Below are 72,089 nucleotides of genomic sequence, written 5' to 3' on the forward strand. Positions count from 1 at the left end.
TTTTTTTTTTTTTTTTTTTACAATTATTGCTTTATTTATTTATTTTTTAAAATTTTTTTATTAGTTGGAGGCTAATTACTTCACAACATTTCAGTGGGTTTTGTCATGCATTGATATGAATCAGCCATAGATTTACACTTATTCCCCATCCCGATCCCCCCTCCCACCTCCCTCTCCACCCGATTCCTCTGGGTCTTCCCAGTGTACCAGGCCCGAGCACTTGTCTCATGCATCCCACCTGGGCTGGTGATCTGTTTCACCATAGATAGTATACATGCTGTTCTTTTGAAACATCCCACCCTCACCTTCTCCCACAGAGTTCAAAAGTCTGTTCTGTATTTCTGTGTCTCTTTTTTTGTTTTGCATATAGGGTTATCGTTACCATCTTTCTAAATTATAGAACTGCCATATGACCCAGCAATACCACTTCTGGGCATACACACTGAGGAAACCAGATCTGAAAGAGACACGTGCACCCCAATGTTCATCGCAGCACTGTTTATAATAGCCAGGACATGGAAGCAACCTAGATGCCCATCAGCAGATGAATGGATAAGGAAGCTGTGGTACATATACACCATGGAATATTACTCAGCCGTCAAAAAGAATTCATTTGAACCAGTCCTAATGAGATGGATGAAACTGGAGCCCCTTATACAGAGTGAAGTAAACCAGAAAGATAAAGATCATAGACTTTTTATTTTGCTGAAACATTTATAGAGTCTCAGACTGAACTTTTAAATAATACGTGGCTGGGAAACTTACACCAGAGGCTTATCACATTTTTTGTCGAACAAATCTAGGTGAAATCTTCCCTTTTTAAGGTCTCAAAAATTCCTTGAGATTTTTCTACCTGTTAGTGAGATAACCTTCCTAACTCATTTGATAAACTTACTGGAAACCTGAGTTTCAAATTTCTGGAGGAGTCATATAGAAAGAAAATATAATTGTTTTGTTTATAACATATAATTTTACCGAATTATTATCATAATTAGTTTGAGAGGAAAGTTTTCCCTACTTCTGGAAAACACAAGACTCAAACTTGTAATTTTTCAGATAGAAACCATAAAAGTTATAAAGATATTTGCCGGTTCATTCAGTCCTTTGTTAACTTTTGTGAAGTCATCAGGTCTTTCATTAGAATACCAGGACATATCAGAATGTTAAGAGCTCCATATAATTTCCAGGATATCTATATTAGTAATGTTTACTATACATTATAATATGAGAGCATTTATTACTCCTTTGATAATACTTCTCATGTAATCTAACCAACCAAATAAACACTGTTTAATATTTCTTTTTGGGATGTTTCAGGGGCCCTTTGAAGCACCCCAAAGTTAGCTAGGGGCCAAAGGAACTTCAAAAGAATTTAATTTAGGAAGTTGTGTCAAAAAATCAGTTAAAAGGATTTAGAACATTTGGTCAGATTTAGTCAATGTTGATAGGTGTATCATTTAGCTTGCTGATAAGCCATGATGGGCTTTTATACTGAGGCTCAAAGTCTAGTGAAAGTCAACTCCACCATCTTGGACCTAACCAGTTTTGGCTCTAACTAGTTTTCCTATGGCTGTGTAATTCCTAACAAAATCCATTTATCTAACTAATTGTAATCCATTTTTTTAAAATCCCGATCATGCATAACTCTTTTTAGTATTTTTCTATATATGTATTTTTTTTAACTGAAAACACACTTCCTACTTTCCTTTAGCAACCAAGAATTCTTATATTAGCATTTTATAGATAGGTGGGCATAAATACCAGTGATAATTTCTAAAACCCTTGCTTTCTTTAAACATTTTAGGATGGCACCTAACATTATTCATTTATAGTCCCAAACCTTTTTAGTTTTTCTGTAAAAGGAAATCAGTGTTTAGTAGTAAATGTTTCAAAATCTTATTTTATTTGGAAATGACATAATTATTTAATAGACTTCCAATACTTAGTTTAGCACAACCCTTAGAAATACAAGTTACTCCAATCTGGAGAGACTATATTAGACAGATATCCCTAAAGCATAACTATTCATAAAAGAGCTTATCTAAAAGCTCATACTCATTTACACTTTTTTAGAAGTTTCTTTACTTGAGGTAATGTCTTTGTTGACAAACTTGTAACAGATATGATAATATTTAACATATTAAACCTAGGTACAATGAAAATATTCTACTTAATATTAATTACTCTAAGACATGTCTATATTAGATAGGTCAACAAACAAACATTCATATCAGGTATTTAATACTGAATATTTATTAGTTCACATGATCCTGGAATTTATTATTTAATTTAGAGAATTATTTGATTGTAAGCACTTACCTTTCTTTAAGCCAATTAAATAGTGTTCATTTACAAATTAACCTCAAAAATATTACCCAGAGACAAAGACATACCAAGACATATTTAGATAGACACAGTTCAAGATCTAGCTTAATTTTCTAAGTTTAGTCATGAATTAGACATTACAATATAAAAATTACTAGTTTATAAAAAACAGTTGGAATAAGTAAAATTTTTAAAGGTTTTTTCCCCATTTTCCCTCAGTCTCAGAAGTTAGAGATGGTCTAGATAACTGTTCCTGAGAGCCTTGGTCTCAAGGCACAGGCAAAGAAAATCAAGTTCTAACAAAATGGCAGCAGGTTTAAACCAAATGGTGGCCAGGCAAAGTAGAATGACCATCACAAATCATAACACAGAACACAAAGTTAAAACACACACGTATAAGCCTGGCAGTCCTCATCAGACACTCCCTTAAATACAAGAATACTGTCTCTCAGAAAACCTCCTATAGAGACACATAACTTCAGATCCAAATACTAACAGAGTAAAGGAAAATATCTCAGATCTTAAAATATTTCAAAGGGAGGAAAGGAAGTCAGGTTGAAAGAAGAGGGGAGGAGGTGGGAGAGGGGGGCAAAAAGGGTGGCCTTACAGACATCTCCTGCCACCTGCAGACACCTGGGCATTATGGGACTTTACCCTGGGCTCCAGAGAAGGAAGGACGGGAACTCAGCCCTGCCAGAAAACAGACCAGAAGAGACCCAGAATTAGAGTTCTCTGCCAAGAGCAGGTGATCATTCTCCAATCCTCAGCTCAGGCCTAGGCCCTGCAACCAGATTCCTGCGTCCAGGGCTGGGGGACTAGAAAAACGAGGAAGGATAGGGAGGGTTAAGGAGAGGAAAGAGAGAAGCAAGGGGAGAGGGTCAATAAAGTCTCTTGTTCCTTACTGGTCAGGGCACTATGGCCAATTGTCTGCGTCAGGAGGAGACCAGGGACAAAAGCGTCCCAGTTGCGGCTGCTGGGTCTGGTCCATTGGCAGGCAAACTGGCCCCTGAATACCCCAAGCGGTCAGGATGTCAGTCTCAGAGAAGAAGAGATTTGTCATAGATTTCTTTCCAAAGAGCAAGTGTCTTTTATTTTCATGGCTATAGTCACCATCCACAATGACTTTGGAACGCAAGAAAATAAAATCTGTCACTGTTTCCATTGTTTACCCATCTATTTGCCTTGAGGTGACGGGACCAGATGTCATAATTGTAGTGTTTTGAATGGTGAGTTTTAAGCCAGCTTTTTCACTCTCCTCTTTCACCTTCAAGAGTCTCTGTAGTGCCTCTTCACTTTCTGCCATTAGAGTTGTATTATCTGCATATCTGAGCTTGTTGATTTTTTTTTCCTCCCAGCAATCTTGATTCCAGTTTCTGATTTGTCCAGCCCAGATTTCTCATGATGTACTTGCATATAAGTTGTACCAGCAGGCTGACAATATACAGACTTGACCTACACCTTTGCCAATTTTAAGCCAGTCTGTTCTTCCATATCCAATTCTAACTGTTGCTCCTTGGCCTGCATATAGATTTCTCAGAAGACAGATAAGGTAGTATGGAGGAGGGAATGGCTAATTACTCCAGTATTTTTGCTGTGAGAACCCCATGAACAGTAGGAAAAGGCAAAGAGATCTAGAGGTTGATCAATATTTATTAGATATGACAAGAGAAGCATGAACCATAAAACTACAAAAAAAAAGACTTTAAAAAAGAAAATTCACAGACTAGGGAAAAAATGTGTCTGTGTATAACAGATCTATCTTGCATAGCATTTTATATACAAATACCTCATATGTTGTACATGTGTAATAAATATGACAAAACACATATGTCTGGAATACATAAAAATCATTAACAACTAAATTAAAGATAGTGGACATGAATCTACACATTCCAGACACATATGTCTGGAATACATAAAAATCATTAACAACTAAATTAAAGATAGTGGACATGAATCTAAACTATGGGAGACAGTGAAGGACAGGGAAACTGGTGTGCTGCAGTCCAGGAATCACAGAGTCAAACATGACTTGGTGACTGAACAAAAAGATATTCAGAACTCATATTTTTAAATTGTGCAAATAACCTGAAAAGAAATTTCACAATGAAAACATATGCCCATAAAAATAGTTTCTAAAAATGCTCAAAATCATTAGTCATCAAGAAGTGCAAGCAAAAATTTCAGTAACTTATTGCTTCATAACTCTTAACATAACTAAATAGAAAAATAATACATAGTGATCAGAATGTGGAAAGAAATTGTTTGATGTAGGCTTCCATTCTTGTGTTTTAGATATCTGTTCAGATGTTTAATGTGTTCCGTGCTGACCATCATACATGTTCCAGATATTAATCATCTGGATCCTATTAGAGTTTCTGTTTACTTCCATTACTCTCTGATGAAAGGGAAATAAAAGGTTTTGATTTCAGGCACTTTGAAATGGTTTCCACTAATTTTATGCCCTCACTGCTCTAACTTACAAGCAATCAGTCCTAGATTTCCAGAAAAGTTTAATATTGATAAGAAAATAAAAGTTTTCTCTTTGAGATGAGTTTACAGGTTAACTATACATCACAGGTACCCATGCTAGAAATATGCCACCCTTTCTATCACATGCCATTAAATTTTCTTTGAAACCCAGATTCATATACAGATTGTGGACTCACATGATATGGTTGCAAGTGCAGGGAATACAATTTCCCACTCTAGAATGGATGTTTCTCAAGTATGTCTCTCCAGAATACCTGCTTCTAAGACAAAGCCATTCCATCAAAAAAAGTAATTAATTCCCGGGAGAGAAAAAAAAGCTACAAGACAAGGTCCTTGAATGTTCGTGGAAGTCTCTTTAAATATCCACACATTTTATGGACATTTTCATGTATTTTGTTGTTGTTGTTGCTATTGTTTACCTCTCTAGAGCAAAGTTCGTCAAGGGTAGATAAACCATTTGAAAGTGTATTCACCACGCAGTCAGCCTTCTGCCTATGGAACCAGAACCATGTATAGAGGATCATTTCTACATCGTGTTATGAGTGAATGCATTCTAAATCCAAGTCCAGGGCTTTCTGTAGAAAGTTTTAGAGGTTTATGCTAGGAGGACATAGTCAGACTCATAAAGACTTACTTCTCTACTGTTGATTTGATACAAATTATCTGATCATTCTAAGTGTGCCATATTTTTCATATCAAAAATTACATATCCCAAGAAGGGGTCAACTGCAATACAGGATTGTTTCTGAACACTTTGAAATATCACTAAGATGATCTAAGACCAGAAGGTAAGCCTTTCAATAGTGCCAATGATTATTAAATATGGTTATACTGCTGTTCTTAATTGTTGTTACTTTTTATATAAAGCGAACTTGATGTTCCAACATTTTGAAATAGAGTATTAGAGCATTTCATCTTCAGGTTTTGTTCACAACATGATTGGTAAATATCATTAACCTAACTTGACAGATGAAAAATTTTGAGGCTCATAGAGATAAAAAATTTAGAAGATACAGCTCTCTAATACCAGATACAGTCCTTTTGCCATGAGATACTTAAGATTGATCTTGTGAATGAAAAGGAAATTTAAATACTCTTCACACAGAAAAAAAAATAATGTGAATATTAAATGATATAAATCATCATCTGTTTAGACCAACAGGAATATGAAGAACTCTTCTTGGGATCAACCACGGTGTATAATATGGGTCTCTGTGGCTTCTTTAAAAGTAAAATTGGAGATGACCATGCTTCAGTTTATTGCATGGCTAAATGTCTCTTTGCATTGTTGTTCAAAATGTCTATTATTCCTACAACAAGGTGCACAGACAGTCAAAAATAAGTGAAGGTCCTTTGTGTGTCCTCCATGGTATGGTAAATATGTTCACATAAGTTTCTTCTATCAATTTTCATAACTGCTTCTAAGGTGGACATTAATCGTCTCACTTGATTGTAGAGGAAACAGGATGTAAGGTGCCAGAAATATACTCCAGATCAAGAAGTTGCAAGTGGAGAAGCACCTGATAATATGGTCTTTCTAATTCTCAAAACAACATGATTCACTGCTCTGCCACCATTTTCAATGTTGTGCGAGAGAGTCTGCAGGACTATTCATTGCAGGGGAATTGAAGAAAGGAGAAAGGAAAGTGAGGAAAATAAGATGAAATGAAACATCAGTGAAAACAGTGCCACATAGTTACTGATATTAAAGAGTTCCATATATTATCCTGTGTGAGTGTGGTGTGTGTGATTATATGTGTATTTGTGTGTTGACAAATTTGCCTCATAGATATGTTTCTGAAGTTATATTGAAGTAACTATAGCAATTATGATCTTATCAAAAGGAGTTTACTAGTTAAACATTGTTTATTGTAGTATAACAATCTAGACAATGGTTAAGCATACAGAGAAAAAATCTAATAATATTCGGATATTAAATATCTTCCTAACCTTGCACAAGATCCTTAACTTTTCTAGGCTTCTATTCTTTAATGTGTAAAATAAGTATAAAATGACAGTAGTGATCAGGCCACAAATTTGCAATGAGAATTGCAACCAATTTCTGCAAAGAAAAATTAGAGCACTGTGAACACTGAGGAAGTGTTCAGGAAGTTTTAGCCAATATTAATATTATCATTATTTACATATAACGTGATTTCCTGAGATTGTTTTTCATCTGCAAGAGAAATGAAATAATAATACACACACATGTTGCTACCATGTCATGCATATATTCATTAGTTACTATAAAGTCACTGGATTGAGGTGATATGCTTTATCAAATATATTGTGGTAGCTCCGGTATTCTGCCATTACTTTCCATTCAATATCTATTAAACTTTAGGTAAACAGTTATAAATATCTGGTATCAAAGTTGCTTTTCTCTGACTTCTATCTCCATACAGAACCTCAACCAGCTTCATCAAGATCACACAAAGATCTTTACTAGAGTTAAAGCCAATGTTCTCACTTTTTCAAACGTCTCTGTATCTTTATGTTTGTATTCTAAACTACATTTACAGGTTGGCCATTTCCTAAAAATAAAAGAGAAATTGCCCAGCTTTAAATGCATAGCCTTTGCATTTTCTACCTCTCTCTTCAGGCTTAGCTGCCACTGTGTATGAGATTTACTGCTTCACCTTAGACTGTGAGTCATCTCACAAGCACAGATCATCTCTTGCTTCTATCTGTATATTTTTCATGTCCAAACTTTAAAAAATCACCTTCCCCAGGAGAGAATCTGAATAATTCCTGTCTTCTCTTGAATGATTACTGTCTCTTGTTCTATTTCAGATAAGTCATAAGAATAAAAACCCATAGACTTTAGGCATTCATTATTAAATTGGCAAGATTAATTAATTCAAGGTTGAACTAATAAATTGTGACTCTTTTTCAGGTAACATAATTAATCATAACCTGAGATACATGGATAACCAAAACAATGTGACAGAGTTTGTTCTACTGGGACTCTCACAGAATCCAAAGATGCGGACGATCATATTTGTTGTGTTTTTGGTCATCTACATTGTCTCTATGGTAGGAAACATGCTGACTATGGTCATCATCAAAGCCAGTCCACTGTTAAGGTCCCCCATGTACTATTTCCTGGCCCATCTCTCTTTTGTTGATGCCTGCTATTCCTGTGTCACTACCCCTAAACTGATCATAGATTCCCTCTATGAAAAGAAAACCAGCCCTTTCAACGAATGCATGATGCAGGTCTTTGGGGAACATGTCTTTGCAGGTGCTGACGTCATCCTGCTCACTGTGATGGCCTATGACCGCTACGTGGCCATCTGCAAGCCCTTGCACTATACGACCATCATGAGTCGGCGACTCTGTGGGCTGCTAGTGGGAGTGGCATGGATGGGAGGCTTTATTCATTCAACCATACAGCTCCTCTTCATCATCAGATTACCTTTCTGTGGCCCTAACATCATAGATCACTTTATGTGTGACTTAATATTTTTGCTCGATCTGGCCTGTACTGACACTCACCTTCTAGGAAGTTTTGTTCCTGCCAACAGTGGTTTCCTCTGTCTGTTAAATTTGCTCCTCTTGATTGGCTCCTATGTGGTCATTCTGTGTACCCTGAGGACCCATAGCTCGGAGGCCAGACGCAAGGCCCTCTCTACCTGTGTCTCCCACATCACAGCAGTCATCCTGTTCCTTGGGCCCTGCTTATTTGTATACCTGAGACCAGCAGTTACTTTGTCTGTTGATAAATCAGTTGCTGTATTCTACAGTATGATAACTCCCATGTTAAATCCCTTAATCTATACCTTGAGAAATGACCAGATGAAAAATGCCATTAGGAAATTGTGTAGCAGAAAAGTGATTTCAGATGATCAATAAGATGTCCATGAAGCCCAAAGTTCAGTCAACTGATGCAAAAATGTCATTGTTGGTGACCTCCAGCAAGAATATCTATGAGATATAGGAAAAAAAAAATAATAGTCCTTATAATCATAGATTCTGAAAGGGGAAAAGAAGAAATGGATGTAACAAAAAAGACAAAAACCTAGCCTAGGACTATTCTTTGAATATTTGAAAAGCTCTACCAAATTGGAACTCAGTTTTACTAGCTTCATCCAGTGTATATGTGTTCACAAGCTTTAATTCCAATAAAATTAATTAAAGAACTTTAAAAAATACAGTGAGGAGCATTTCTGGTGGTCCATGGTTAAGAATCCAATTACTGATACAGGGGACATGGGTCCAGAAAGATCCCCCAGGCCAATGGACAAATAAGTCCCTATGCCACCTCTACTGAGCCTGTGCTCTGGAGCCCACAAGCCGCAACTACTGAAGCCCAAGCACCTGAAGCTCTTGCTCTGAAACAAGAGAGGACACCTCAGTGAGGAGCCTGAGCACCACAGTGGAGAATAGCTCCTACTCATTCTAATCAGAGAATGCTGACAGGAGACAATGAAGACCCAGTGCAGCCTAACTAATTAATTAATTAACTTAAAAAAATAAAATAAAGTGATAGCAACAATTCTTATAACAGTACAAAGAGGTAGGCACTGCTATTATCCCCATTTCCAGGTGAGAACACAAACAGACAGAAGTATGTTTTAAAATAGAAATATTCAAGAACAAGGAACCAGAATCTAACTGAAATCTCAGACCATGTTCTTGACTACTGTGATAATATGGCCTGGCAATGATGACAATAAAGTACATAATTATATCAGTTACCATTTATTGATATAGAGACTTTGCTGAAAATCTACCTTTCTGTTCATATACATACATTCATGAGTGCAGTGCTGTGCTCAGTCATGTCCAAACCTCTGTGACCCCACCAGGCTCCTCTGTCCATGGGGTTCTCCAGACAAGAATACTGGAGTGGGTTGCCATTACCTCTTCCAGGATATATATATATATATATATATATATATGTATATAATATTTATATAATTATTATAGTTATATGTATTAGTATATATACTATTTTACATACATATATCAGTTATATATCTTCATAATCAAATAATTATAAGGCTTTTTATTAATGACTCTGCACATTTTAATACACTAGAGTTGATGGTGATTGTGATATGTTGACTGTAACCCTGGAATATTTAGCTATTTTAGGAAAGAAAGGCAATAGGACATTTAACTTAAAAGGGTTAGGCTATTACACCAATTCAAAATTTACTTTTAGCATCAGCATCATTGAGTATTTTTTGTGTCACTAACTTAGGTTCATAAATCATCAGAAAGAATGATGATTCAAATAAAATAATATTTTAATGTCAGAAAGTTCAATGTACTCAATAAATGGTCATACTCCATAAAGTAATTACCTACTTGATTACAATAATTCTGTAGCAGCACAATGATGGTTCATGATAAATACTGAATGCACAAATGTATATATAAATAAAAACAAAAATTCATTAAAACACACAAAAAAAGTAGCAATGTAGACTTGGAAGTTTTTCCTACTTTGCTTTTTTCAAAATCAAAGAATTCTGCTTCTGTTGTTGGAAACCACTACTTGTTTTATTCCTGCTTAAACTAGGACATATCTGAAGTGATGTAGCATGTAAGCTAGGAATAATAATTTTTTTTTTTTTAAATTGAAAATTATGGTACCATTATAAGAACAAAACCTCTACCTTGATATTCCATCTGCTCTTGGAAAGATTATATCATCTTAAAGAGATTGGTGGGTTTTGTTATATTTTTCTGTTAATAAGTTTGCTTTCTCATAACATTGTGTTATGAAGAGTGTTTTTAAAAGTAGCTCTGCCTAATACAAAAAGAAAGAAAATTCAGTCTAAATATATTCAAATCATCTTATTTATTCTTCATTCATTAAAAAACAAATAATTTTGTATTCAAGAAATGTATCCAGCACATTAATAGTTGCTAGGATTCAGTTGTGAATAATGAGAAAGAGAAATGAAACTTTGACAGTACTTAAATCCATTGAGAGATACCAAAAAGGGGAAGAAAATTATAATGCAGTTGCATGGGGCATGTCAAGCTACCCCTTTGAAGCTGAAAATATTGTCTTCATTTGTCTGTCCGTGGGCCGGAATCCCTTAGAAGAAATGGAGTAGCTATCATAGTCACAAAAAGTCTCTGAAATGCAGTACTTGGGATGCAATCTCAAAAACGACAGAATGATCTCTGTCCATTTCCAAGGCAAACCATTCAATATCATGGTAATCCAGGGCTATGCCCTGACCAGTAATGATGAAGAAGCAGAAGTTTAAAGGTTCTGTGAAGATCTACAAGGCCTTCTAGAACTAACACCCGAAAAAGGTCCTTCTCATTATACGGGACTGGAATGCAAAAGTAGGAAGTCAAGAAACACCTGGAGTAACAGGCAAATTTGGCCTTGGAGTACAGAATGAAGCAGGGCAAAGGCTAATAGAGTTTTGCCAAGAAAATGCACTGGTCATAGCAAACACCCTCTTCCAACAACACAAGAGAAGACTCTACACATGGACATCACCAGATGGTCAACACCGAAATCAGATTGATTATATTCTTTGCAGCCAAAGGCGGAGAAGCTCTATACAGTCAGCAAAAACAAGACCGAGAGCTGACTGTGGCTCAGATCAAGAATTCCTTATTGCCAAATTCAGACTGAAATTGAAGAAAGTAGGGAAAACCACTAGACCATTCAGGTATGACCTAAATCAAATCCCTTATGATTATACAGTGGAAGTGAGAAATAGATTTAAGGGACTAGACCTGATAGACAGAATGCGTGATGAACTATGGATGGAGGTTCGTGACATTATAGAGGAGACAGGGATCAAGACCACGCCCAAGAAAAATAAATGAAAAAAGCAAAATAGTTGTCTGAGGAGGCCTTACAAGTAGCTGTGAAAAGAAGAGAAGTGAAAAGAAAAGGAGAACAGGAAAGATATACCCATTTGAATGCAGAGTTCCAAAGAATAGCAAGGAGAGATAAGAAAGCCTTCTTCAGTGATCAGTGCAAAGAAATAGAGGACAATAATAGAATGGGAAAGACCAGAGATTTCTTCAAGAAAATTAGAGATACCAAGGGAACATTTAATGCAAAGATGGGCTCAATAAAGGATAGAAATTGTATGAACTTAACAAAAGCAGAAGATATTAAGAAGACGTGGCAAGAATACACAGAAGAACTGTTCAAAAAAGATCTACACAACCCAGATAATCACAATGGTGTGATCACTCAGCTAGAGCCAGACATCCTGGAATGTGAAGTCAAGTGGGCCTTAGGAAGCATCAGTAAGAACAAAGCTAGTGGAGGTGATGGAATTCCAGTTGAGCTATTTCAAATCCTAAAAGATGATGCTGTGAAAGTGCTGCGCTCAATATGGCAGCAAATTTAGAAAACTCAGCAGTGGTCACAGGACTGGAAAAAGCCAGTTTTTATTCCAGCTCCCCCCTCCAAAAAAAAAGGGAATGACAAATAATTCTCAAACTATCACACAATTGCATTCATCTCACACGCTAGCAAAGTAATGCTCAAAATTCTCCAAGCCAGATTTCAGCAATATGTGAACCATGAACTTCCAGATGTTCAAGCTGGTTTTAGAAAAGGCAGAGGAACCAGAGATAAAATTGCCATCATCTCCTAGATCATTGAAAAAGCAAGAGAGTTCCAGAAAAACGTCTATTTCTGCTTTATTGACAATGCCAAAGTCTTTGACTGTGTGGATCACAATAAACTGTGGAAAATTCTGAAAGAGATGGGTATACCAGACAACGTGACCTGCCTGTTTTTTTTTTTTTTTTTCTCCCCCTTAGAGGCAATGGTGATAGTTTTACACAACAGAGGATTTGACATAACAACCATAGCCTTTCTTCACTTGAATACTGGGACATAATGCTCTTGACCTGCACCAAGTTAAGTGGATTTATGGGTTACATTAGCTTAAATTATATACAGGTCAGGAAGCAACAATTAGAACAGGACATGGAACAACAGACTGGCTCCAAACAGGAGAAAGAGTGCATCAAGGCTGTATATCGTCACCCTGCTTATTTGACTTATATGCAGAGTACATCATAAAAAACACTGGGCTGGAAGAAGCACAAGCTGGAATCAAGATTGCCATGAGAAATATCAATATCAACCTCAGATATTGATGACACCACCCTTATGGCAGAAAGTGAAGAAGAACTAAAGGGCCTCTTGATGAAAGTGAAAGAGGAGAGTGAAAAAGTTGGCTTAAAGCTCAACATTCAGATAACTGAGATCATGGCATCTGGTCCCATCACTTCTTGGGAAATAGATGGGGAAACAGTGGCTGACTTTATTATTATTATTATTATTATTAGGCTCCAAAATCACTGCAGATGGTGACTGCAGCCACGAAATTAAAAGACGCTTGCTCCTTGGAAGAAAAGCTATGACCAACCTAGACAGCATATTAAAAAACAGAGACATTGTTTCCAAACAAAAGTCCATCTTGTCAAAGCTATCGTTTTTCCAGTAGTCATGCATGGATGTGAGAATTGCACTATAAAGAATGCTGAGTGCTGAAGAATCCATGCTTTTGAACTGTGGTGTTGGAGAAGACTCTTGAGAGCCCTGTGGACTGCAAGGAGATCCAACCAGTCCATCCTAAAGGAAATTAGTCCTGAATATTCATTGAAAGGACTGATGTTGAAGCTGAAACTCCAATACTTCGGCCACCTGATGCGAAGAACTGACTCATTTGAAAAGAACCTGATGCTGGGAAAGATTGAAGGCAGTAGGAGAAGGTGATAACAGTGGATGAGATGGTTGGATGGCATCACTGACTCGATGGACATGATTTTGAGCAAGCTGGGCATTGGCGATGGACAGGGAAGCCTGGCTTGCACGGGTTCCATAGGGTCTATGGGATCCATGGGGTTGCAAAGGGTCAGACACAACTGGGCAAGTGAACTGAAGTGATGATATGTATAGGTTACCCCAGGAATACAATATTGTTTAAAATTAGAAGCACAATCAATTATATTCACTAACCTAACAGAATAAAGGAGAAAATTACCATTTCAATAAATACATACAAATGAATGCATTACTATTTAGATTTATGAATAAAAAAATGTTACCAAATAAGGAATGAAAAATAACTTACTCAACCTGATAAAAGAGCATCTGTATAAACCTATAGCCATACTTAATGGTGCTTTTCCTCTAAGATTGGAAACAAGACAAGACTCTCCAATGCAAATTCTGTTCTGGATTGTACTTTAGACTCTAGCCACTGAAACGAAGAAAAAGTAAATAAGTGAGTTACATGTGAGAAAATAAAAAGGCAAATTTTTACATGTATATTTTTGCCAGATATTATCATTATATAGGTATAAAATATTAAGGACACTACAAAAATATCAAATATACTTAAGCTGTTAATTTATCATGTTTATAGGATATAATGTTAACACAAATATCAAATGAATTTCTATAAAAACAATTAACATTGAAATTAGAAACAATGCACTATGTAAAATACTATTAAACACAAAATTTGATGGATATATTTAAAAATATTTTTAAGATTTTTATATGAGAAACAAAAAATAATGTTGATAAAATAATAAGTAAAGGTAGAAATATATCTGTTGATAAGAGACTGAATATATTCACCTTATCAATTTTTCATTTCAATGTAATTCCAGTAAATATATCACAGTATATTTAAGAAACTGACAATCATATTTTAAAATGTATTAATATATAGAAATATACAATTTTACATGAACTTGCTATAAAAATCACTGAGGGAAAAAGTAAAGCAAAACACAGAGAACTTATTCTACCTTAACTCAAGACTGACTATAAGACTCCCACAAACCATGCTGTGTAGTATTGAAGCATAATAGGATGTTCACAAATAAAAGTAAATGTAGGACTTTATTTTTTAAGATATCAAGGCCAGTCAATGCAGGAAGAACAGATTTTTCAACAAATTCTGGTTCTATTTGATATACATATATAACAACAACAACAACAAAAATGAACCTCAACCATTGCCTCACACTGTACATTGAAACTAATACAAAATGAGTCAGAGGTACATTAAACTCAAGCCTGGAAAAATTCTAAAAGAAATACTTTTGAGCTTGAACTAGATCAAAAATTTAGACATGACACCATAGCCCAAGACATAAGAAAAACTGAAAAATTGAAATTTGTCAATAATTTAAATCTTCTGCTAGTCATATATTGTTTCTTTTAAATGAAAAGGAAATTCACAAGCTATGAGAAAAAGAATGTATGCACACATACATATACATAAGTGAAAGTGAAAGTCACTCAGTCATGTCTGACTCTGTGACCCCATGAACTATACAGTCGATGGAATTCTCCAGGCCAGAATACTGAAGTGGGTAGCTGTTCCCTTCTCCAGGGGATCTTCCCAACCCAGGAATCAAACTCAGGTCTCCCACATTGCAGGCAGATTCTTTACAGCTGAGCCACAAGGGAAATTCACATATATATAATATATACACACATTTATACACAGAATAGAACAGAGATCTCACAAATAGACCCACACACTTATGGTCAATTAATCTTAAGTTATACATTAACATAAGGAGGCAATAATATACATTAGAGAATAGACAGTCTCTTTAGCAATCAGTATTGGGAAATTTGGAAAGCCATGTGTAAATTAATGAAATTCTGGAGCCCTGGGTTCAATCCCTGGTCGGGGAACTAGATCCCCCGTGACACAACTAAAACTCAGTGCAGCTAAAAAACATCAATGAAATTAGAACACAATTTCACACTATATATAAAAATAAACTCAAAATGACTAAAGACTGAAATATAAGACATGTCACCATAAAACTCCTAGAAGAGAACATAAGCACAACATTCTCTGATACAAAGTGTGCCAATGTTTTCTTAGGTCAGACTCCCAAAGTAAAAATAAATAAAATAAAAGCAAAAATAAACAAGTTGGATGTAGTCAAACTTGGAAACTTTTGTAAGCAAAAGAAACCATAAACAGAACAGAATCAAACCCAACAGAGAACCCAGAAATAAACTCACACACACATGGCCAATTAATCTTTGATAAAGGAGGCAAGAATATACAATGGAGAAAAGATATCATATGTGAAACTAAGATAACATTGTTAATCAAGTATGCCCCAATATAAAATAAAACTATTTTTTTTCCTTAAAGACAGTCAATTAGATAGTTCAGGGAAAACTGGACAGCTACATGGAAAAGATTAAAATTAGGGCATTCTGTAACATCTTATACAAAAGTAATACCAAAATGAATTAAAGACCTAAATGTAAGATTAGATACTACAAAAATTCTAGATGAAAACATAGGCAGAATGTTCTTTGACATCAATGGCAGCAACATTTTCTTGTTGTTGTAGTTGTTGTTTTCATCTGTCTCCTATAGCAAAGGAAATAAAAGCAAAAATCTCAATAGATCTTAGAATAGTTATATAAGCTTAGATTTTACAAGTGGAGTGAAACGTAAATATCCATTAATCACCAGAGATGAAAAATGGATGATCAGACTGCAGTAATAAAGAATTTTTAAATTCATATGAAAGCAAATATATTGGCTTTTGGAAAAGCTAGGATTAGGGAGGAGAAAGAGAACAAACAGAAGACAGCTACCATTCAAATACAGATTATATGTAGAGTAATTGTCATAAATATAGTAGGTAGATCAATAAACTGCAATATCAGGGTAAGAACAAGTTTATTCATTTCCAGGGATTAAAATTGATGGAACTGACTGTTGGGACACAGAGTACAGAAAGGAATGATAAAAGAATAGATACCTATACACGATTTAAGGTAGAAACAATATATGATAAGAATCTAATGAAAATAGCAGAAGAAATCAGTACTAAATGTACATTGGAACTTTTATTCAGTTTTAACTTTTATTTTTTAAATAAAAACCATTTGTTTTTCTTTTATGACACTCGAGTTTTGTAGGTTACATAGGCTCAGTGAAAATGTTTACCAATTCCTCTCTCTGATACACAGGTCTATATTCTGAAAGTTTCCTCTGGATATACTTCAGACAACCTCTTACATTGATCTCCTTGTCTACGCTTATAAAAAAATCGCAACTAGACCATTCTAGATTTATAATAACCATTTAAATTAGGTAGTGTAAGTTCTTCAAATTTTTTTTTAATAAGGGAATTTGGGCTAGACTATATCCCCTCTATCTCAATATAATAATTAGAATATTCTTTTGAATTTCTCTCATATACATGTATATAAGTTCTGCTCTGATATTCTTGAAGGGGGTTTCTTTCAGAGTAATTGAAGGAGATGGATAGATTTTTTAAGTGAGATCTAGTTTTTTTGATATATAAACATGGAGCTCTCTATTTTTTAAATCTTCTCTACTTTTTCTCAAAACATTTATCTGAATTAATGTACATTTACTACATGTTTTTGGGGAAATTTATTCCTAAGTAATTAAAATAGTTGATTCCACTACATATGGCATTTAAAATAATGTATTGTTGATTATTTATTACTGGTATAAAAGTATTTTTTATATTGATTTTATAAATTGAAACCTTACCAAATTCAATTTTTGCCTTTCTATACTGTTAGACTCAATGAACATGAGTTTGAGCAAACTCTGGGATATAGTGAAGCACAGGGAAGCCTGTTGTGTCCAGTTTATGGGGTCTTTCAGTCACAAAGAGTCAGACACAACTTAGTGACCGAATAGCAACAAGAAATAGGCTTAAACAAACAAACAAAAAAATCACCCAGACTAGAAAATAAAACAAAATGATCTTTATTCACAGATGATATGACAGTCTCTGTTGAAAAATTTAAAGAATATGCAGATTTTGTAGAAAAATTACAAAAGTGGATAAGTATAAGAGAAATACTGAACTCAAAAGAATGAATTCAGATGTATTCTTTTATGTTCTATTTTTGTCTAGCTTTGTTTAGGACAGATGTTATTTCTTTTATAATTTTAATGAAATTATATGTACAGTAAATTTATGAAGACTGGAAATTAGAAATTTAATTTATTTAAAACACATAGAGATACTGATTTTGTCTATTATTTGTTTTAATGAGTTTCATTATTTTATATAATTCTTGGAACTTCTCATTTTATATAAGTTGTATTTATTGGTCTTAGTGTGTTCATAACATGCCCTTATTGTCTTCATAAAATGACATTAAGTATTGTAATTGAATCTCTATCATTAATAAATAAAATATTTTGATAATAAATGATCTAAGTCACCTAGTTATTAAAACCTGAAAATTTGAAAACAAAATAAATCTAAAAATATTGATATATGATACTATAAACCTAGAGAATGAAATCAAAGACAGAGTTAAAAACTCCTAAGTAGAAAACAAGACAAAAGTCAAAAGTCTTTTTGTTGAAAGGATTAATAAAAGTCAGAAACCCATTTACACCCATGGCTGATTCATGTCAGTGTATGGCAAAAACCACTGCAATATTGTAAAGTAATTAAATTTCATTTAAAATAAATAAATTAATTTAAAGAAATCAATCAAGAGAAGAGAGATAAAACAATAAAGCTACCAATATGAGGAACAAAGCATTTTATATAGCTGTAAGTACTGTAGATTTATAAATACATTTTGAAACGTTTTTTGACAATACCCACTAAAGTGGCCATGGCTTATGGTCTGACAATTTACTTCTAGGTAGTGATTTATGATACCATAAATTTGAATGACTTTTCCCAATATATCTTCAATTAAAGGAGTAGATACAGAATTTATATAGTCTTAGAAAAAAGGATAATAAAATGAGCATATGTCTCCAGAACTAGAGCACATGATATTGTTCACAATAAATGTCAAAGAAGAGATGAAGAAATTAAGCTCAATTATGGGGAAATAAATTGCATTTGGCCTTAATGAGATTATATACCCATTTTAGAGTGAGCAACCAAACACTTTAAGGCAAAATGGGAAATCTAAAGAGAAAGAATTTCATCTGCAATGGACATTTTGTTTTAGGGAAGGCAATTTTTGCTGAGACTGAGATCTTATTTCTCAACATTTCATGTGTCATAGTTTTACTATGGAAGTTATAATACTTTCATAACCAAATAGCATACTAATGATGTCTCATAAGTCAGAAAAAGAAAATACCCTCCAAACAAATTACAGCTTAATTATTATTTGTGGACAAAGAATGTCTCGTGCCATTTAAATAAACAAAGGATGTTGCCAAGTCACCCATTACTGCAGTGACCCAAAGGTGTACCCTAAGGGAATTCAGGATAGAGAAAAATAGCATACTGGTTGTGGATAATAAAGACACATATCAGAGTGTGATTTCAATAAACCCAGACTCTTACTCCTTTTTATACTTAGAAAACACTAAAATTATGAACTTGTAATTACTGGTGATATTTTTATTTAGACTATATTTTGTTGCTGCTGTTGGGTGAGAATTACCAGACTCATCAAGAGGGAAAAAAAGGAAGAAGACTGAAAACAATAAAGGTAGAAATGAAAATGGAAAAGTTACAACAGATACTGCAGAGATACAAAGGATCATGAGAGACTACTACCAATAATTATATGTCAATAAAGGGGACAACTTAGAAGAAATGTACACATTCTTAGGAAAGTACAACCTTTTAAGACTGAACAAGGAAGAAATAGAAAACACAAATAGACCTATTATAAGCACTGAAATTAAAACTATGATTAAAAATCTTCCAATAAAAAAATCTCAGGGCTAGATGGCTTCACAGGCAAATTCTATCAATTATCTAGAGAAGAGCTAACGCATATCCTTCTCAAACTCTTCCAAACAATTATGGAGGGAGGTATACTCACAAACTAATTCTGAGGTCACCATCATCCCTATGCTAACAAAGATATCAGGAAAAAGAAGATTACAGTCTAATATCACTGTTAGAGGTAGATGCAAGCATTTTCAATAAAATGCTATTACTAGCAAGCAGAATCCAGCAATACATTAAAAGGAACATATACCATGATCAAATGGGTTTTCTTGAACCACTTGAACCAAGTTCTCTTGAACGAAGTTCTCTTGTACTGGACCAGTCTAGACAGCAAATTGATGACCTCAAACTCACCTTAAAATAATGCTCTAATAGAAAAGAAACATACACATCAGGATTAAAAATAGAGGATATCAGAAGTAGATAGCTATTCCAAAATTCTAAATCTGATCTATGTGATTATATTAAATGTTTTCTTGACTTCTTGGTCTTTTGTTCATGAATCTAAGGTTTCTGTATCTTGGTCACAACCATGTGTAAATTTTAGAAACCAATCAAATTGTTGGCTTGGTAATTGACCCCAAAGCCAACAAACCTACTTCCAATACTTCTGGTTTGCTTTGGTGGGTTTTTTTTTTTTTCCTTTTTCTTTTCCAAGACTCTGATTAGATGGTTCTTTCAAAAATTTATTTTAGAAGAAAAAGTTATATTTTTGTCTAGGCCACTACTGCTAGTAGTAGACGGTCAACCAGAGTACTTATTCTGACCCTGGCCATAAATACGAGTTTTCCTTTAGTGTTATCAAGCTCTGTAAGACTTATGAGCTAAATTTCAGGCAAAATTATAACTTCCCAATGATTACAAGTGCCACTCTTTCAGTTATTGTATTTATTTATATAGCTAAGAGCTGGCTATGGTCATTTACATTTAACCCCTCCACTCATGCTGGGATCTAAATATAATCAGCATAATAATACTCTTGAGAGTCACTTGGACTGCAAGGAGATTAAACCAGTCAATCCTAAAGGAAATCAACCCTAAATATTCATTGGAAGGACTGATACTGAAGTTGAAACTCCAATAGTTTGGCCAACTGATGCAAAGAGCTGACTCATTGGAAAAGACCCTGATGCTGGGAAAAATTGAAAGCAGGAAGAGAAGGGGACAACAGAAAATGAGATTGTTGGATGGCATCATCAACTCAATAGACATGAGTTTGAGCTAATTCTGGGAGATAGTGGAGGACAGTGGATGACAAAAAGTAGGACGCCACTTAGTGAACTGGTAATTAGGCTCCATGCCTTGTGAAAAATTCTAATATATAATGTCTCTGAAAGACAGTGATTGGTATGGGACAGACTGAGTCACACTGAAAGTAGAAGTTTCTCAGTCGTGTCTGACTCTTTTCGACCGCATGGATTAGTCTATGGAATTCTCCAGGCCAAAATACTTGAGTGGGTAGTCTTTCCCTTCTCCATGGGATCTTCCCAACCCAGGGATTGAACCCAGGTCTTCCCCATTTCAGGTGCATTCTTTACCAGCTGAGCCACAAGGGAAGCCCATGAATCATGCTTTTAGAAATATGATACTGGGTTGCACCTAATGGAACTCAATGATTTTGATGCCCTGATCTATGGCCCTGGCTTCTGCCAGAAAAGCTAGGAAGATATACTTCAGGATTCCCTTGTGGTCATAGCATCTTGTGTGCTAATTTAGTTACTGCTCTAGGAAATTTGCCACCAGTATGAGACCAATGAACCAAGACACCTGTATTTCACTAGTATAATGACTTAACAGGTATTTTTGTGCCTTCATTGGGATTGGAAGATGCAATTGTATACAAAGAAATCTTGACAGAATTCACCCAGAAGGCCTTAAATGACAGTACCAGGCTATAAAAGTACTAAATTCTGGAGTCAAAATAATGAGGAAAACTATATTACAAAATCACGTGGCCCTAAATAACCATATAGCATTTCAAGGGGGCACCTGTGCTGTAATTCAAATTGAATACTGTTTTTGTTTTCAATACCAGATGAATCCTATAATATTAAACATGTACTGATCCACACATAAAATCAGATTTCTTGCTCAAGTGATCAACTTTCTAGTCTTGCTGGTCTTTTAGAGACTTGTTTTTGTTCTGAAAGTACATGGTGTAAATCCCTACTTATTTCTTTATTAGTGTTACTAGCTGTATTGCTTATATCCTGTTTGTTTTGTAAGATTATTATCTCTTGTATTATTCAGTGTGTAACCAGCCCTCTGGCAAAATTAATAATGGTAAAGAAGTCACCTCATGAGAAGAGTTGACTCATTGGAAAAGACCCTGATGCGGGGAGGGATTGGGAGCAGGAGGAGAAGGGGACGACAGAGGATGAGATGGCTGGATGGCATCATTGACTCGATGGACGTGAGATTGAGTAAACTCGGGGAGTTGGTGATGGACAGGGAGGCCTGGCATGCTGCGATTCATGGGGTTGCAGAGTCAGACACGACTGAGCGACTGAACTGAACTGAAATATCTTGAGGTGGTCGATAACATATAGATAGATATGAAAAGAATCAGAAAAGAAAGTATTTCTTAGATAATAATAGACTAGTAAAATAGGCAATTCAGAGAGTTTTAGATTATCAACAGTGCCTAATCTGAAAATGAGTACATTGAATGGCTTCTCAGCACAATCCTGCCTGATACAAGGATGTGGCTTCCTAGTACCAGATAGAGAATTGATTATAAAATGCTTACCAAATGTTGATTTGAATTTACGACCAAGAAGAGGTACTGTGGACAAAGAATGTTGCCTGCCATTTTGATAGACAAAGGATCTTGGGGCTATGTCAGCCATCAGATGCTGCAGTCATTCCCCACATGGTGGACCATGGGGGAAATTCAGAGTGGAGAGAAATAGGATACCCATCCTAGATCGATAGATACATATATTATACCATATAGATAGCCAGGTCGAGAGGTGGCTAGATAGGCAGGTGATATATTATGTATTAGTACCCACCTTTGCTTGCCTAGTAGCTCAGACAGTAAAGCATCCACCTGCAACGCAGGAGACCCAGGTTCGATCCCTGGGTCAGGAAGATCCTCGGGAGCAGGAACTGGCAACCCACTCCAGTATTCTTGCCTGGAGAATTTCATGGACAGAGGAGCCTAGCGGGCTACAGTCCATGGGGTTGCAAAGAGTAGGACACAACTGAGCAGCTAACACACACCAGAATATTAACGCAAATATGTCAGAAAATCATGTTTAATATCAATTCCTAAAAATTATAACTTATAGAGTTAGAAAAATGAGAGAATTGGAGAAAATTAAGCAGAAAGTAAGTAGAACATAGGAAATAATAAGGATAAGAAAAAAATCAATGAAATAGAAAATGAAAAATAATACAAAAATCAATAAAAGATAAATCTGATTATTTGAAAACATCATAAAACTGATAAGCCCTTAACCAGATTAAAAAGTAGAAGTGGGAGTAAAAGGAGAAAAAGTGAAAGAGAACAAGAGAGAAAGAAAGACATATTTCTACTTCAAGAATGAAAACACAGAATTACAGATTCAGATTCTACAGATATTAACAGAATGGTAAGGAATATCATGAACAAATTTGAGCCAGAACATTTGACAACTTAAAAACCAGTTTACTGTAAAACTATTATTAAAGATGTAATTAAAAATCAAAACAGTCCTATATTAGATCAAGACACTGAATTTGTACTGAAGACCATCAGTTCAGTTCAGTCACTCAGTCGTGTCCGACTCTTTGTGACCCCATGAATCACAGCACGCCAGTCCTCCCTGTCCATCACCAACTCCCAGAATTTACTCAAACTTATGTCCATCGAGTTGGTGATGTCATCCAACCATCTCATCCTCTGTCGTCCCCTTCTCCTCCTGCCTCCAATCCCTCTGAGCATCAGGGTCTTGTCTAATGAGTCAACTCTTCACATGAGGTGGCCAAAGTATTGGAGTTTCAGCTTCAGCTTCAGAATCAGTCCTTTCGATGAACACCCAGGATCTCCTTTAGGATGGACTGGTTGGATCTCCTTGCAGTCCAAGGATCTCTCAAGGATCTTCTCCAACACCACAGTTCAAAAGCATCAATTTTTCAGTGCTCAGCTTTCTTCATAGGCCAAATCTCACATCCATACATCACCACTGGAAAAACCATAGCCTTGACTAGATGGACCTTTGTTGGCAAAGCAATGTCTCTGCTTTTTAATATGTTATCTAGGTTGGTCATAACTTTCCTTCCAAGGAGTAAACGTCTTTTAATTTCATGGTTGAAATCAACATCTGCAGTAATTTTGGAGCCCAGAAAAATAAAGTCTGACACCATTTCCACTGTTTCCCCGTCTATTTCCCATGAAGTGATGGGACTGGATGCCATGATCTTACTTTTCTGAATGTTAAGCTTTAAGCCAACATTTTCACTCTCCTCTTTCACTTTCATCAAGAGGCTTTTTAGTTCCTCTTCACTTTCTGCCATAAGGGTGGTGTAATCTGCATATCTGAGGTTATTGATATTTCTCCCAGCAATCTTGATTCCAGTGTATGCTTCTTCCAGCCCAGCGTTCCTCATGATGTACTCTGCATATAAGTTAAATAAGCAGGGTGACAATATACAGCCTTGACGTACTCCTTTTCCTATTTGGAACCAGTTTGTTGTTCCATGTCCAGTTCTAACTGTTGCTTCCTGACCTGCATATAGGTCTCTCAAGAGGCAGGTCAGGTGGCCTGGTATTCCCATCTCTTTCAGAATTTCCCACAGTTTATTGTGATCCATACAATCAAGACCTTTGGCATAGTCAATAAAGCAGAAAAAGATGTTTTTTCTGGAACTCTCTTGTTTTTTTGATGATCCAGCAGATGTTGGCAATTTGATCTCTTGTTCCTCTGCCTTTTCTAAAACCAGCTTGAACATCTGGAAGTTCATCGTTCACATATTGCTGAAGCCTGGCTTGGAGAATTTTGAGCACTAGGGTGTGAGATGAGTACCACTGTGTGGCTGTTTGAACATTCTTTGGCATTGCCTTTCTTTGGGATTGGAATGAAAACTGATCTTTCCCAGTCCTGTGGCCACTGCTGAGCTTTCCCAATTTGCTGGCATATTGAGTGCAGCACTTTCACAGCATCATCTTTCAGGATCTGAAATAGCTCAACTGGAATTCCACCACCTCCACTAGCTTTGTTTGTAGTGCTGCTTTCTAAGGCCCACTTGGCTTCACATTCCAGGATGTCTGGCTTTAGGTGAGTAATCACACCATCATGATTATCTGGGTCATGAAGATCTTTTTAGTACAGTCCTTCTGTGTATTCTTGCCACCTCTTCTTAATATCTTCTGCTTCTGTTAGTCAAAAATAACTCCAGGTACAAAAAATTCAACTTCTAAATTCCATAAAATATTTTAAAAATAAATAATGCTATTTCTACACAAAGTTTTTCAAAAAATAGAGAACAGTAAACACATCATTTCATGCAGGCAGCATTTCTTACGTGACAAATTGCATTACAAGAAAGAAAATGACAAATATCTCCTATCAAAATATGCAAAAAGATATTAAGCAACATACCAATACATGAAATATATATGCATGTTAGTTTACATCAGAAATGTTTTTAACATTCAAAAATTTCATTAAAATAAAAGATTAACGGTGAAGACTTATAATGCCATTTCAATAGATACATACAAATTCATTCAGTTCAGTTCAGTAGCTTAGTCACGTCTGACTGTTTGCAGCCCCATGGACTGCAGTATGCCAGGCTTCCCTGTCCATTGCCAACTCTTGGAGCTTGCTCAAACTCATGGACATTGAATCCATGATGCCATCCAACCATCTCATCCTCTGTCGTCCCCTTCTCCCGCCTTCAATCTTTCCCAGCATCAGGGTCTTTTCCAATGAGTCAGTTCTTCACATCAGGTGGCCAAAGTATTTGAGCTTCAGGCCTTCCAATGAATATTCGGGAATGATTTCCTTGAGGATTGACTGGTTGGCTCTCCTTGCAGTCCAAGGGACTCTAAAGAGTCTTCTCAAAGACCACAGTTCAAAAGCATCAATTTTTTGGCACTCTGCTTTCTTTATGGTCCAACTCTCACATCCATACATGACTACTGGAAAAACCATAGTTTTGACGAGATAGAACTTTGTTGGCAAAGTAATGTTTTAATATGCTGTCTAAATTGGTCATAGCTTTACTTCCAAGGAGCAACTGTCTTTTAATTTCATGACTGCAGTCACCATCTGCAGTGATTTTGGAATAAAAAAAAAAGTCCACCACTGTTTCCATTGATTCCCCATCTATTTGCCATGAAGTGATGGGACCGCATGCCATTATCTTAATTTTTTGACTGTTGAATTTTAAGCCAACTATTTCACTCTCCTCTTTCACTTTCATCAAGAGACTCTTTAGTCCTTTTTCTACCATAAGGGTGGTGTCATTTGCATATATGAGGTTACTGATATTTCTCCTGGAATCTTGATTCCAGATTGTGCTTCATCTAGCCCAGCATTCTGCATGATATTCTCTGTATATAAGTTAAATAAGCAGTGTGACAATATATAACTTTTCCCTACTTGGAATTAATATGAATTAATAAATTTCAATTCAGATTTATGAATAAAAATATTTTAGAAAATGAAGAATATAAAGGAATTTGCCCAGCCTGATAAAGAGTATCTGTATACATACTACAGCTACCATCACACTTAATGGTGAATTGTCTCTAAGATTGTAAACGAACAAGTTAGGCCAGTTCGAATTTCTCTTCTACAATGTAACCTAGATTCTAGCTATTGCAAAGGTAAGAAAATGAAATAGAAGACATAAAGGTAAGAAGAGGCAACAATTAAAAAATATATCAATGGGTAGATAGAATCATTATAAAGGTATATATATTTAGGACTTTAAAAACAATCAAATATACCTACTCAGTTAATTTAACAATGTCACAACATACAATGTCAACACAAAATATCAAAATTATTTCTGCAAAAAATAGCAATTAGAAATTGAAATTAAAAACAAAATGCTATGTAAAATGCTAGTAAAAACAGGAAAGTTGAGGTATACATTTTTATTTTTTTATTTATTTATTTTTTTAAATTTTTTTATTAGTTGGAGGCTAATTACTTCACAACATTTCAGTGGGTTTTGTCATACATTGATATGAATCAGCCATAGATTTACACTTATTCCCCATCCCGATCCCCCCTCCCACCTCCCTCTCCACCCCATTCCTCTGGGTCTTCCCAGTGTACCAGGCCCGAGCACTTGTCTCATGCATCCCACCTGGGCTGGTGATCTGTTTCACCATAGATAGTATACATGCTGTTCTTTTGAAACATCCCACCCTCACATTCTCCCACAGAGTTCAAAAGTCTGTTCTGTATTTCTGTGTCTCTTTTTCTGTTTTGCATATAGGGTTCTCGTTACCATCTTTCTAAATTCCATATATATGTGTTAGTATGCTGTAATGTTCCTTATCTTTCTGGCTTACTTCACTCTGTATAAGGGGCTCCAGTTTCATCCATCTCATTAGGACTGGTTCAAATGAATTCTTTTTGACGGCTGAGTAATATTCCATGGTGTATATGTACCACAGCTTCCTTATGCATTCATCTGCTGATGGGCATCTAGGTTGCTTCCATGTCCTGGCTATTATAAACAGTGCTGCGATGAACATTGGGGTGCACGTGTCTCTTTCAGATCTGGTTTCCTCAGTGTGTATGCCCAGAAGTGGTATTGCTGGGTCATATGACAGTTCTATTTCCAGTTTTTTAAGGAATCTCCACACTGTTTTCCATAGTGGCTGTACTAGTTTGCATTCCCACCAACAGTGTAAGAGGGTTCCCTTTTCTCCACACCCTCTCCAGCATTTATTGCTTGTAGACTTTTGGATAGCAGCCATCCTGACTGGTGTGTAATGGTACCTCATTGTGGTTTTGATTTGCATTTCTCTAATAATGAGTGATGTTGAGCACCTTTTCATGTGTTTGTTAGCCATCTGTATGTCTTCTTTGGAGAAATGTCTGTTTAGTTCTCTGGCCCATTTTTTGATTGGGTCATTTATTTTTTCTGGAATTGAGCTGCAGGAGTTGCTTGTATATTTTTGAGATTAATCCTTTGTCTGTTTCTTCATTTGCTATTATTTTCTCCCAATCTGAAGGCTGTCTTTTCACCTTACTTATAGTTTCCTTTGTAGTGCAAAAGCTTTTAAGTTTCATTAGATCCCATTTGTTTAGTTTTGCTTTTATTTCCAATATTCTGGGAGGTGGGTCATAGAGGATCTTGCTGTGATTTATGTCGGAGAGTGTTTTGCCTATGTTCTCCTCTAGGAGTTTTATAGCTTCTGGTCTTACATTTAGATCTTTAATCCATTTTGAGTTTATTTTTGTGTATGGTGTTAGAAAGTGTTCTAGTTTCATTCTTTTGCAAGTGGTTGACCAGTTTTCCCAGCACCACTTGTTAAAGAGGTTGTCTTTTTTCCATTGTATATCCTTGCCTCCTTTGTCAAAGATAAGGTGTCCATAGGTTCGTGGATTTATCTCTGGGCTTTCTATTCTGTTCCATTGGTCTATATTTCTGTCTTTGTGCCAGTACCATACTGTCTTGATGACTGTGGCTTTGTAGTAGAGTCTGAAGTCAGGCAGGTTGATTCCTCCAGTTCCATTCTTCTTTTTCAAGATTACTTTGGCTATTCGAGGTTTTTTGTATTTCCATACAAATTGTGAAATTCTTTGGTCTAGTTCTGTGAAAAATACCGTTGGTAGCTTGATAGGGATTGCATTGAATCTATAGATTGCTTTGGGTAGAATAGCCATTTTGACAATATTGATTCTTCCAATCCATGAACACGGTATGTTTCTCCATCTGTTTGTGTCCTCTTTGATTTCTTTCATCAGTGTTTTATAGTTTTCTATGTATAGGTCTTTTGTTTCTTTAGGTAGATATACTCCTAAGTATTTTATTCTTTTTGTTGCAATGGTGAATGGTATTGTTTCCTGAATTTCTCTTTCTGTTTTTTCATTGTTAGTATATAGGAATGCAAGGGATTTCTGTGTGTTAATTTTATATCCTGCAACTTTACTATATTCATTGATTAGTTCTAGTAATTTTCTGGTAGAGTCTTTAGGGTTTTCTATGTAGAGGATCATGTCATCTGCAAACAGTGAGAGTTTCACTTCTTCTTTTCCTATCTGGATTCCTTTTACTTCTTTTTCTGCTCTGATTGCTGTGGCCAAAACTTCCAACACTATGTTGAACAGTAGTGGTGAGAGTGGGCACCCTTGTCTTGTTCCTGATTTCAGGGGAAATGCTTTCAATTTTTCACCATTGAGGGTGATGCTTGCTGTGGGTTTGTCATATATAGCTTTTATTATGTTGAGGTATGTTCCTTCTATTCCTGCTTTTTGGAGAGTTTTAATCATAAATGAGTGTTGAATTTTGTCAAAGGCTTTCTCTGCATCTATTGAGATAATCATATGGTTTTTATCTTTCAATTTGTTAATGTGGTGTATTACATTGATTGATTTGCGGATATTGAAGAATCCTTGCGTTCCTGGGATAAAGCCCACTTGATCGTGGTGTATGATTTTTTTAATATGTTGTTGGATTCTGTTTGCTAGAATTTTGTTAAGGATTTTTGCATCTATGTTCATCAGTGATATTGGCCTGTAGTTTTCTTTTTTTGTGGCATCTTTGTCAGGTTTTGGAATTAGGGTGATGGTGGCCTCATAGAATGAGTTTGGAAGTTTACCTTCCTCTGCAATTTTCTGGAAGAGTTTGAGTAAGATAGGTGTTAGCTCTTCTCTAAATTTTTGGTAGAATTCAGCTGTGAAGCCATCTGGTCCTGGGCTTTTGTTTGCTGGAAGATTTTTGATTACAGTTTCGATTTCCTTGCCTGTGATGGGTCTGTTAAGATCTTCTATTTCTTCCTGGTTCAGTTTTGGAAAGTTATACTTTTCTAAGAATTTGTCCATTTCATCCAAGTTGTCCATTTTATTGGCATAGAGCTGCTGGTAGTAGTCTCTTATGATCCTTTGTATTTCAGTGTTGTCTGTTGTGATCTCTCCATTTTCATTTCTAATTTTGTTAATTTGGTTTTTCTCTCTTTGTTTCTTAATGAGTCTTGCTAATGGTTTGTCAATTTTGTTTATTTTTTCAAAAAACCAGCTTTTAGCTTTGTTGATTTTTGCTATGGTCTCTTTAGTTTCTATTGCATTTATTTCTGCCCTAATTTTTAAGATTTCTTTCCTTCTGCTAACCCTGGGGTTCTTCCTTCTCTAATTGCTTTAGGTGTAGAGTTAGGTTATTTATTTGGCTTTTTTCTTGTTTCTTGATGTAAGCCTGTAATGCTATGAACCTTCCCCTTAGCACTGCTTTTACAGTGTCCCATAGGTTTTGGGTTGTTGTGTTTTCATTTTCATTCACTTCTATACATATTTTGATTTCTTTTTTTATTTCTTCTATGATTTGTTGGTTATTCAGAAGCGTGTTATTTAGCCTCCAGGTGTTTGAAGTTTTAACAATTTTTTTCCTGTAATTGAGATCTAATCTTACTGCACTGTGGTCAGAAAAGATGACTGGAATGATTTCAATTTTTTTGAATTTTCCAAGACCAGATTTATGGCCCAGGATGTGATCTATTCTGGAGAAGGTTCCGTGTGCACTTGAGAAAAAGGTGAAGTTGATTGTTTTGGGGTGAAATGTCCTATAGATATCAATTAGGTCTAGCTGGTCCATTGTGTCATTTAAAGTTTGTGTTTCCTTGTTAATTTTCTGTTTAGTTGATCTATCCATAGTTGTGAGTGGGGTATTAAAGTCTCCCACTATTATTGTGTTACTATTAATTTCCTCTTTCATACTCGTTAGTGTATGCCGTACATATTGCGGTGCTCCTATGTTGGGTGCATATATATTTATAATTGTTATATCTTCTTCTTGGATTGATCCTTTGATCATTATGTAGTGTCCTTCTTTGTCTCTTTTCACAGCTTTTATTTGAAAGTCTATTTTATCTGATATGAGTATTGCGACTCCTGCTTTCTTTTGGTCTCCATTTGCATGAAATACTTTTTTCCAGCCCTTCACTTTTAGTCTGTATGTGTCCCTTGTTTTGAGGTGGGTCTCTTGTAGACAGCATATATGGGGGTCTTGTTTTTGTATCCATTCAGCCAATCTTTGTCTTTTGGTTGGGGCATTCAACGAATTTACATTTAAGGTAATTATTGATAGGTGTGGTCCCGTTGCCATTTACTTTGTTGTTTTGGGTTCACGTTTATACAACCTTTCTGTATTTCCTGTCTAGAGAAGATCCTTTAGCATTTGTTGAAGAGCTGGTTTGGTGGTGCTGAATTCTCTCAGCTTTTGCTTATCTGTAAAGCTTTTGAGTTCTCCTGCATATCTGAATGAGATCCTTGCTGGATACAGTAATCTAGGTTGTAGGTTATTCTCTTTCATTACTTTTAGGACGTCCTGCCATTCCCTTCTGGCCTGGAGGGTTTCTATTGATAGGTCAGCTGTTATCCTTATGGGAATCCCTTTGTGTGTTATTTGTTGTTTTTCCCTTGCTGCTTTTAATATTTGTTCTTTGTGTTTGATCTTTGTTAGTTTGATTAATATGTGTCTTGGGGTGTTTCACCTTGGGTTTATCCTGTTTGGGACTCTCTGGGTTTCTTGGACTTGAGTGGCTATTTCCTTCCCCATTTTAGGGAAGTTTTCAGCTATTATCTCCTCGAGTATTTTCTCATGGCCTTTCTTTTTGTCTTCTTCTCCTGGAACTCCTATGATTCGAATGTTGGGGCGTTTCACATTGTCCCAGAGGTCCCTGAGGTTGTCCTCATTTCTTTTGATCCTTTTTTCTTTTTTTCCTCTCTGCTTCATTTATTTCCACCATTTTATCTTCTACCTCACTTATCCTCTCTTCTGCCTCCGTTATTCTACTCTTGGTTCCCTCCAAAGTGTTTTTGATCTCATTCATTGCATTGTTCATTTTTAATTGACTCTTTTTTATTTCTTCTAGGTCTTTATTAAACAATTCTTGTATCTTTTCAATCTTTGTCTCCAGGCTATTTATCTGTAACTCCATTTTGTTTTCAAGATTTTGGATCATTTTTATTATCATTATTCTAAATTCTTTTTCAGGTAGATTCCCTAGCTCCTCCTCTTTTGTTTGACTTGGTGGGCATTTTTCATGTTCCTTTACCTGTTGGGTATTTCTTTGCCTTTTCATCTTGTTTAGATTGCTGTGTCTGGAGTGGACTTTCTGTATTCTGGAGGTCTGTGGTTCCTTTTTATTGTGGAGGATTTACCCAGTGGGTGGGGTTAGACGATTGGCTTGTCAAGGTTTCCCGGTTAGGGAAGCTTGCGTCAGTGTACTGGTGCGTGGAACTTGATTTCTTCTTTTTGGAGAGCAATGGAGTGCCCAGTAATGAGTTTTGAGATGGGTCTATGTGTTAGGTGTGACCTTGGGCAGCCTGCATGTTGACATTCGGGGCTATGTTCCTGTGTTGCTGGAGAATTTGTGTGGTATGTCTTGCTCTAAAACTTATTGGCTCTTGGGTGGTGGTTGGTTTCAGTATAGGTATGGAGGCTTTTGGACGGTCACTTATTACTTAAAATTCCATGTAGTCAGGAGTTTTCTGGTGTTCTCAGGTTTTTGGCTTAAGTTTCCTGCCTCTGGATTTCAGTTTTATTCTTCCTGTAGTCTCAGGACTTCTCCAACTATACAGCACTGATAATAAAACTTCTAGGTTAATGGCGAAAAGATTCTCCCCCGTTAGGGACACCCAGAGAGGTTCACAGAGTTACATGAACAGGAGAAAAGGGAGGAGGGAGATAGAGATGAGCAGGAGGAGAAAAAGGGGGACGCAAGAGGAGAGAGACAGATCTACGCAGCTGTCTGTTCCCAGAGTGTTCTCCGTATCTCAGACACCTACAAGGATTCACAGAATTGGATTGGGAAGAGAAGGGGAAAGGACAAAATAGAGGTGTTCTGAGGTAGAAAACAGAGAGTCAAGATTGGGAGAGAATAATCTTTGGTTTAAAGATAGGGCTTCTCTTTTTTTTTTTTTTTTGTAAGGTTATAGTGTAGTGAAAATGAAAATGAAGAGTAGTAGAGGAGTACTAGAGGACTTTAAAAGAAATAAGAGAAAAAGAAAAATAGAAAATAAAAGAGAAAAGGGAAAGGAAAAAAAAGAAGAAAAAAGAAAAAAAAAGAAAAAGAAAAAAAAGAAAAAAAAAACAAAAAAAAAAAGAAAGAAAGAAAAAAAAAATTTTTTCCCCCTAATTAAAAAAATCGTAAAAATCTATGAAAATGAAAATTAAGGAGTAATGGGGGAGTAATAGGGAATTTTAAAGGAAAATAAAAGAGAAAAAATAAAAAAGAAAAAATATAAAAAGAAAAAAAAAATTTTTTTTCCTTACTTAGGAAAAAAAAAAGTAAAAATATATCTAGGAGTTTCTCTGGAGCTTTTGCGGTCAGTGTGGGTTCGGCTCAGTTTCATATAGCTCCTCGTTCCAGCTTACACTTCTCGATATCTACAGGGCCCTTCTGGTGAAGTCGGTGTTTTCTACAGGGATTTTAATCTGTTGCACCAGTCCCTTCTGAAGCGGTTCCCTTTGTTTATTTGGCTTCTGTTTGCCGGTCTCTTCAGAGCCTCATTTCCGCCCTGACACAGGCGGGCGGAGGTGGACTCTTATTCAGGTAGCTAGTTCCGTCGCTCTGCGGGGAGGGGCTGGCGCTGCCGGGAGGGGCTGACGCTGCTTTCTCCGTCTGCGCTGCTCAGGCTCCCGGCTGTTCTATATGGAGCGCGCCCCGCGCTGCGCTAGGTTCCAGCCCTCGGGTGTTACACAAAAGCGCGGAAGGAAAAGCTGCGCCTGCTCTCTGTGCCTTCCCCGTCAGAGCGGTCCAGGCAGCGAGGGGCTTGATGGGCGCACTATCCCCAGGTGTGGCGCACTCACTCCCTTCCGCGGACCCAGTCTCAGTTTCCGCTGGCGCCAGTCGGGTGCGTGCGCCTTCCGCCCTCTGCGTCCCCAGCCCCAGTCCCCGCCGGCGCCGGTCGGGTGCCTGCGCCCTGTGTCTCGCCGCGACCTTCCCCTCCCCCCTGCCTCCTGCCTCCGGCGGGGCTGTGCCGGTCCGCAGCCTGCGAGCTCTTCTCGGGACTTTCTCCATCCCTTTGTTCTGCGAACGGCCAGCAGTGTGTTCCGGCCGGTTAATTTTCTCTCTCTCTTTTGGTCTCCCACAGTTCAAGTTGGCACCTCACAGAAGCTCCCTCCGATTGTCCTCAGGGCACTCAGGCCCGGACCCTAGCCCAAGCAAGGCCGCCTAAGACTCCCTTCCCGGGACGGCTCTCCGTCCTTAGCTCTTTTGTCTCACTTTTTATCTTTTATATTTTGTCCTACCTCCTTTCGAAGACAATGGTCTGCTTTTCTGGGCGCCTGATGACCTCAGCTAGCGATCCGAAGTTGTTTTGTGAAGTTTGCTCTGCATTCAGTTATTCTTTTGATGAATTTGTAGGAGAGAAAGTGGTCTCCCCGTCCTACTCCTCCGCCTTCTTGGCTCCTCCCTCTGAGGTATACATTTTTAAAGTATATACAGAGTAGGTCAAAAAGTTGATTCTACTCTTTCCAGAAGTTGTTGGAGAAATCTGACTGAACCTTTTGGCCAACCCAATATCATTTTGCTTTACACTTGAAACTAACAGAAAATTATAAGCCAACTATACTTCAATAAAAATATAAGTAAAGGGGGAGACATGTCCACAGAATATTTGAAGAAATTGACAGTCCTATTTTGAAATTTATATAGAAAGATATTATTTTTAAAAATCTGAAATAGAAAATTATTCTCCAAAAAAGAAACTATTCTACCTAAATTCAAGACATACTATAAAATTCCCACAAACCAAGCTGTGTGTTATTGAAACAGAATGTTCATTAACAGATCCAAATGTATAAGTTTTCTAACAAAGCTATCAAACTAATTCAGTGCAAATATATGTATATATATTTCAAACAATATTGGATTAATTGGATATTCATATACAAAGAAAAATAAAGTACCTCGATCACTACTTCATACTATACATAAAAATTCATGGATAATGAATCGGAGAACTGGATGTGAAATCTAAACAAAAAATTTGAGAAGAAATGTTTTTGCTCTTGAGATAAAATAGTATTTATGAGGTACACTGCAATAAACATGAACTATAAAAAAAAAAACGACGAAGCCTGTTGCTTTCCTGCTCATCAGATGTCATCCCTTTTAAAAAATAAAAGGAAAGCCAGAGACCAGGAGAAAAATAAAAGTTTGTATATATATTTAATTATATATATATTTGCATAACATTCTATATACAAATATCTTGTATGTATAACACAAATGACAAGATAAATATACCCAAACTATATAAAAATCACTTACTGCAAGAAATAAGAACCCAGAATTCAATTTTTAAATTGCATGAAGAACTTGAAAAGAAACCCCTTCTCCAAAAAGAAGATACACTCATAGCAACCTTTTTAAAAATGCTCAACATCATTGGCCATCAGGAAATACAAAGTAAAACTTCAATAATTTATCACTGCATAGCTACTAGAATAACTATAAAAAGTAATACGAAGTGCCATAATGTGGAAAAATACTTGTAGTTTGATTTATGGCTCCCTTCTTATGCTTTAGATTTCTCTTACTGTTGCCTAGTGTTCAATGCTGACCACCATATGGATCCCAGAGATCAATTATCTGGATTCTATTAGACTGTCTGTTTACTTCCATTGCCCTCAGAAGAATGTGGGGGAAATTAAAAAGGTTTTTATTTCAGGCACTTTGAAATGGCTTCCAATAATATTATGCCATCACTGATCTAACTCTCAAGAAATCATACTAGGTTTTAAGAAAAGATTTAATATTTATAAGAAAATAGAAGTTCTCTTCCAACATGAGTGCATACGTTATGTCACAGGTCTCCATGATGGTATTAAGTCATCTTTTCTAGCCACGTGTCATTAAGTTTTCTTAGAAATCCAGGTTCAGACAGAGACAGGGGACCCGCACACTTTGGTTGCAAGTGCAGGGAATACTGACTCTTTTCAACTGACTTATTTGAAAAGACTCCAATGCTGGGAAAGATTGAAGGTGGGAGAAGGGGATGACAGAGGGTGAGATGATTGGATGGCATAACTGACTCAATGGACAAGAGTTTGTGTTAACTCCGGGAGTTGGTGATGGACAGGGAGACCTGGTGTGCTGCAGTCCATGGGGTCGCAAAGAGTCAGACACGACTGAGTGACTGAACTGAACTGAACTGCAGAGAATACAATTCCCCACTCAAGAATGAGTGTTTCTCAAGTCTGTCTCTCCAGAATACCTGCTTCCAAGGCAAAGTCTTTCTATCAAAAGAAATAATTAATTCCTGAGACAGAAGACAGAATCTACAAGAAAAGTCCTTGGAAACTGCTTTAAATATCCTTGCATCACAGGTGAAATGTCTTTTTTGTTAATTACATTCTCCAGAGGAAGGTTCATCGAGGTTGGAGTGATCCTTTTGAATGTGTTTCCACCATGCATTCTGCCTTCTGCCTATGGGACCAGAGCCATCTACAGATGATCATTTCTGCATAGTGTTCTGAACGAATCCATTCTAAATTCAACTTCCAGGTTTTCTGTGAAACTTTTTTGAGGCTGTAGGCTAGAAGGAAAGATTTAAACTCATTAAAAGACATCGACTGTGAGACTGAATATTCTGTTTTGAAAGAATCATATTTTCATGTTGAAAGTTACTTAGCCCAAGAGGCGGTCGATTTGAAGACAGGATTATTTCTGAACACCCTCAAATATCATTAAATAATTTAAAACCAGAAGGTAAGATTTTCAATAGAGCTGATACTTATTAAAGATAGTTACTTACCATATATAGTAATCATCTTATTTCAACTCTATTTAAACAGAGTAATAGAGCATTTCATCTTCATCCCTTTCTTCAAAAGGTAATAAATTGCTAAGTATCATTAATCTAAATTGCAGATGAAAAAATTTGAGGCTCACAGAGATAAATAAATTTATAAGATCTAGCTCACTAATACCAGATATTCTTCATTTGCCATGAGATATTTATTTAATAATTGAGACTGATCATGACAAGGCAAACAAAATTTAAAAACACTTTACACACAAAAAGATATAATGTGAATATTAAATCATAACCTGCTTATTTCAAACACAAACATGAAGAACTTTTCCTGGGATAAACCACTGTACCTAACATGGGTCTCTGTGGCTTCGTTAAAAGAAAAGTTGAAGATGATTCTTCCTAAGTTTAAAGCATGGTTAAATGTTTCTCTGTATTATTGCTCAAAATGTCGATTTTTTTCCTATTCCTGGGTACACAGGCCAAAAAAAAAAAAAAAAAAAAAGCAAGGTCCTTTGTGTGTCCTGAACCGTGTGATGGATATGTTCATAAATGTTTCCTCAATCACTTCTCATAACAGCCTATGAGGTGGTCATTAATGTTCTCACTTGATTTTAGAGGAAACAAAATGTAAGGTGCCAAGAAATATACCCCAGAACATGAAGCTGCAAGTGGGGAAAAACAAGATTTTACCTTGTCTTTCTGATTCTCAAACCAATTTGTTTTACCACTGGGATTGTCATTGTCCATACTTTTCAAGAGAGTCTATGGGATTATGTTTTTGATTGGAATTGAAGAGAGGAGGATAAAGTAGACCTTCAATGAAAGAAGTGTCACATGGCTATCAATATTAGAGGCTTACCTCATAGTTCAGTCAGTAAAGAAGCTGTCTTCAGTGCAGGAGACCCAACCCAAGTTGGATTCCTAGGTTGGGAGGATTCCCTGGAGAAGGAAATGGTAACCCACTCCAATAATCTTGTCTGGAGAATCTCCTGGGCAGAGAAGCCTGGTAGGTTACAGTCCATGGGGTCGCAAGAGTTTGACACGACCTAGTGAATAAACCACCACCATCAATAAGTTATACTGTGTATCTAGTGTTTGTATGGGTATGTGTATCTGTGTCTGATGATCAATTTCCTTCATATATGCTTGCCTCTGATGTTGAATTGAAATAATTATAGTTACTATTATCATATCAAAAGGAGTTTAATAAGCATTGTTTATTATGACAATGTAGAACATGGGTTAAGGATGTGGAGGAAAAAATCCAATCATGCTTCTGTTATTTATTATCTGGTTGATCTTAGGCAGGATTCTTAAGTTCTCTATGCTTCGTATTTCTTAATCTGTGAAATAAGCATAAAATGAGGGTAGCAATCATCTCATAAGTTTGTAATAAGAATTAAAAAACAAATGCCTACAAAATACCTGAGAGTAAAGTAAGTGTTCAGGAAGTTTATGGTAATAAGATTTTTATTATTACTGTCATTATTATTATTATTAACATGATTTTCTGAGATTGTTTCTCATCTGTAAAACTAATGAAGTAATAACATCCACGCAGGTTGCTACCATGCCATGCATATAGAAATCAATCATTAAAAGTATGTAATTAGCTATTAAAAAGCTGTTGGATTTAAGTGATGCATGCTTGCTCAGTATGAATGAGTTGTGAATGAGTTCAGACTCTTCGTGACCCCATAGACAGTAGTCCACCAAGCTCCTCTGTCCAAGGGATTCTCCAGGCAACAATACTGGAGTGGGTTCTCACGCCCTGCTCCAGGGGATCTCCCTGACTCTGGGATTGAACCCGAGTCTAGATGCATCTCCTTCACTTCAGGCAGAATCTTTACCACTGAACCCAGATTTGGACGATATGCTTTATTAAATATATTGCAGGAGCTCCTGTATCCTTTCATTACTTTCCCATGAGCAATACTCTATTATACTTTATGTCAACAATTACAACTAATCTGTTGCCAGGGGTTCTTTTCTCTGGCTTCTATCTCCAAACTGAACCTCAAGCCACTTAATTCGAGATATACAAGCACCTTTACTAGAGTTATACCAAAGAATCCCTCTTTTTGAATCCCTATCTTACACTCATATTCTCAATTCCTTGTGCTGGCTTCCCATTTCCTAACAGTAAAAGCGAAATTCCTTAGCTTTGAATTCATAGGCTTCGCATGCATTTTCAATTCCTCATTTCAGTCTTCACTGTCACTGTACATGAAATCTACTGAGTCACATTAGGTTGTGAGCCATCTCACATGATTAACGGCCTAGAGATCAGCTCATGTTTCTGTCTGCATATGGGTTTGCATATCTATATATTAAAAATTGCCTTCACCCAGGAGAGAATTTGAATAATCTTCAAAAGATCAGAACTTTTTTTTTTCCTATCTTAAAAAATATTATTAAAATTCAGAACTCAATAGAATCTGGGCATTTATAATTTCTTACATTGACACTCTTAATTCAAGGTTGAGCTAATAAATTATGACTTTTTCAGGTAACATAATTAATAATAACCTAAGATACATGGATAATAGAAACAATGTGACAGAGTTTATTCTACTGGGACTCACTGAATCCAAAGATGCAGAAAATCATATTTGTTGTGTTTTTGGTTGTCTGCATCGTCTCTATGGTAAGAAATGTGCTCATAATGGTCACCATCATCACCAGCCCATTACTGGGGTACCCCATGTGCTATTTCCTGACTCATCTCTCATTCAATGATGCCTGCTATTCCTGTGTCAATACCCCTAAAGTGATCATAGATTCCTTCTATGAAAAGAAAACCCGCCCTTTCAATGACTGCATAATCCAAGTCTTTGGGGAACATATATTTGCAGGTGCTGACGTCATCCTGCTCACTGTAACGGCCTATGACCGCTACGTGGCCATCCATAAGCCCTTGCACTATACGACCCTCATGGATCGGCAGCTGTGTGCACTGCTAGTGGGAGTGGCATGGGTGGGGGGCATTATTCATTCAACCATACAGCTCCTCTTCATCATCAGATTACCCTTCCGTGGCCCTAATGTCATAGATCACTTTATGTGTGATCTGAACCCTTTGCTCAATCTTGCCTGCACTGACACTCACATTCTAGGATTCTTTGTTCCTGCCAAAGAACAAAGTTTAATCTGTCTTTCAAACTTTCTCCTCTTGATCAGCTCCTATGTGATCATTCTGCGCTCCCTAAGGGCCCATAGCTTAGAGGCTAGACGTAAGGCCCTCTCCACCTGTGTCTCCCACATCACAGCAGTTATCCTGTTCCTTGTGCCCTGCTTATTTGTGTACCTGAGACCAACAGTTACCTTACCTGTTGATAAAGCAGTTTCTGTATTCTACACTGTGATAACTCCCATGTTAAATCCTTTAATCTATACTTTGAGAAATGACCAGATGAAAAATGCCATTAGGAAATTGTGTAGTAGGAAAGTGATTCCAGGTGATGCATAAAATGTGCATGGAACCCAGCATTTGTTCAACCTATGTAAAACTCAAAGGACATTATTGATGACCTCAGCCAAGAATACCTATGAGATAAAGAAGAATAAAACTGCAAATGATCGATTTTGCAAAGAGAGGAGAAGAAACGGAGGCAACAAAAGAGAGGGAAAACATAGCTTTGGACTACTGTTTGCATATTTGAAAAGCTCTGCCAAATTGGAGTCTAGTTTTACTGGCTCCATCATTGTATAAGGATTCATAAGCTTTCATCATAATAAAACAAAATAAAATAAATGTTAAGATACAGTGATACTCAGCAGTAAGCTTTTTGACAATACGGAAAGGTAGGCAGTACTATCATCCCGATTTTGCATGTTGGAAAACAAGCAGTAAAGAGTTTGTTCCCAAAGAGTAACATTGAAGAACCAGTAACTAGAAAGTAACTGACATCTCTAACCACGTTATTAATGGCTGTGATATAAATAGCCAGGAGATGATGATAGAAGTGTAGCAAAATTATACCAGTTACTATTTATTAATACAGGGATTGTTCTGAACTATTTATGTATCTTTCTGTCTATATACATACAAATGTACATGCATATATGTATATATATTTATACATATGCAATATACATTAGCAATATTATATATTAAATTAGTTATATATTAGTATTAATATATATACTACTTATGAGCATATATGCTTAATTATGTATAAGTAAATTCTAGTGATTTTCATTAAGGCTTCCCTGATAGCTCAGTTGGGAAAGAATCCACCTGCAATGCAGGAGACACCAATTCAATTCCTGGGTTGGGAAGATCCCCTGGAGAAGGGAAATGCTACCCACTCCAGTATGAAATCAGTTATGTTAGTATTAATACATATGCTACTTATGTGCATATATGTTTAATTATATATAACTAAATTCTAGTGATTTGAATTAATAACCTGCTAATTTTTATACATCATGTTTGCGTGCATGCTCAGTCACTTCAGTTGTGCCTGACTCTGCACCCTATGTGCTGTAACCTACTAGCCTCTTCTGTCCATGGGATTCTTCAGGTAAGAATATACTGGAGTGGGTTGCTGTGCCCTCCTCCAGAGGATCTTCCAGACACAGGGATCGAACCCAAGTCTCATGTTTCCTGCATTGGCATGCATGTTCTTTACACTAGTGCCATCTGGAAAGCCCTTTATGCATCACAGTCACTGGGAATATGTTGACTATAATACTGTGTATGTAATTACTATAGGAATATAAAATAATGAACTATTTAACCATTAAGGGGTAAATAACAAATGTAACACCATTTACAAACTTCCTTCAACATTAAAAATCATTCTGTAAAGGTCACATCACCAACTTAGGCTCATAAACCAACAGAAAGAGTGATGTTTCAAATAAAAGAATGTTTTAATGTCAGGTAGGATGTTCAATGTGTTAAGTACTTGGTAATATACCATTAAGCGCTTGCCTACATGATAATAAATTCTGCAAGGTCTAATAAATTAGCTAATAAACTAGCACAGGGTCTGGTCCATGATAAATATAAGCATAAATGAAAATGAAAATGTTCACTAAAATACAGAAAAACTATGAATGGAGACTTGAAAATTTTTTCTAACTTATCTTTTACAGAATCAGAGATGAATATTTTGTTTTGTTTTGTTTTTCTTTTGGAAACCACAATTTGTTTTATTCCCGCTTATCCTAGGAATTAAAAAAAAAAAGAAACTTAGTATGTCATCATATGAGCAAATCTTTTACCTTGATATTTTCCCTGTTCTTAGGAAGACTTCATCATCCTATGAACATATTTTTTTTTTCTTTTTTCTTTAGGAAGTTTACTTTTGAAAGGTTGCTGCTGAGCCATGAAAGACTCTGGGATTCTTAGCCTCCAGAGGAGAGAAATTCAATCCAGGGCCAGTGACAAGGCTTGATTGCTCAGAGCTTTTGTGTAATAAAGTTTTCTTAAAGTATAAAATAGATAAAGCTTCTGACAGAGACATCAGAAGGGGGGAAAAGAGTGCCCCTCTGCCAGCCTTTAGCAGTATGTTATATACCTATCAGAAAGCTGTTAATTAGAGAAAGGAGATGTCTCAAAACTCAGAGTGGCACCAGGCCCCTCACCCATAGTATGTGTTTTGAGATAACATTGTCACCAGGTGAGTCATCCCAGGCCATAAAATGTTGGACATAAATCTTCAAGAAAGGTAGGTTTCCAAGTAAATATACAGTTTCATTAACAGATTAGGAGAACAATGCAACAGTTAAACATACAGGTTTGTTGAACCCTTATCTGTTCTGAGTCTTAAGCTGAACCAATTTGAAGATAGACAGAGTCTAGGGTAAACACATAGTTCATTAACATAACTAATGAAAAACATTTCCATAAGAAAAAGGCATTGGTTAGCTCAAGGTTTGAGAAAAGTTAAGTGCAGGAGGAGCCAGGTGTCACAGAATTTTAAGAGAAACCTCCTTTTAATTTTGTATAGAGAAGGGAAGAAAATCTGACACTTGTAGTTTGTCTCCTCCTGCCGCTTAAGAGAGAGAGGAAAGTGTCTGACACTCGCAGCCTGTCTCCTCCTGCCACTTAAGAGAGAGAAAAGCATCTGACACTCGCAGCCGTTTCCTCTGTTTGGAGACCCCTAGCCTCCCTGCCTGTTACCCTCTCACTTTTATATAACATGTGGCTCTTATGAAAAGCAGTGTGAAAAGTATGTAGCCTTGTCTCACAAAAGGCAATTTTAGTCTAAATATAATCCATTCATCTTGTTTGTTCTTAATTCATTAAATAAAAAGAATTTTTGCACCAAAAGAATGTAACAATACATTGATAGTTGCTGAGGGTTTAGTGATGAATAAAGAAGAATCCAAAAGGTGTGTTCTGATCCACTGAGATCTGATAGAGTGCTTGAAGAACTATGGACAGAGGTTCATGACATTGTACAAGAGACAGGGATCAAGACCATGTCCAAGAAAAAGAAATGCAAAAAGGCAAAATGGTTGTTGGAGGAGGCCTTACAAATAGTTATGAAAAGAAGAGAAGAGAAAGGCAAAGGAGAAAAGGAAAGATATATCCATTTGAATGCAGAGTTCCAAAAAATAGCAAGCAGAGATAAAAAACCCTTCCTCAGTGATCAATGCAAAGAAACAAAGGAAAACAATAGAATGGGAAAGACTAGAGATCTCTTCAAGAAAATTAGAGATACCAAGGGAACATTTCATGCAAAGATGAGATCAATAAAGGACAGAAATGGTATGGACCTAACAGAAGCAGAAGATATGGCAAGAATATACAGAGGAGCTGTACAAAAAAGATCTTCATGACCCATATAATCACAATGGTGTGATTACTCACCTAGAACCATACATCCCAGAATGCTAAGTCAAGTGGGCCTTAAGAATCAACACTATGAACAAAGCAAGTGGAGTGATTAAATTCCAGTTGAGCTATTTCAAATCCTGGAAGATGATGCTGTGAATGTGCTGCACTCAATATGCCAGAAAATTTGGAAACCTCAGCAGTGGCCACAGGACTGGAAAAGGACAGTTTTCATTCCAACCCCAAAGAAAAGCAATGCAAAAGAATGTTCAAACCACTGTGCAATTGCACTCATCTCACACACTAGTAAACTAATGCTCAAAATTCTCCAAGCCAGGCTTTAACAGTACATGAACCATGAGCTTCCAGATATTCAAACTGGATTTAGAAAAGACAGAGGAACATCTACTGGACCATTGAAAAAGCAAAAGAGTTCCAGAAATGACATCTACTTCTGCTTTACTGACTATGACAAAGCCTTTGACTGTGTGAATCACCACAAAAATGTGGAAAATTCTTAAAGACATGAGAATACCTGACTACCTGAACTGCCTCTTGAGAAATCTCTATGCAGGTCAGGAAACAACAGTTAGAACTGGGCGAACAACAGACTGGTTCCAAATAAGAAAAGGAGTACGTCAAGGCTGTATATTGTCACCCTGCTTATTTAACTTATATGCAGAGTACATCATGAGAAACACTGGGCTGGAAGAAGCACAAGTGGGAATCAAGATTGCTGGGAGAAATATCAATAACCTCAGATATGCAAATGACACCACCCTTATGGCAGAAAGAGAAAAAGAACTAAAGAGCCTCTTGATGAAAGTGAAAGAGGAGAGTGAAAAAATTGGCTTAAAGCTCAACATTCAGAAAACTAAGATCATGGCATCTGGTCCCATCACTTCCTGGCAAATACATGGAGAAACAGTGACAGACTTTTTTGGGGGAGCTCTAAAATCACTGCAGATGGTGACTGCAGCCATGAAATTAAAAGACACTCTTTGGAAGAAAAGTTATGACCAACCTAGACAGTATATTAAAAAGCCAAGACATTATCTTGCCAACAAATTTCCATCTAGTCAGGTTTTTCCAGTAATCATGTATGGATGTGAGAGTTGTACTATAAAGAAAGCTGAGCACAGAAGAATTAATGCTTTTGAACAGCAGTGTTGGAGAAGACTCTTGAGTGTCCCTTGGACTGCAAGGAGATTCACCCAGTCCATCCTAAAGGAAATCAGTCCTGAATATTCATTGGAAGGACTGATGCTGAAGCTGAAACTCCAATATTTTGGCCACCTGATGTGAAGAACTGACTTATTGAAAAAAATCCTTATGTTGGGAAGGATTGAAGGCGGGTGGAGAGGGGGATGACAGAGGATGAGATGGTTGGATGGCATCACTGACTCAATGGACATGAGTTTGAGTAAACTCTGGGTATTGGTGGTGGACAGGGAGACCTGGTGTGCCACAGTCCATGGGGTCATAAATGGTTGGACACAACTGAGCAACTGAACTGAACTGAATTGATCCACTGGTAGACACTTAGAGTAGAAAATTACAACACAGTTGTATAGGGCAGGTGAAACTATCCCTTATAAGGTGAAAATGACACCTTACATCTGTCCCGTCTTACAACCAAAAAAGTCACACAACGTCCAGTGGGCTTAATTGGGATTTGAAAACATACTATATTTTTCATTTCAGTAATTTTCTTTGGTGCATTCATCAGCTGACTCACAAAGCTGCCAGCTTTGAGTGGGACCCAGAAAAAGAAAAGGCTTTACAGTAGGGCCATACTGTGTGTAAGTTTCTCTGCCATTCTGGGCAAATGATCCAGTAGATCCATGGTGCTTGATGTGTCAGTGGCAGACGGGGATGCTGGGGTCTTTGGCAGTCCTCCATATGTGAATTGCAGTGCGGGCACTTAGGATTTTGCGGCAAAGTGTTGCCATTCTTTCTAGATAACTACTCTAATTTTGAGAGATAACTCTTGGCCTGCTAGTGGACCTGAATAGGAATTGAACATTTAACCAAGACCCACTAAGTACTAGGCAAGCTGAGCTGTCCATCATTAACTTGATGGTATCTGACCCATGAAAGCCACGATACTGGGTGTGCACAGCAGTACTCCATCTTCACATAGGAGTTCTACACATGCGATCTGGTCCAAGTAGCACCTGAGGGAAATTTCCATGGAAAAGTACAAAAATGTTCATAGTCCCCACTCTCATTGCTCTCTGGCTTCTCTCTCCCTTACTGTACTTATGGATTCATTTACTATTATTAATTGATAAAGAAGCCTTGGGACTTGTATATGGAGAATCCTGCAGTACTAAGCAGGCATAACCTTAGTGGGGAGCCGTAAGACTACAGCCTCATTATGAAAAGTCCCTGAAGGTCAGGAAGGATGGTAATCCTCCCAATGGGTACAAGTTCAGGCAGTTCACCTAGTTGCTCACTTTGCTTGAAAGTAGATACATCCAGATGTGTATTGTATACTGAATCATTGGTTTTGACCAACTATTTGCCTGGATGCTTAGTGACCTACCTGGAATGAACATGGTTGAGAGGTTAGTGAAAACAAATTTGGTCAAAACCCAGTCATTTATAATCACTTAGATGGGACACTTTGATGAGAAATAATCTCAGGAAAATGAACAGATCAGGAATTAGGGGAGTACAATGTACCAGAGCCAATACTTTGCCAACCAAGTTCTGTATAGTCAAAGCTATGTTGTTTTCTACTAGTCAGATAAGAATGTGAGAATTGCACCATAAAGAAGGCTGAGTGTCAAAGTATCAATGCTTTCAAATTGTGGTGCTGGAGGAGAATCTCGAGAGTCCTATGGACTGCAAGGTGATCAAACCAGTCAATCCTAAAGGAAATCAACCCTGTATATTCATTGAAAGTGCTGATGCTGAAGTTGGCCAATACTTTGCCACCTGATCTGAAGAGCTAATCTATTGGAAAAGATCCTGATGATGGGAAAGATTTAGAGCAGGAGAAGAAGGGGCTAATAGAGAATGAGATGGTTAGATAGTATCACTGATTCAATGGACATGAGATTGAGCAAACTCCAGGAGGTAGCGAAGGACAGGGAAGCCTGATGTGTTGTAGTCCATGGGGTCACAAAGATTCAGACACAATTTAGTGACAGAACAACAACCAAAGCAAATAACAAACAAAGAATATGTCAGAAGCCTATTTACAATGGGCCCGAGGATTTTGTAGTGAAACCTTTCAAGATGGATTCTGAGTTTAATTAAATTATAAGTAGGTTACTTGTAACTATTGGAGGGAGAACCTGAAGAAAGCATTTATGCATGGGGAATAAGAAGTAGCTTGAAAAAGAGCTACTTGTAAGAAAAGAAGGCACTTTCAAGAAAGTCTTGAAAGTAACAAATTTGAAAGTAATTTGAAAGTGACAAATTATTTGCAGTTGGAAGAAAAACAACTTTAATAAAATATATTGTGTTTTGCCCATACTTAGGATTTAGGAGTGACGGTGGAAAAGATAAACCATTATACATGCTGTCTCACAAACTTACATAAATTATCATCTGGAGGCGGAAGTTCAGAACTACACAAAATTGTTGAGAATAAAAAAATCAGGAATAAAGAAATTAGAGAGCATAAAATGGCAATGTTACTTGGGAATTCAATCAGAAAGAACTTGGTCACATGAAGGAAGGTATAACTGGCAGAACTTGAGAGCATTCAGTGATGAAAGAGCCAGGACACTGGGCAAGGCAAACAGAGCCCTCAAAATGTCTTCCTTCCTTCTAAGAAAAATGTGAAGTTAGGGAATATGCTTGTTCCCAAGCAGAGCTCCAGGCAAACCTGTAATTATTTTCAGAGAGAAATATCACCAACAACTCCATCTCCCTTTATCTCTCAAAAGTTGTCTTTTATACTGAAAGCTATAAAAGATTATTTTAGAGTTACGACCCCCCCCCCCCCCCCGCCCCCGGCCCTGAGGAGGGCTATGGGAGAGTTCTACATAATTTTTGGAGGTCTTGTGAGATAAACAAGACCAACAACAACAACAAAAAAGATTATTTTAAGGAAATTAAAGAAGACCTATAAAGAGAAACATACCTCACATGCATGGATTAAACAATTAGTATAATTAAGATAGCGATACTCCAGGAAATGAATTACAGGTTCAGTGCAATTCCTATCAAGACACTAATATCTTTTTTGGCAGAAAGAAAAAAAAAACAATCTTAAAATTTGTAAGATACTCCAAGAAACCCCATAGAGCTAAGCAGTCGTAAAAAATAAAGAAAAAATGAGAGGACTCACACTTCTCTATCTGAAATTATTAACTGCTAGAGTTAAAACAGTACTAGAATGAGAAGACAGAGATCAGAAGAGTTGAAGTCTCAGAAGTAAACACTTATGTCTATTGTCAACTTTCACAAGGTTGCCAATACCACTCAATGGGAATTGAACAGTCTCTTCAACAAGTAGTGCTGAGAAACTGGTATCAAAATACAAAACAAAACAAAACAAAAAAAAAAAAAAAAGAAAAGAAATAAAGAAATAAAAAAAAATAATAATTTGACACTCTACCTCACACCATATGTGTTAATTAACTAAAAATATATCAGGGACAAAATGTACAACTAAAAACTTTTAGTGGAAAACATAGGGAGAAATCTTCATGATGTTGGATTAATCAATGGTTTCTTAAAATGGCAACAAGACCACAAGCAGCAAAACTAAAATAGAAGAATCAAATCCCATCAAAATTAAAAATTCTTGTGCATCAAAGGACATAATCAGGAAAGTGGACAACATTGATGGTGGGAATATAAAATATTGATAAATAGTGAGAACACAGTTGATATTTCTCAAAAGTAAAATATAGAATTGCCACATGACCCAGCAATTCTTCACCTAGATAAATACTCAAGAGAATTACAAAGATCAATCCAAGTAAATGTGTGGAAATGTTCATAGTGGCACTATTCACAATGGCCATAACAATCCACATTTCTAATAATTGGTGAATAAATAATGAAAATGTGGTATATCCATATAATAGACTATCATTCAATTATAAAAAAAAAATTAAGTACTAATACATGCTCTAACATAAAGTTGTGACAACATGCTAACTGAAAGAACAAAGAGAGTGTACTTTGTTTGGTTTTGTGTATGTGAAATGTCCAGAATTAGCAAATTCAAAGAAATGGAAAACTGATTAGTTGTTTCTGGTTCCTGGGGTGAGAAAGAAATGGTAATGCAGTAATTGATTCACAAGAGGTGATAAAAATATTCTACAATTAATTGACAAGAGGTGACAAAAATATTCAGCAATTAGAAAGTTATAATGTTTGCACAACATTGTTACTGTATCAAAAGTCAATGCATTGTACATTTTTAAACGATTTCAATGAAGAATTTTATATGAGTTATACCTCTTTTAAAAAAATCACAAATAAAAAATTTAGCATAAATCAATAATATATCTGAAGTTCCGGAAATCAGTAAAATCCACACAGGAAAAAAATTATATATATATATATATGTTTCCCACTTGGCTCAGCAGTAAAAAAATCCACCTGCCAATGCAGGAGACTCAAGACACAGATTCAATCCCTGGCTCAGGAGGATCCCTTGGAGAAGGAAATGGCAACCAACTCTGGTATTCCTGTTGGGATCACCCCACGGGCAGAGGAGCCTGGCAAAAACCAGTCCATGGGGTCGCAAAGAATCAAACTTGACTGAGTGACTGAGTGAGCACACACACACAGATATATACACACATATATCTCAGACATATGAAAAATATTATCTGATATATACAATATTCAGTACATAATACATATTGCATGTGATATATTCATCTAATACACATGTACATTAGAAAATAAAGTCCAAAATCAATTATCAAAGGTTTTAACTTATAGAGAAAAATTAAATAGGAAAATTAAACTGAAATTAAGTAGAAGACAGAAAACAATGAGAAAATAATCAGAGAAAATGAAAATTTAAAAAATAGTGAAACAAAGAAGTTGTTGTTTGAAAACATCAATAAATCTGATAAAGCCTTATCAAAAATAATAAAGGTAAGTGGGAGTGGAAGGAATAAAAGAAGAGAGAGACCAAAAGAGAAGAGACACTTTTTCCATATCAAGAAAGAAAATACATATGGCATCAGAGATTCAGATTCTACAGACATTAACCAGATGATAAGAAATATCATGAACATATTTGAGCCAGGAGATTTAACAATTTACAAACCAACTCTGCAAAAATAACTGCAGCATCCAATTGAAGAAGAAATAAAAAATAAAAAAATGAATTGCCCAACACTTGTATACTGTTGGTGAGAATGTAAATTCATGCAGCCACTGTGAAAAACATTAGAGAGGATTTCTCAAAAAACTAAAAATGGAACTACCATGAAGCCTAGCAATTCCATCCCTAAGTACATGAACCTGAAAAGAACAAAACAATAAAATGAAGTGATACAAGCACTCCAAATCCAAATGTTCATAACATCATTATGATTGTCAAGAAATGGAAAACACTTAAGTGTCCATACATACACACACAGAAATATGTACACACATACATAAATATATGTTTATATTTATATAAATACACACACACAGCAGAGTATGGGTCAGCCCTAAACAAGGGGGGAAAAATGCCATTTGCAAGAACACAGATGTATTTGGAAGACATTATGCTCAGTGAATGTCAGACAGAGAATGATAACAGATGTATGATAACACAAATGTGGAATCTAAGAAAAAAACAAACTAATGAATATAACAACAAAAGAGCAGCAGACTCACAGGAAACAAGCTTGTGGAGGGGGGGCGGAATATAGAAGTGAGGGTGTGGATTGTACAAACTATTGTGTGTAAAATAGATTCAATGAAGAATTGTACAGCATGAGGAATATAGCCAATATTTTCTTTTTTCAATTACTCCAAATTATGTTTTGTTAAGGCAAGCTCTTTTTAAACTGGAGAATAATTGCTTTACAATGTTGTGGTGGTCTCTGCCATATATCAGTTCCAATCTGTCATATATATATATATATATATATACACACACACACACATATAAATAGCCCAATACTAGCTAAAGAAATTAACTTTGTATTTAAAATTCTTCTAAAAAATAACTCTAGGCCCAAAGGTACAAATTCTGCATCCACAAAATACTTCTAAATAAAAAATATAAATTCTACATAAATTGCTTTGAAAATAATAAACACATCATTTCATGCAGCCAACATTGCCTAAATGTCAGATCACATTATAAGAAAGAAAATGACAATAATCTCTTATGAACATAGACACAACTATATTAAACATGTTAAATGAAATTTGTCAATTTATTTAATAATAATTCACCATGACCATGTATGAAAAGTAATTGTAAGTGTTAGTCATTCAATCATGTCCAAATCTTTCCAACTCCATGGACTGTAGCCCACCAGGCTCCTCTGTCCATGGAATTCTTCAGGCAAGACTACTGGAGTGGATTGCCATGCATTTCTCCAGGGAATCTTCCTGACCCAGGGATTAAACTTGTGTCTCCTGCATTGCAGGCAGATTCTTTACAGTATGAACCACCATGGAAGCCAAATAGGTTATACTGAAAATAAAACATTGCTGGAAATAAAAGAAAAAAGATAATCAAATATATTCACTCTGTGTGTGTGTGCATGTGTGCTCAGTGGTGTCCAACTCTTTGAGATCCCTTGGACTCTAGCTCCCCAGGCTCCTTTGTCCACTGAGCTTTCCAGGCAAGAATACTGGAGTGAGTTGCCATCTCCTTCTTCAGGGGATCTTCCTGACCCAGAGATTGAACCCACCTCTCTTGTATCTCCCACATCAGTAGGTGGATTCTTTACCACTATTATATTCACTAAACTAATAGAATAAGGGAGAAGAATAGCAAGATAATTTCAATAGATGTTTACTAGTTACAGTAGTTCTATTTAGATTTGTGAATAAAAAACATGCCCCATGTAGGGAAAGGGAGCATTGCTCATCTGATAAAGAGCATCTGCATGAAACCTGAAGCCGTTGTCACAGCTATAGGTGAGTTCTAAGGCTGGAAATAAGACAAGTCTGCCCCCATTAAATTCTCTTTTGCATTGTACTCTATATTCCAGTTGTCAACTTTTAAATAAAGTCTCAACAAAATACTAATTAATTAAATCCAACAGCACATTAAAAGGATTATACATCATGATCAAGTGGTATTTATCTGAGGAATGCAAGAATTCTTCAATGTATGGAAATCAATCAATGTGATATATCATATAAGTAATTGAAGAATAAAAACCATATGGTCATCTCCAAAGATGCAGGAAAAAACCTTTGGATAAAATTCAACAATCATTTACAATAAAACTATCTCCTGAAAGTGGCCATAGAGGGAATATACCTCAACATAATGAAGACCATATACAAAAAACAAACAAAATGCAGTAAAAAAACATTCTCAGTGGTGAAAAACTGAAAACATTTCTTCTCAGATCATTAACAAGACAAGGATGTCCAGTCTCACCACTATTATTAAACAGAGTTTTGGTAGTCCTAGCCATAACAATCAGAGAGAAAAGAATGAAAAGGTATCCAAATGGGAAAAGAAGAAAAACTGTGACTGTTTGCAGATGATTTGATACTGTACATAGGAAATGTACAAGATACCAAAAGAAAACTATTAGGACTAATCAATACATTTGGTAAAGTTGTAGGGTACAAAATTAATACACAGAATTCTCTTGCATCCCTGTACAGTAACAACAAAAGATCAAAAAGAGAAATTAAATAAACAATACCAGTTACTACTGCAACAAAATGAATGAAATATCTAGAAATAAAAATACCTAAGGAGGCAAAAAAACTGTATTCAGAAAAGTATAAGATACTGATAAAAGCAATCAAGGTTCACAAACAGATGGAGAGATATACCATGTTCTTGGATTGGAAGAATCAGTATTGTGAAAATAACTATAGTACCCAAAGGAATCTTCAGATTCAATGCAATCTCTATCAAATTACCAATGGCATTTTTCACAGAATTAGAAAAAAAATAAATTTTTAATGTGTCTGGAAACACAAAAGACCTTGAGTAGCCAAAGCAAACCTGGGAAAGAAAAACAGAGATAGAAGAATCATGTTCCCTGACTTCAGACTACACTACAAATCTACAGTAATCAAGACAGCATGTACTGGCACAAGGAAGAAATATAGATCGATAGAATATGATAGAAAGCTCAGAGTTAACCCCACACATCCATAGTCACTCTACGATAAAGCAGGCAAGAATATGCACGACAGAGAAAAGAGAATCTCTTCATTAAGTGGTGCTAAAACTGAGGAACTTCATGTAAAAGAATGAAATCGGAACACTTCTTAACACCATACACAAAAATAAGCTAAAAGTGTACCTAAATGTAAATAACTAAATGTAAATACCTAAATGTAAAGTTAGACACTATAAAACTCTTTGAGGAAAACATAGGCAAAACACTGTTTCACAAAAATCACAGCAAGATCTTTTTTGACCCTCCCCCAGATTAATGGAAATAAAAACAAAAATATACAACTGGAACATAATTAAACTTCAGTTTTTGCATAACAATGGAAACCATAAATAAAATGAAAAGACAAAAATTCTCAAAATGGGAGAAAATGTTTGCAAATGAATCACCTGACAAGGGATTAATCTCCAAAATACACAAAGATCTCATGCAACTCCATCAAAAAATGGGCAGAAAAACTAAATATATATATTTTCCAAAAAAGGCACACAAATGGCCAACACACACATGAAAAGATGCTCAATGGCACTAATTACTAGAGAAAAGCAAATCAAAACTACAGTTAGTTCTCAACTCATACTAGTAAGAATGGCCACCACCTAAAAATCTATAGAAAATAAGTGTTGGAGAAGATGTGGTGGGAATGTAAATTGATGCAGCCACCAGGGAGAACAGTGTACTGGTTCCATAAAAATCTGAAAGTAGAACTACCATAATAATCCTACTCTTGGGCCTATACCCAGAGAAAACCATAATTCTGAAAGATACAGGCACTCCAATGTTCTTGCAGCACTATTTACAATATTCAGGACATGGAAGCCCACCAAAAGAAGAATTAATAAGCAAGAAGGGGTACATATTTACAATGGAATATTATTCAGCCATAAAAAGGAATGAACTTGTGCTATTTTCAGAGACATGGATGGAGCTAGAAACTGTCACATAGGGTGAAGTATGTCAGAAAGAGAAACACAAATATCGTATGGTATTGCTTATGAGTGTAATCTAGGAAATAATACAGATGAATTTATTTGCAAAGCTGAAATTGAGATATAGACATGGAAAACAAACATGCAGATAACAAGGGGGGAAGGGATGGTGGGATGAATTGGGAAATTCAGACTGACATATCTATATTAAATGGAAAGGAAATTTAAAAATAAATAAATAAATAAAGAGGGGATATATGTATATGCATACCCAATTCACTTTACTGTATAGCAGAAAGCAACATGACATTGTAAAGCAACTACTCCAATTAAAAGTAAATTAAAGAAACAAAACCAATGCCATTAATTTTATGCCCTCACTGCTTTGGCTGTCAGGTAGTAGATACTAGATTCTAATATGGATAAGATGGAAGTTCTCTCTCTGACATGAGTGCACAGTTTAACTATACCACAGGTCCCCATGCTGGAATTATGCCATAATTATTATTCACATAACATTCAGCCTTCTTAGAAAGCCTGGTTCAGATAGAGAAAGCGGACTTGCATATTTTGGTTGCAAGTGCAGAGAATACAGTCCCCCACTCAAGAATGAATGTTTTTCAATTATGTCTCTCCAGAATACTAGCTTCTAAGACAAAGCCATTCCATCAAAGGATATAATTTATTCCTGGGAGGGAAAACAGAAGCTACAAGACAAGGTTCTTGAACCTTAGTGGAACTTCTTTAAATATCCATGCATTGCAGGTTAAAATGCTTTTGTTTGTTTGTTTGCTTGTTTGACTATTTACATTTACAGAGAGAGATTCATCACAGGTGGAGTGATCCATTTGCATATGTTTTCACCACACATACTACCTCCTGTCTATGGGTCCAGAATCATCTATGGAAGATGATTTCTCTATAGTGTTCCAAATAAGCCCATTCTAAATGCAAGTGCAGGGTTTTCTGTAAAAACTTTTTGAGGCTTTGGGCTAGAAGAAAATATTTAGACTCACACAAAGACGTTTTTCAACTGTTGATATGATATGAAATTATCTAAATATCTGTAGATGACTCCAGAAGTTGGTGATGGACTGGGAAGCCTGGTGTGCTGCAGTCCATGGGGTTGCAAAGAGTCAGACACAACTAAGCGACTGAATTGAACTATCTAAATACTGCAAGTTACTTATCTCAAGAGGAGGTCAGTTTGAAAAGGGGATTATATTTGAGTACTCACAATTATCCATAAGTTCTTCTAATACCAAAATGTAAGATTTTCAATAGTTCTAATGATTATAAGAGATCATCAGTTTTCATACAGAGTTAGTGTTATGTTTCCACACTTCTCAAATATACTAATAGACCATTTTACCTCTACTCCACTCTTCAAGAAATAGTTGGTAAATATACATAAACTAATTTGACAATTTTAAATGTTGAGGCTCATAGAGATTAAGAAATTTATAAAATCCAGCTCCCTAACACCACATACCTTTCTTTCATCATAAGATACTTCCTTTAGTAACTGAAACCAATTAGGAGAATCAAAAACATGTAAACACAAAAATATTTTCACACACAAAAGTATATGATGTGAATATTAAATGATAGAAATCATAACCTGTTTATTTGAAACCCAAACATGAAGAACTTTTCTTGAGATCAACTGTTGTGAACAATATGGATCTCTGTGGCTTCTTTGGGGCTTCCCTGATGGCTCAGAAGGTAAAGGATCTGCCTTCAATGTGGTAGACCTGGATTCGATCCCTGGGTTGGGAAGATCCCCTGGAAGAGGACATGGCAACCTACTCACTCCAGTATTCTGCCTGGAGAATCCTACAGAGAGAGGAGCCTTGTGGGCTACTGTCCACAGGGTCACAAAGTGTTGGACACAACTGAGTGAAAAGTAAAATTGAAGATGATTCTTCCTTAGTTTGTTGCATGGTTAGATGTTTCTCTGTATTATTGTTCAGAATGTCAACTGTTCCTGCTCCTGGGGGAATAAACAGTCATAAAAATAAGTGAAGTTCCTTTGTCTGTCCTCAGCAGTGTGGAGGATGTTTCCTCAGTCAGTTCTCATTATAGCCAGTGAGGTGGATACCGTGATCACTTTATTTTAGACAAAACAAGGATGTAAAGTGCCAAGAAACACATCCTAGATACAAGAAGTTCAAAGTGGGGAAAAGCAAGATAATTATCTGGCCTTTGTGATTCACAAAACAACACACTTCAGCATTGAGATTGCCATTTTTCATATTTTGCAGAAGAGTCTGTAGGATTCGGCTTTGGAGGGGAACTGGAGAGAGAAGAAATAAGGTGAGGGAATACAGAGTTAAAATGGATCTATCACAAAAGCAACATCACACGGTTATTAACATTTGAGGTTAAATATGCTGTGTGTGTGCATGTGTGTGTGTATGGGTATTCGTGTATCTCTTGATGAATTTGCTTCCTAGATACTTGCTCCCGAAATTTTATTAAAGCAATTAGTCAATGTGGTCATATGAAATTTAGTTCACTGGTTGAATCTTGTTTATTATGACATAATAATACAGAGCATGGGTTAAGAATGTGGAAGAAAAAGATCTAATCATGGTTAAATCTTTATTATCTGCTTGATCTTGGGCAAGATCCTTAAGTTCTCTATGTTTCTATTTCTTAATGTGTCAAATGAGCATAAAATGAGAGTAGTAACTGTCTAAGAAGTTTGTTATAAGAATTAAACTCTGCTGCGATGAACACTGGGGTGCACGTGTCTCTTTCAGATCTGGTTTCCTCGATGTTTATGCCCAGGAGCGGGATTGCTGGGTCATATGGCACTTCTATTTCCAGCTTTTTAAGGAATCTCCACATTGTTCTAGATGCCCATCAGCAGACGAATGGATAAGGAAGCTGTGTTACATATACACAATGGAATATTACTCAGTCATTAAAAAAATTCATTTGAATCAATTCTAATGAGATGGATGAAACTGGAGGCCATTATACAAAGTGAAGTAAGCCAGAAAGATAAACATCAATACAGTATACTAACGCATATATATGGAATTTAAAAAGATGGTAATGATAACCCTATATGCAAAACAGAAAAAGAGACACAGATGTACAGAACAGACTTTTGGACTCTGTGGGAGAAGGTGAGGGTGGGATGTTCTGAGAGAATAGCATTGAAACAGGTATACTATCAAGGGTGAAACAGATCACCAGCCCAGGTTGGATGCATGAGACAAGTTCCCAGGGCTGGTGCACTGGGATGACCCAGAGGGATGGGAGGGGGGATAAGGATGGGGAACACATGTAAATCCATGGCTGATTCATGTCAATGTATGGCAAAAACCACTACAATATTGAAAAGTAATTAGCCTCCAACTAATAAAAATAAATGGAAAAAAAAAAGAATTAAACCCTCAATGTCTTCAAAAACTGAAAGCACAGTAACTGTTCAGTAAGTTTCAATTATTATTATTATCATCATGATTTTCTGAGATTGCTTCTCATATGCAAAACAGTGAAATAATATCACCTATACAGGTTTCTACCATGCTGTGCATATAGCAATTTATCATTAAAATTATATTAGTTCTTATAAAGTTGTTGGGTTTAAGCAACATGCTTTATCAAATCTATTGCAGTAGTTCCTGTATTCTTTAATTGCTTTCCCATCAGCGATACCCTGGCTTCCCCAGTGGTTCAGTGGTCAAAAATCCAATTGACAGGCAGGAGACATGGGTTCAACCCCTGGGTCAGGAAAATTCACTGGAAGAGGGAATGGCAACCCACTTCAGTATTCATGCTTGGAGAATCCCATGGACAGAGGAGCCTGGCAGGCTACGGTCCATAAGGTCACAAAGAGTCAGACAACTGTAGCATCCAAGCATACACACAGCAATAACCTATTACACTTTATGTCAACATTTACAAAGAGTATGGTACTGGGGTTCCTTTCCCTGGTTTCTATCTCCAAACAGAATACCAGCCCACGCCATTCAGTCACATGAACATTTTCTTAGAGTTGTATTGGTGATTTCCACTTTTTAAGTCCCTCTTTGGTTTTATACTCATATTATCAATTATCATTCCTGATTTCCCCTTTCCTAAAAATAAAAGGAAAATTCCTTAGCTTTGCATGCATAGCCTTACACATATTTTCTACCTCTCTTTCCAGTCTCCCAATATGTGTAAAATCTACTGTTTTACTGTCAGGGAATGTTTGACCGGAGGATCCTACGTGCTGTCTCTCATGAGTCCTTTGTCCCTCTTCAAGTGGAACAGCACACTGCTTCCAGGAACTGAGGTCATTGTGTGAGGCAGGCTTGGGTCTCCTTTAGTAAACATTCTCTTTTTGACAAAATTGCTTAGTCTTGCTCCCCCTTCATGAGATATGGATTGTCTCCTGACCTTGTGACTAGGATTACCCCTTGTTCCCTTGGTAACGGTTACTGTATGTTTGGCTTTCTGATTCCTATCTTTCCCGAAAGAAGTTTCTTGTACTACAGCCTATATATACTCATAGAAAAATCATTAAAGCACCTTTGCTTCATCAGAGCTTAGGTCCTCGGGTCTTTTTGTCCCTCTCTCTCTTTCTCTCTCTCTCTCTCTTTTTCTGGCTGACTCTCTGGAGAGTGGAGACCCGTCATGCTCACTTTTCTGCCCGGGCTTCTAAGACCCCCTTGAGAGGGCGCCTGGTGCCTTCGTGAGCGATGCAAGTCCTGTGTTAAGGACTGTATTGGTCCTCTGCATAAACCAAGGGATATCAGCCTCTTTCTCTCTTTCACTTTCTTATCGTCGACTCCGTACCACCAGGTTCTGGTCCGTTAAAGGACCCCAACATTTCACCTTATGCTCACAGTCATCTTACATAATGTCCACAGAGGAACTCCTGACTCTGCATCAAGATCTTTATGTCAATACTATAAAAATCCCATTACCCAGGAGAGACTTTGAGCAATCTTCAAGAGATCAGACCAGTTTTTCTATCTAAAAAAAAAAAAAAAAAAAACCACAAAAAAAAACAAAAAAAACAAAAAAGAAAACAACCATAAGCATTCAGAACTCAATAGAATTTAGGCATTTACTGTTTATAACATTGACAATGAATTTAAGGTTGAGCTAATGAAATGTGACTTTTTCAAATAACATGAATTAATCTTGACCTGAGATACATGGAGAATAGAAGCAATGTGGCAGAGTTTGTTCTATCGGGGCTCTCACAGAATCCAAAGATGCAGAAAATCCTATTTGTTGTGTTTTTGATTGTTTATATTGTCTCTATTGTGGGAAACGTGCTCACTATGGCCACCATCAAAGCCAGTTCATTATTGGAGTCCCCCAAGTACTATTTCCTGGCTCATCTCTCATTCATTGATGCCTGCTATTCCTGTGTCAATACCCCGAAGGTGATCGTACATTCACTCTATGAAAAGAAAATGAGCCTTTTCTATGAATGCATGAGGCAGATATTTGGGGAACATTTATTTGCAGGTGCTGACATCATTTGCTTACCACAGTGGCATATGACCACTATGTGGCCATCTGTAAACCCTTGCATTATACTACTGTTATGAACTGGCAGGCTTGTGGCCTTTTAGTAGGAGTGTCATGGGTGAAGCAACCATACAGATTCTCTTCATCATCAAATTACCCTTCTGTGGCCCTAATGTCATTGATCACTTTATGTGTGATCTGAACCCTTTGCTTGATCTTGCCTGCGCTGATACCCACACTCTAGGGCTCTTTGTTGCTGCCAACAGTGGTTTCAGCTGTTTGCTAAACTTTCTCCTCTTGATTGGCTCCTATGCAGTTATTCTGCGCTTCTGAAAAACCCAGAGTTTGGAAACTCGACAAAAAGCCCTCTCCACCTGTGTCTCCCATACCACAGAAGTCGTATTTTTCTTTTTACCCTACATATTTGGGTACCTGAGACCAGCAACTAGTTTACCTATTGATAAAGCAGTTGCTGTATTCTACACTATGATAACACCCATATTAAATCCCTTAATCTATACTTTGAGAAATGACCAGATGAAAAATGCCATTAGGAAACTGTGGAGTAGGAAAGTGGTGATTTCAGGTGATCAATAAGATGTATGAGAAACCCAACATTCATTTAACTGATACAAGGATCAAAAGGATATTGTCTGTAACTTAGGCTAAAAATACCTATGAGATTAAAAAAAAAAAAGAAAAACAGCCTACAAACCACACATTCTGCAAAGTGAAGAGAAGAAATGGTTTCAGGTAAAGAGAGACAAGCTTAACCTGGGACTAATGTTTGCATATTTGGAAAGTTCTGCCAAACTGGATTCTAGTTTTACTGGCTTCATTATTGTATATGGATTCATAAGCTTTCATCACAATAAAAATATTATTATATTAATATTCAGGTGCAATCTCTACAACAATATAAAGAGGTAGACACTGCTATCATCCCCATTTTAAAGGTGTGTAAGCAAATAGAAAGGACTATGTTCCAAAACAGAAATATAATGAAAAACCTGTAACTGGAATCTAACTGACCTCTCAGACAATGTTTTTTTTTTTTTTTTTTTCAGATCATGTTCTTAACTGCTGTAATCTATGGCCAGGCAATGATGATAGAAAGGTGGGATTATTATACCAGCTACCATTTATTGAGACAGGGACTGTGAGTGACTACATATCCATCTTTCTGTCTATATACATATATATGCCATTTTTATACAAATTGGCATATATACATTAGTTATATATACAATAGTATATATAGATAGATAGATATGCATGCACCATTTTATTATGCATGGTGGTGGTTTAGTCACTAAGTCATGTCCAACTCTTGCAACCCCATGAACTATAGCCCACCAGGCTCCTCTGTCCATGGGGTTTTCCAGGCAAGAATACTGGAGTGGATTGCTATTTCCTTCTCCAGGGGATCTTCCCCACCCAGGGATGAACCCACATCTCTTGCATTGGCAGGCAGATTCTTCACCACTGAGCCACCTGAGAAATCCATATGTGTTCATTACACATAACTAAATTCTATTTTTTTAATTAAATACACTACAAATTTGTACACATCATTGTTGGTGGTAATTGACAATGACACTATGGTATGAAACTACTTTAGAATGAAAAACAATAAGCCATTTAATCTCTAAAGGTAAATGACAAGTATTACACTATTTATACATTTTCTTTGAACATTAAGTATCATTCTCCATTGGTCATATAACCCACTTAGGCTCAGAAAGCCATCAGTAGGAGTGGTGATTTCAATAAAAAGAACATTTTAATGTCAGATATTTTCTCAGGCCATTTCTCTCACTCTTCTTCTCCTGGACCCCTATAACTGGAATATTAGCATGTGTGGTATTGTCTCAGAGGACTCTTAAACTTTCCTCATCTCTTTTCATTCTTTTTTGCTTGTTTGTTTTCTGTTTGGCTGCAGTGATTTCTACTTCTCTTTCTTCTGACCCACTGATTCATTCTTTTGTCTCATTCAGTCAAGTCTTTATGCTTCTAGTGTATTTTTCATTTACATTATTGCATTCTTTAATTCTGCTTGGCTGGTCTTTATATTTTATAATTGTTTGTTAAAAATTTATGATTTCTCACTCTGTACATTCGTTTTCCTCCCAGGTTCTTTATCTTTACTGTCATTACTCTGATCTCTTTCATCAGTGGGTTTCCTATTTCCACATCACTTTGTTGTTCTTCTGAGGTTTTATCTTGTGCTTTTGTAGGAAACATATTTCTCCATCACCTCATCTTGTCTAAATTTCTGTTTATATTTTTATGTATGTAGTAGGTTAGTGAAGATTCTCAACCTTGGAGGAGTGGTCCTCTGTAGAAGATGTCTTATGTGTCCTAGCAGTGGACTTTCATCTCATTACCCAAGGGCTAGAAGCCAGTAGTCTCAGGACTGTTAGACTGTGGCTTCCTTGCCTCTGGTGTCTTCCCCATGGTGGGTGGGTCTAGACGCTCCTGGAGGTTTCCTGGTGGGAAGAGCAGGTGCCTGATGATTGGTGGGTCAAAGTAGGACTTGGACCTCTGATGGGCAGGACTATGTCTAGAGAGAAAGTCTAGAGGTGGCTGTGGGCTCATAAAGTCTTTAGACAGCTTGTCTGCTGTGTCTTCCACTCAGTTTGTTGTCTGGCCTGGGGTGTCCCAGCAATAGAGGCTATAAGCTATTGGGTGGGGCCAGGTCTCGGTGCTGAGACCTGATTTATAATAGGTTCCAGTTTGTTCTGCAATTACTCATGATTTTGGCGTTTTTGTGAGAGGAGGTGAATTTTTGAGGATCCTTTTACTCCCATCTGGGCAGCTCTCCTCAAATAAATTTGATTGATGGAAGTATAATATATGGAAGTCTAGAGGTGCCAGATAAAAGAGATATTTAGGGATGGTGTAGAGAGAGGGTGTGAAACTTCCATGCCCTTTCCAGGTGCAATGATCCCAGCACCTCCATGAGTTCATCGACCCAGAAGATCATTACACAAACACTGCAGTATAGGGGCTCTATATTCCTGTCCAGTTCATATATTAGACCAAACAATGCCAAAGAATGTTCAAACTACTGCACAATTGCACTCATCTCACACACTAGTAAAGTAATGCTAAAATTCTCCAAGCCAGGCTTCAGCAAAATGTGAACCGTGAACTTCCAGATGTTCAAGTTGGTTTTAGAAAAGGCAGAGGAACCAGAGTTCAAGTTGTCAATATCTGCTGGATCATCAAAAAAGCAAAAGCTTTCCAGAAAAACATCTATTTTAGCTTTGTTGACTATGCCAAAGCCTTTGACTGTGTGGATCACAATAAACTGTGCAAAATTCTGAAAGAGATGGGAATACCAGGCCACCTGACCTGCCTCTTGAGAAACCTATATGCAGGTCAGGAAGCAACAGTTAGAACTGGACATGGAACAACAGACTGGTTCCAAATAGGAAAAGGAGTACATCAAGGCTGTATATTGTCACCCTGTTTATTTAAATTCTATACAGAGTACATCATGAGAAACGCTGAGCTGGAAGAAGTACAAGCTGGAATCAAGATAGCCGGGAGAAATATCAATAATCTCAGATATGGAGATGACACCACCCTTATGGCCGAAAGTGAAGAGGAACTAAAAAGCCTCTTGATGAAAGTGAAAGGGGAGAGTGAAACAGTTGGCTTAAAGCTTAACATTCAGAAAACTAAGATCATGGCATCTGGTCTCATCACCTCATGGGAAATAGATGGGGAGACAGTGGAAACAGAGTCAGACTTTGTTTTTGGGGGCTCCAAAATCACTGCAGATGGTGATTGCAACCATGAAATTAAAAGATGCTTACTCCTTGGAAGGAAAGTTATGACCAACCTAGACAGCATATTAAAAAGCAGAGACATTACTTTGCCAACAAGGGTCTGTCTGGTTAAGGCAATGGTTTTTCCAGTGGTGATGTATGGATGTGAGAGTTGGACTGTGAAAAAAGCTGAGAGCTGAAAAATTGATGCTTTTGAACTGTGGTGTTGGAGAAGACTCTTGAGAGTCCCTTGGACTTCAAGGAGATCCAACCAGTCCATCCTAAAGGAGATCAGTCCTGGGTGTTCATTGCAAGGACTGATGCTGAAATTGAAACTCCAATACTTTGGCCACCTGATGTGAAGAACTGACTCACTGAAAAAGACCCTGACGCTGGGAGGGATTGGGGGCAGGAGGAGAAGGGGACCTCAGAGGACGAGATGGCTGGATCGCATCACCGACTCGATGGGCATGAGTTTGAGTAAACTCCGGACATTGGCGATGGACAGGGAGGCCTGGCATGCTGCGATTCATGGGGTCGCAAAGAGTCGGACACGACTGAAGGACTGAACTGAACTGAACTGAACTGAACTGACGGAGGTGTCAGAAATGAAACCTAAGAAGTGGCCATAGAATGCAGAGAGAAAGAAATAATACATTTATGATACTTCCTTACTAGATAAAGTAAAAAGACATTATACAGGGTTATGAGCTTGCTAGATTCCATTTCCTCCCATAGACACATGTGGGTTTCTGTTAAAATTTTAGTCTTTCTGACATTTTTGTTCAGTTACTCAGTCATGTCCAACTCTTTGCAACCCTGTGAACTGCAGCACTCCAGGCTTTCCTGTCCTTTACCATCTCCCGGAGTTTGTTCAAACTCATAGTCATTGAGTCAGTGATGTCATCCAGTCATCTCATCCTCTGTCATCCCCTTCTCCTCCTGCCTTCAATATTTCCCAGCATTATGGTCTTCTGACATTACTTATTTTCTTGTTAATGCATGATTATTAATGCCACACGTAAAATTCCAAGATGTATAAAAATTGTGTACATAGTAGAATAAGAAGATAATCTTTGAATATAATTTGATAACTATTTATTAACCTCTTAATTTGCACAGGCACATTGCTAAAAAAGAGACATATACAATAATAAAGATATAACATATAAGCTTCTGTCTTCATCATACTGGAAAAACACAGTTCATAAGAAGAAACACTAGGATGGAGTATAGAACTATTTGAAATAGAGTGAATACACAGTTGATAGCAACAAAAAGCAGGACAGGAATCAGAAATATTTCTGGCCTACTGATAGATCTACAACATCTTTTGAATAAGAAATTGAGTGTGAATTATATGTAAGACAAGGACATTAAAACATAAGGGTGAAGGCATTATAACTAGAGATACAGAAATAAAGTCATATGAATGAGATTTTAGTGTATGCTTGGAGAACAGAGAGAGGTCTAAACAAACTGGATTAAAGTATTCAAGCAAAGGGAAATATTGGAAGAAAATGTAGGTAAGACAAAGAATGCCAGCCATGAGTCCCTGTTATGCCACATGTCCTGCTAAGACTTCACATGTGTTAGCTGAAGGAATATTACTTCTTTGTGGTGTGCAAATAATACTCATTTCATAGATATTTGAAGATAGAGGATGCATATAATTAAAGCAAATTGCTAAGACTCAGAGACAGTAGTCACCCAGGTCTACCTGTGTGTGTGCATGCTAAGTCACTTCTGTCATGTCCAAATCTTTGCAACCCTATAGACTGAGTCTACCAGGTTCCTCTGTCCATTGGATTCTTCAGGCTAGAATACTGGAGTGGGTTGCTATGTTCCCTTTAGGGGATCTTCCCAATGCAGAGATTGAACCCAAGTCTCCTGCAGCTCCCACGTTGCAGGTGGATTTTTTTTATCTCTGAGCCACTGGGGAAGCCCAGTTCTACCTGACTCCAAGTCTATTAATGGAACAGTGCACTTTATATTGCTGTAATAACTTTTTATTTATTTTTTTAATTGTAGGATAATTGCTTTGCAATATTTAATTGGCTTCTGCCATACATCAACATGATTCATCCATGTTGTTGTTGTAATTGTTGTTCAGTTGATAAGTATTTTCTCACTCTTTGTGACCCATGGAGTGCAGCATGCCAGGTTTCCCTGTCCTTTACTATGTCCTGGAGTTTGCTCAAACTCATGGTCATTGAGCCCATGATGCCATTCAACTATCTCATCATCTGTCACCCCCTTCTCCTCCTACCTTCAATCTTGCCCAGCATCAGGGTCTTTTCCAATGAGTTGGCTCTTCTCATCAGGTGCCCAAAGTGATGAAGCTTCATCTTCAGCATCAGGCTTTCCAATGAATATCCAGGGTTGAGTTCTTTTAGGATGGGCTAGTTGAATCTCCTTGCTGTCCATGGGACTCTCAAGAGTCCTCTCTGACACCACAGTTCAAAAGCATCAATTCTTCAGTGCTCAGTTTTCTTTATGATACCACTCTCACATCTGTACATGACTACAAGAATAACCATAGCTTTAACTATGTGGTCCTTTGTTGGCATAGTGATGTCTCTGTTTTCTCATATGCTGTCTAAGTTTGTCTTAATTTTGTGGCTTCCATCACAGTCCACGTGACTTTGGAGCCAAAGAAAGTAAAATCTGTCACTCTTTATAATTTCTTCCCATCTATTTGCCATGAAGTGATGGGACTGGATGCCACAATCTACATTTTCTGAATGTTGAGTTATGAGCCAGCTTTTTCACTCCTCTCTTTTACCCTCCTACAAGGCTGTTTGGTTCCTCTTTGCATTCTGTCATTAGGGTGATATTATATGTATATCTGAGTTTATTAATATTTCTCCTGGCAAACTTAAATCCATCTTGTGATTCACCCATCTTGGCATTTCACATGATGTACTCTGTTAAATAAACAGAGTGACAATATAGTCTTAACATACTCCTTTTCCCAATTTTGAACCAGTCTATTGTTCCATGTCTGATTCCAACTATTAGTTCTTGTTCTGAATACAGGTTTATTAGTTCAGTCCAGTTCAGTCACTCACTCGTGTCCGACTCTTTGAGACCCCATGAATGGCAGCATGTCAGGCCTCCCTGTCCATCACAAACTCCCAGAGTTTACTCAAACTCATGTCCATTAAGTCAGTGATGCCATCCAGCCATCTCATCCTCTGTCATCCCCTTCTCCTCCTGCCCCCAATCCCTCCCAGCATCAGGGTCTTTTCAAATGAGTCAACTCTTTGCATGACGTGGCCAAAGTATTGGAGTTTCAATTTCAGCATCAGTCCTTGCAATGAACACCCAGGACTGATCTCCTTTAGGATGGACTGGTTGGATCTCCTTGAAGTCCAAGGGACTCTCAAGAGTCTTGTCCAACACCACAGTTCAAAAGCATCAATTTTTCAGCGCTCAGCTTTTTTCACAGTCCAACTCTCACATCCATACATCACCACTGGAAAAACCATTGCCTTAACCAGACAGACCCTTGTTGGCAAAGTAATGTCTCTGCTTTTTAATATGCTGTCTAGGTTGGTCATAACTTTCCTTCCAAGGAGTAAGCATCTTTTAATTTCATGGTTGCAATCACCATCTGCAGTGATTTTGGAGCCCCCAAAAACAAAGTCTGACTCTGTTTCCACTGTCTCCCCATCTATTTCCCATGAGGTGATGAGACCAGATGCCATGATCTGGATGTTATGCTTTCTGAATGTTAAGCTTTAAGCCAACTTTTTCACTCTCCCCTTTCACTTTCATCAAGAGGCTTTTTAGTTCCTCTTCACTTTCGGCCATAAGGGTAGTGTCATTTGCATATCTGAGGTTATTGATATTTCTCCCGGCTATCTTGATTCCAACTTGTGCTTCTTCCAGCCCAGCGTTTCTCATGATGCACTCTGCATAGAAGTTAAATAAGCAGGGTGACAATATAGAGCCTTGATGTACTCCTTTTCCCATTTGGAACCAGTCTGTTGTTCCATGTCCAGTTCTAACTGTTGCTTCCTGACCTGCATATAGGTTTTTCAAGAGGCAGATCAGGTGGTCTGGTATTCCCATCTCTCTCAGAATTTTCCATAGTTCATTGTGATCCACACAGTCAAAGGTTTTGGCATAGTCAATAAAGCAGAAATAGATGTTTTCCTGGAACTCTCTTTCTTTTTTGATGATCCAGTAGATGTTGGCAATTTGATCTCTGGTTTCTCTGCCTTTTCTAAAACCAGCTTGAACATCTGGAAGTTCATGGTTCACATTTTGCTGAAGCCTGGCTTGGAGAATTTTAGCATTACTTTACTATTGTGGGAGATGAGTGCAATTGTGCCATAGTTTGAGCATTCTTTGGCATTGCCTTTCTTTGGGATTGGAATGAACACTGACCTTTTCCAGTCCTGTGGACACTGCTGAGTTTTCCAAATTTGCTGACATATTGAGTGCAGCACTTTCACAGCATCATTTTTCAGGATTTGAAATAGCTCAACTGGAATTCCATCACCTCCACTAGCTTTGTTCATACTGATGCTTCCTAAGGCCCACTTGACCGCATTCCAGGATGTCTGGCTCTAGGTGAGTGACCACACCATCGTGATTATCTGGGTCATGAAGATCTTTTTTGTACAGTTCTGTGTATTCTTGCCACCTCTTCTTAAAATCTCTGCTTCTGTTAGGTCCATATCATTTCTGTCCTTTATCAAACCATCTTTGCATGAAATGTTCCCTTGGTATCCCTAATTTTCTTGAAGAGATCTCTAGTCTTTCTCATTCTGTTGTTTCCCTCTATTTCTTTGCATTGATCGCTGAGGAAGGCTTTCTATCTCTCCTTTTTATTGTTTGGAACTCTGCTTCAGATGGGAATATCTTTCCTTTTCTCCTTTGCTTTTCACTTTTCTTCTTTTCACAGCTATTTGTAAAGCCTCCTCAGACAACCATTTTGCCTTTTTGCATTTCTTTTCCATGAGGATGGTATTGATCCCTGTCTCCTGTACAATGTCCCAAACCTCCGTCCATAGTTCATCAGGAACTCTATCAGGTCTAGTCCCTTAAGTCTATTTCTCACTTCCACTGTATAGTCATAAGGAATTTGATTTAGGTCATACTTGAATGGTCTAGTGGTTTTCCCTACTTTCTTCAATTTCAGTCTAGGTTACACAGACAAATTAAAAGTTTTCCTTATTATAACTGGATAATTCTGACTAGCACAGGAAAGAAAGCTTTAGAGAATTATACATCAGGAATGTCAATATCTTACATCATCATAAACTCAAAATGTCCCCCTTGGAATGCAGACCAGAAGAAAAAAAGTAGTGTTTAATGAGGAATTGTTATAAAAAAATGGATGGGCAGACTTGAAAATTGGGCAAGTGTAAGGGGTAGAGTGTCCTCAAACAGGTAAGTGACATAATATTTAAATCTTGGTTCTCAGAGAGGCATCTTTATAAAATAGTGTAACAGCATTTTCTAATATATCTCCATATATCTTATAACTTTATTTTTCTCATTCTGTAAGAAAGGAAGAGGGAAAATTGACAACCTAAGATTTTCAAGATTTACCATTGATATAGGGAATTAATAGGGTGAAACTTAAGCACTGGGTGGGGAGTGATCTGTTAATCAGCAAACGCTGTCAGGAGCACCAGGTACGTGAACAGTCACCATCATTGTGTGCTGCTAGAAGGAGTTAGTCCTTGAGTTAACTTTTATTACATTTTCCTCAGATGGCAGAGTGTAGAGATGTCTACAAATGTTTTACACGTGAGATAGCTTAGAAAATAAGTTTTGCTTAAAACTGTGGTTACTAAAATGTTAAAAGATTATTTCTGGCTCAAAATTAAAGAAAAAGTTAATTCAGGTAATGACCTTCACACAGATTCTGGAGAATACCAGCTTTTCCAAGTAACAGTTTAGAACAGAATATTATATATCATAGTTTTATTGCACTTGGTTTTCTTCCAAATGATAATATATGATTATGATTTGTAGTTGGCTCACATCAGAAAATTGAATTCGATTGGTAAATTTACTTCTTGGAGAAAGTTCAGAGGAAGAATAACAATGAAGAGGCTTAAGCCTATCATTAAGGTGAAAAACAACTGGCCTTATATTTGGAAGAGTTGTTCCTGAAAATATTTTGGGTAAGATCTTCCCTTTTCATCAATATTTTTCCCTTGCCAGTGTTCCTCCACACTGTTGTCCCTTCAAAGTTTCCTACTCGAATAATATTTTAGTGAGGAAAACAAATATTAACTTTTTGACATATAAGACAACCAGATATTGGAAGCATACATATTGGGTACTGACTTTTAAGGTGGCATTTTGATTTTCATCTCAAGCTGTTTTCTTGGGAATCCCTGAACCAGATAATCAAGAGTCAAAGGATTCCATTAGTTACACAGAATGAGGAGCTCAAGAGGTTATTTTATGTATATATCTTGGTCTTTAAGGGATAAAGTATCTTGCGGCAACCTGTTAACCTTTCCACAAAGAATGGTAAATTTTTCAGAAAAATAAAGTCAGTGTAGCATCTCTCAAAAGACAGACAGTCAGTGTAACTGAATAAGGGAGGGGTGAATAGTTTAAGAGAGAAATTTTAAAAAGAGTAAAGCTTCTCGCTATGGTCTCCATGACAGTGCAGACTTTCAAACATAAAAAGATTCATCCAACATTCTACATTCCATCTTCACCTATTCCTCACCTTTGTCTGTCTGCTTTAAGTTATTCTCTGTTCTCCCTACACCAAAAATAGTCTGTGTATTATGTTTGACAAATTAGCCATTTAAAATTTGGCTAATCTTGTTTGGTGGGATTCCCTGGTGGCTCAGACAATAAAGAGTCTGCCTGTAATGTGGGTGAACCGGGTTCAATCCCTGGGTGGGGAAGGTCCCCTGGAGAAGGAAGTGGCAACTCACTCCAGTACTCTTGCCTGGTAAATCCCATGGATTGAGGACTCTGGCGGGCTACAGTCCATGGAGTTACAAAGAGTCGGACACGACTGAGTGACTTCACTTTACTTCACTTCAATCTTGTTTGGTGAGGTGAAGTTAAGATTCTAGTTATTAGAAGATATGTCCTGCAGGACATTTAGTCCTTTATGAAACTTTCATAAAAATATTTGTTACATGCAAAAAAAAGATACTTGATGTTTCAAGGAAATATTTCAATAGACATTTTAGATTGGACCAAAGTTCTACTAATCAAAGATGTGCTATATTACTGATGCTGTTTTGTCTCCAAACTATTTTAATATGTGTTTGTGTCAGATTCCTTTAAGAATATAAGGAAAGGTGTTAATCCTCCTCTGAAAAAATAAACTTGGACATGTGGTTGAGTGTCATACCATACATAAAAATGTTAATCAATACTAGGACAATATGAAAAATTATAAGCTTTTATTGAATATTCTAAGAGATAATGATTCATGTAAACAAAATTCTAAATGCTTCAGATGATCATTTGTATAGGTATCTAGATATCAGTGTCTAACATGGCCATATTCTGTTTGAAGGTTTATAGCTGATTCATTGGTTTTTCAAAACTGATCTAAGCACTGTTGCTACTTCTGTTGTTTCCGTCTTTATAAATAGGAAGCATGTTTGTCTCCCTACCATATATGATAGGTAGAAGACCCTGTAAATTTGATGTAAGTCTATATACATTTGATGTTACTGTGGTTTGTAACCAGATTAGCATGACAGCAGTTACATAAATATTATCATATTTTAAAGAGTAGTAGGGAATGTTAAACTTCATGGCACTTAACACCTACACTGTACAAGACAGTTGGATTAGAATTGTGGAGAATACAATCCCAGGGGCATAGAGTATTCCAACATCCTCTTTTTCAGAATGGGAAGTAGAAAAACACATCTTCTGTTGTAGAAATTCTTGTATTGTAAAAAAAGCTGTACCGAAAGCTTTTGGAGAGCAAGAGAGTGATTTCTATGCTCACAGGCCATCACTGAAGGTCATCTGTTGGATTTTTTGGACAGTTCAATCCTTAGGTTCAAGAAAAAGAGAAGCATCTAAAATGGGTAGAGGGTAAAATGCTACATTTTTTTCAACCCTTATTGTCTATGTTAATTTTATTGACTAGATACTATCTCATTATATTTATTAATCTTCATGTGCTTCCATTGCACCTTGATTCTGATTATACAAAGACTTAAGCATACACTTGCTGATTTGAGCACTATTATTTCCCTAGAATGTGGGATATAGTAGATTACTAAATAGAATAAAAATCTTTTCTTTGGCAAGAATCAAAAAGAACCCTATTCTTGAGTCATTTAACCTAAATGAGTCAAGATTCCTTGGAATATGTAGAAATTGAAATGGACTTTACCATTGTAGATTGGATAAAGACTTTGATATCATACTAAAACTATTAATTATTTAACAAGGCCCAATAATTATATGTTAAATTATATGTACTTATGATTCTCAATTTGTTAAATATACATGTACAAATTTAAAAATAAGTAAGATATTCTAGAGATGAATTGACTAATGAGAATAATGACATACAAACCAAAAACTGTACTCATTCAAAGGAATGGCCAAAATCATGGAGTGTTTGAAACAAAGACTTTCACATCATCTTACATCCACTGCCAAAAATATTGTTAAGTTTCAACATCTTATAAAATATTACTCTTTTGAATGAATAAAGAAAATATGTAAGCTTCCTGTAAAGATTAAGATGCCAAGGTTCAGTTCCCTTGTATTTTAAGATCCTTGACTGAGAGCATGGGAGGTTGCTTCTGTGAGCTGTGTGCTATGCTGGGATTCATGGCCTCTGGAGGAGAGGAGTTCGATCCAGGGTCAGAGATGACTTTTGACTACTTGGAATCTCTGTGTAGCAAAGTTGTATTAAAGTATAGTAGAGATAGGGGAAGCTTCTGGCATAGACACCAGAAGGGGACAGAAAGAGTGCCCCCTTGCTAGCTTTTAGCAACGTGTTTTATGTCTGTTAGAAAGCTTTCATCAGATAAGAGAGACACCCCACAGCTGAGGGGTTCTCACCAGACCCCTCTCCCACAATATGCACTTTTGAGATAGGATGGCACAAGATGTGTCATCTCCCGGCCATAAAACAATGGACAGGAATGCTGGTCTGTTGAACCATTATCAGCCCAAGGTTTGAGAAAAGGAAGAAAAGGTTAATCTTAGGCAGAACATGTTTCATCAACTGAGAAGGGAAAAAAAAATCTGCCACTTTCAATTTCCTCCTGCTGCGTGGGGACCTCTGGCCTTCCTACCTGTTAACATTGTCCATCACATAGTCCAAAGATAGGTTTTTGTTTTTTCTTCTGTGACTTCCCAAGCTGACTAACTTC

The 72,089-nt window shown here is 36.8% G+C and overlaps 1 protein-coding gene and 2 pseudogenes across 1 annotated transcript; all 3 read left to right on the plus strand.

Moving 5' to 3' along the window:
• The first annotated feature begins 7,740 nt into the window (after positions 1–7,740).
• LOC122705871 (olfactory receptor 4C13-like) lies at positions 7,741–8,673 on the plus strand. Its single transcript, XM_043921127.1, has one exon. It carries the CDS (start codon positions 7,744–7,746, stop codon positions 8,671–8,673), a length of 930 nt encoding a protein of 309 aa, XP_043777062.1. The 5' UTR covers positions 7,741–7,743.
• Positions 8,674–38,996: 30,323 nt separating this feature from the next.
• LOC122706618 lies at positions 38,997–39,927 on the plus strand (annotated as a pseudogene).
• Positions 39,928–58,641: 18,714 nt separating this feature from the next.
• Positions 58,642–59,563, plus strand: LOC122705879 (annotated as a pseudogene).
• The last annotated feature ends 12,526 nt before the right edge of the window (positions 59,564–72,089 follow it).

This window comes from Cervus elaphus, chromosome 2 (assembly GCF_910594005.1).
Source record: "Cervus elaphus chromosome 2, mCerEla1.1, whole genome shotgun sequence".
NCBI classification, from domain to species: domain Eukaryota; kingdom Metazoa; phylum Chordata; class Mammalia; order Artiodactyla; family Cervidae; genus Cervus; species Cervus elaphus.

Coding starts and splice junctions, on each gene's coding strand:
- LOC122705871 (XM_043921127.1), top strand. CDS start 7,744: ATGGATAACCAAAACAATGTGACAGAGTTTGTTCTACTGGGACTCTCA.